This window comes from Cavia porcellus, unplaced genomic scaffold (genome assembly GCF_034190915.1).
Source record: "Cavia porcellus strain 051 isolate PalLab524CR breed Dunkin Hartley unplaced genomic scaffold, mCavPor4.1 scaffold_136, whole genome shotgun sequence".
Lineage (NCBI taxonomy): Eukaryota > Metazoa > Chordata > Mammalia > Rodentia > Caviidae > Cavia > Cavia porcellus.
The window spans coordinates 308,066-369,401 of NW_026947619.1; the positions used below are offsets into that span (position 1 = coordinate 308,066).

The 61,336-nt window shown below is 38.3% G+C and overlaps 1 pseudogene; it reads right to left on the minus strand.

Annotated features, from left to right (window-relative positions):
• Window positions 1-34,659: 34,659 nt before the first annotated feature.
• Window positions 34,660-54,796, minus strand: LOC134475144 (olfactory receptor 8U9-like; annotated as a pseudogene).
• Window positions 54,797-61,336: the final 6,540 nt, after the last annotated feature.

Consider the following 61,336-nt stretch of genomic DNA (forward strand, 5'->3'; position numbering starts at 1 on the left):
TTTGTTTAGTTCCTCCAATTTTTTATCTGTGTTTTCTTTAGATATATTTAGAATCTCTTTCATTTCTTTTATCATTTCTTCTTTTATCTGGGCGATTATTTCGAGTTTGAATTTCTTTAAAGCTTCCTGGAGTTGCTTGTCAATTTCAGTGGCTATTGTGTCCGATATATGAGGTGGATGGGATATATTTTCTTCTATATACATCGCTCCTAGGGTTTCTTGAGATGGGCTGGAGGTTTGAGGTTGTAATTTGGTCTTTCATTTTGTCATTTTCCTATATTTCTGTGTTTCAAGTGTTATTTGAAAGCTTCCTCAGGATCTGTTGAAAATCCCCTTCTATGTTTGGAGCTACTGAGTCTCTGGCACCGCACTACCCCAAGCCATTGGGCCTACAGAACCAGTGGCCCTCCTCTGCCTGCTCAGAACTCCGCAGTTCCAGACAAGCTGGGCCTCAGGGACACTGTGCGCCCACCTGCCCCTTGGAAGCTCCACAGTTCTTCAATCGCAGCCGGGTTAGGATACTCACCACAGACCGCAGTGCTTCAGGAACCTGTGGACCCTCCCTGGTTGCAGAGATTTCCACAGTCCTCCAGACACATGGAGAGGCCGATGCAGGCACCCCAAATCTGCCCAGCTCCTCCTCTGCAGACAAATGGCCAGGCGGGGCAGCTAAACAGGCTGGGCTAGGCTGGTAGTGTGGACCAGCCCACCTATGGGGAGCTCAGCAGGTCTCCAAGTGAAGCCAGGAATGGGGAGGCTGATGTGGAAGCCTCAAACCCACCTCTCCCCTTCACTGCACCTGGAAGCCTGGGGGAACTCCAGCAGTCTGGGCGGAGATATCCAGAGTCCTCCAGACACGCAGAGAGGCCGGTGAGGGCACCCCAGATCTGCCCAGCTCCTCCTCTCGCCTTTTAGTTTCTGTGATCTTTGAAGGCTTGGAAGTGAACAATGTAGATATTTCTTAGGTAATTCTGTTGCATAACTGGGCAGCTATAGCTCAACTCAGTCCACAATTAAGAGTCATGGATCCACTAGGGAGGGAAAGAGAAAGCACTGTACAACTCAGGGGTTACACAGCAGGAGCATATGTGTGTGTCTTTTCATTGGTTGGATGAATATGTACTGAATTGCACGAGTGAGTGTAATCAGTGTAAACAAACAAAGTCAAACCCAGACAAAACAAAACGCAAGGAAACAGCATCTGCTCCCTAAACTTGCAGAGAGAAAAGGTGCATCTGCCTAAATTGGTTTACTGCTTGTTTTTTCTTAGTGTTGCAGCCATTTGTCAAAGATATTCCCCTAAATCCAGGGATTTAAAAGTGGTGAAAGTCTTGTATCTTGGTTTCAATTTCCACATAGAAAATAATCAATTACAGCAAAGAACGGGATCCCAGTAATACAAAACTTATCCCAGGAGTTTATTAAATACTTATATTAGCTACTGTTCAGTTCTTTCTCCTGCTGTGAATGTGCAGATCATTTCATACATTAGGGCAATCAGGAAACAGAATGAAGATAATTGCAGGGGGAAAATTATTGGAAGAATTTATTTCTGATAAAGAAATTATATCCATAATACACAAAGAAATTTAAAAACTCAATAATAAAAGAAATCACAAAATCAAAATCCATTCTTTGTTTTTTTTTTTTTTTTTTTTTGGTACTGTGATCAAACTCATGCCTGCATGCTTGCAAGGGCAGGCACTTATGCCATTGATCTAAATCCCAGGCCCAAAACCATGCAATCAAGAACAGGTTTGAGATTTGTGTAGATATGTGGTGAAGGAGGTGTATGAGCACCAAGTAGATGCATTAAAGTTTCAGATGAACGTATACTCATAACTTCAAAGATATTCAATGCTTATCTCATGGCACTGATGCGTTGCAGATTATCTCTAACCTCCTGGGAGAAACGATTTCATTTCCACAGTACATCACTCACTAAGGCCCTGCGATGAAATCCAAAATCAGGGTTTGAGTAAGAGAAAAAAGAAAAAAACCTTAATATTTGCAGTTTTGTGTAGCTAATGCTCTTCCTGGCTGACATCTGAAGAAAGGGCAGAATGTTGAGAAAGTGTGTAGGAACAATTGTGTGTAACAGTTATTTAATGGGGCCAGCAAAATATTTTTTGGTGGAAATAAAAACATAAGAAAGCATTGTAGGTTTCTGTGGCTTGAGTTTGGAAGCCTATATGGAAGGAATAGGAGAGCCAGAGCTTGGAGATCCAGCTTGTGCTCTTTGATTATCTGTTTGATCTTGGTGAATGGCTACATTTGATACAGCACCTTTCACTGTGAGTTGGAGGTTGCAGAACATGGATTCTAGCAAACTCTCTACTCCTAGCATATTCTGAATTTTGATTAAGGATGAAATACCTAAAAGCCAAACCCACAGCCTCCCTCTGTTTGAAAATTTAGACTGTCAGGGACCTGGCACCAACCAAAAACCCTGCTCCATGAAGCACTGGATTGAGAAACCCACTCCAAATCAATCACCTCGCCTTCCCCACCCTGTGGTCTCCAGTGTAATCAAACCTGTTCCCAATGCTGATGAGAGTGGAAGGTTCCCTTTTCTTGGACGCTGTCCACTGAAACCATACATGTGGACAAACATTGGAAAATGGGTAATCATCCCATGCCTTGATCTTCTTACCCATGTGCAGGAAGCATTTGAGTCTCCGAGGTACCACCCATTTTCCAGGAGCAATGTGATGCAATGATTCTCTGCACTCACAGGACACACCGAGATTTGATGAGCCATCATCCTCTAAGGAATTGAACTCTCTTCTTTTAACCTTATTGAAAAAGAAGGAAACACAAGAGATTTAAGTCTCCTTCATGATGACAGAACTCCTTGTAAGACTGCACGGGCTCTTTCTTGCAGCCTACATGTGCTTGCCTGTTTGATTTCAGGGGTAACTGAGAAAGGTCTTTCTGCTGGTGCCTATTAATTCTTTGAAAGAAGATAATGTATTCTAGGCTCCCTATATATTATTATAAGTGCATGAAAGTATAATAATAATAATAATAATAATAATAATTTGTCCCATTAATGACTCCAGAAGAGATAGGATATGAGTTTCCTACACCTAATGATGCCTTGCTTCTAACAGTAGCGGGTAGAAAGGATTCTATGGAAAAGTGACCTGAGCATGCTGGACCTGTGGCTCACCTCACTGCTGTATCTTCTCAGTCAAGTCACTAAGGCATAAGAACGATGGAAAATGAAATGGATGACAAAAATCTTTCTGAATTCATCATTTTTTAAAAATTAGTACAAATTTGCAGTCTTTGGAGTTGAAACCTTCTGAATGGCTGTGGTCATCTTTCCTACAACTGTTGAAGGGAGTGTAAACTGCTACTGCACTACGGGAATCAGTATAGATATTTGTGAAAGAACTAAAACTGGAAATTCTGTAGGCTACAGCTATTCCTGATCGAGGGGTCCCTAACAGGGTTTACGGCATTATACTACAGCGACACATGCTCACCATGTCTAAAGCAGCCCATTTCATAGTAGTGAAATCCAGTAAGCGGTCAGCATTACCCATCTCCTCATGACTGGGTTAAGAAAATATAGAAACTATGCACAAGGAGGTGCTACTTGACTCCAGACCCTATAGGAAATCTTTCTGATTTTATAAACAGTCTCATCTACCACTGTGCTGATCTTTAACATGTTCAAGAAGAGAATGTTAGTAATTTTACCAAATTCCCCATACCAACAATAGAATGAGATTTTACCTTTTAATGCATTTTACTGGAAAATATATTTTAACTGTAAACTTTTATCCAAGCACATTGTTCATTTTTTCTTTCACATTTTTGTTTCTCAAATAGTGAAATTCTATCTTAGAATCACCATGCTTTAGAATGATAAGATGATCATGCCATGTTGCTATACACAGGTACAATTTTTCACATACACAAGAAAAGAATTGTACAATGACAAATAGTCCAGTAAAATGAGAACTACATATATAAAAAACTTTATTTTCCTTTCGTGGATTGTCTCATCACAAAAGCTACAGGAGGAGAGCATTAGATGCCAGGGTTGTTAGTATGTTAACTCAAAAAGCACTAGTGTTGGAACAGAAAGGAGTTTTTGTATGAAAAAAAGCAGGCATAGAGCGATAGTGAAGTCAGAGTAGATGTGTCTGACTATGTGAATCTATAGAAGGACAGAGTGATGGAACTTACTCGGTGTGTAGCAGCATGCAGAGTTCCCCCAGCACAGGCCATGATGGTGATGGCACATGGACTCTGGGAGCCCCACTACTGAAAAGAGACTAGTGTTTACCATCGTCCCATGGAGAACACATTCTAACACTGCACAGAACAAGCATTCTGCTTTTCCAGGCTTTACAGCCACAGTTACCCTTTTTCTTACATAGAGGGTATGAAATGACTTTCGTATTTAACATGAATTTCAATAGCATGTTTGACAGTCACAGAGAAATAGCACGCAGCTACTGAAAAGCAAAAGGAAAAACACACACATGAAACTCTATTGGATTTTCAGTTTGCAGTTGCCAGCGATGGATGAAGTGAGTGTTAAATCTCCATGACTCAAGGGATAAATTGCTGGTAAAAGGAACAGGAGAATGATGCACAGCTCAGGATTCTCTTTGAATCCCTCAGTCTGAATACAGTAACTTCCCTGATACTCTTTATGGTGAAATCTCAGAGAACAAAATGGAAGATAGCTGTAAGATAAACTTACAGTTTATCCTTTTATGAAATAGTCATGACCACCATGATTGTCAAGGGTATGAACAATGTCCATGTGTATTTGTGTGTGTACGATGTGTGTGTGTGTGTGTACATGTGTGTATTCTAGCACATGGATTTTATGAAATTCCTTTCCTCTTCATAAAATAGAATGAACCAAATGTTTAGCATGGCAAACATTTATCTTCTAGTGTTAGACTCTTGCTTGTCCTTCCTTCAGGTTATCTTCACCGTCAGGAGAAGGAACACACAGGCACAACTAGCAGACTCTTTTCTACCTCTGCAAATGTAAGTTCAGTATTTTTTCTGCTTTGTGTTTGCCAGAAGACAGTTGGTGCTTACTTCCTATGCATGACTTTCTTTCCTTGTGACTGGGACAAAGCAGTTGACAACAGAGAAGTGGTAAAGTTTGCTATGTTTCACAGTGTCAGTCCCTGGTGAGCTGGTTGCAAGGCAAAAACAGGGTAATGGAGGGCATCGTGGAAGAAAGGCTGCTCTCCTCATGAAGACCAGGAAGCAGGGGAGAAGGGAGGAGCCAGAGGGAGACATCCATTCCCCCAGGTTCATGGGCCCAGTGGTCAGGCTCCTAGCTATAAGTATCTCTGTGATTTCCTCACATTCTAAAAGCCCAGCATATAAGTGTAAGAGATGTTAAGAGGGTATTCCAGATCTCAACCATTATTATTCAAAGATTAACTAAAGTACAGGTTACATAGATGAAGTGACCATATTTGTGTGAATTTACTAGACTGTGTGAATTTGATACATGCATGTGGATAGCTATTAACTCAGCTGTGATAGCATATATATCAAAATACACCTTTGTCATTGCTTTGCAGTATATAACTTGTAATCTCTTTCACTGTTTGATAAATGATATGGAATATGTGAAAAATAGTACTTAATTCCAATATTTGAACATTTCATTACTGTAATTTTATTGATTGAATTTATTTTTGTCTCTACTGCTAATTTTACTAGCTCCCTTTCTTAAATTTCGTGTGCTTCACAGTGCTAAAATACAATTCCATTTACTCTGAGGGTGTCACTTTACTTTTCACTTTTGTATTTTAGTTGGTTTTCTCTTATTCTTTCATATTGCATCAGTAAAGTGAGTTTTCCCCTTTAATAGGTGAATGCAATATGATTTTCTGAATTATTTTTAAAATATATATTAGGTAACATTATTATACATCTGAAATGTTAATTTCATATTCTACTCTGGCCTATTCCACTTCTCATTTTTATTCTCTGTGTCATTAATCCAGCGCATCCAGTTTGTACTATGATTCTGATACTATTACTTGTGATTCATGTTAAATTGAGAATTTCAGTTGAATTTTTTTCAGTTGTTTTTCTAATAAGTCTATTTGTGCATTGACTTCTAGGAACTCTTAGTTTATTTTCCCTAATTCTCTTTTTCTACTGAAGCAGTGTATCATATGTTGCACAATGATTTCCTCTTGGAATCATTCAGTTCTCTATTGTATCTTATTTGACCTCATTAAATAATAAAGTATTTGATTAATTCAGCTCCTTATTTGTATCATCTTTAATGTAATTGATTGTTTTCAGTATCCTGGTTTCAAATTCTTTGATATTTCAATTGTGGTATCAGTAGAATTGGTTTTAGAAAACTGCAAATATTGGGAATCTATTTTCTTGGCTTTCTGATGAATCTAGTGTGTGAGTTTATGTGTCTGTGAGAGACAGAGAGAAAGAGAGAGAGAGAGAGAGAGAGAGAGAGAGAGAGAGAGAGAGAGAAAGAGAATGTGTGTGAGTGTAATATGTTGAAGTTTGAGGATCACTGGGGTTGGAGAGTGAAAGACCTATTGTGCATAAACATTTTGAGGAAGTGCCTTATTCATTGTGATGTTTCTTAGGCTGTCAGGGTCCCAGCAGGAAACAATGCAGTCAACCCTTTGTTCTCCAATTTGGCACAAAAAATAATCGTTTCAGTATCTTTATCCTATATTGATTCTAAATGCCAAAATCATTGATGACTAAGAAAGATTCATTTTTATGACTAAGAAGAAGTATAGGTAGTTTTAGGGACTCTCTTACATCAGAAAATATCAGAGATTTACACGCAATTTTATTATCCTAGGAAATTTTATTATAGTTTTTAGAGACTTAATATTTAAAGACCTGGATCAGTCATCTGTAAGATCTTTGCCTGGGATATCTCAACAATTTTAAAGAAAATAAGTAGAAAATATTAAAATAGAGGTGCAGATGGAAGCATATAATTCACAGTATGAGAAGAAAAACATTTTGGCAAATATGCATTGATACATATTTTTTGTCAAGAGATATGTGGTCATGTCACTAAATACAAGTACATTCTGGAGGATTAGTGAAGCTCTAAGCACAACAGATCTGATTTTTAATGCTCTGACCATTATTTACGGTGTCATCCTAAATGACTACGTAGTTTAGCAAATGAGAATTACACTGACTGAGTACAAATTTAGACAGCATTACGATAATTACATGACTGTTAGAAAGTTGTTCTTTTCTACTTTAATTTTATCCTGTGTTACAGTAAAATGTCAACCTTGTTTATCTTATGAAATTTAAATAAAATAATACAGAAAAAAATTAAACACAATATAGAGCATAGGAAATCATCAAAATATGTTTGATACACTTTAAAATTTGTTAAATTTCATTTGGCAGTATTTTCCTTGTAGGATTGCATGTTGACTGTATTTTTCTTTTATATATTTTTATTTTAATATTTCAATATTAGCAACTTTGTTATGTAATTATGATACCACAGGCAAAAAATGATTCAATCTATTTTTGTAGTTACGTTCCATGCCAGAACTGCTAAAAGTTACTTTTACTGATCTTACTTAGGTCTGATGCATTTTATTCTTTTAATTCTGTGAAAGTTATACTGTCAGTCTTGTACTACGGGAGAGATTTTCTGTTTGGGACTGAGAGAATAAAGATGCATTATTTTGTCCTGCTATTTTGGGGTGTTATTCTTGAGGTTTGAAGTCTACACATGAAGATCACTCAGGGAAGATGACTTCTACATCTGTGCCAGGAAAATCCAGAAATAAGCAATTTGGGGTGAAAGAAGGGCAAATATTTTGGCATCACAAGATCTGCCTTGTGATTTTGCCACAAATGAACTGAAGAATGCTTACATGTTGCTGAAGTCATCTGACACAGATAGATTACTGATGTTCTTGGGGTATTTCCTCCTGGCCTCCTTCCCTGATCTGTGGTGAAGGTCATGCAGCATTTGGTGCCAGGACACTCCAGCAGGGTGATAATGTTCTATGAAAACGCAGTGTCTTCATATTGCTTAGCAAATTTAATCCTCTTTAAAGAAAACTGCATGGAGCAGAACATTAACAGACTCTTCTGTGTACACAGTTCTGCAGGAATGGAATCTTCTGCTCTTCAACCTTCTCTCCTGCTGCTCCCAGCAAGAATTTCTTTATCTGATTTTACAGCAAATCTATTGAACAATACTGCTTCCAAGTTTCCCTTTTAAAAGGTGTCACATAACATGTTGCTGTAACTGACAGAAGGTTTAGATCCATGTCTTACCTTCTCAGCCACTGTTCGATTGATAGCTTTGCACAGGTCAATCTATTGCTTAATAGTCTCCAATCTCAGAAGGGGTGGAGTTTAATGACAGTGAATTCTAATTTAGATAGACGCACTGCTGGGTACATTTTTAGTTAATAGATCTAGGTTAGCTTGAGTTTCTTTGATGATTGTATATTTGATTTGGAGGAGGAAGTCTCAATTCTATTTAGACTACTTCAGTTTACAGTTTAGATCTGAAATATGCCTAACCTCTCCTGTTTTCAGATGAGGCTTTAAGGAGGTGAATGAACATGGGAATCACTGGCAGACTAATTCACTTGTGAGTTCACAGCTGAGTGTGTTGCTGGGAGGTGGGGCACTGGTGTAGGAAGGAGGTCCTTGCGTGTTCCATTGTGGTTTGACTCCTCTTTCTGTCTCTGTCTCTGTCTGTCTTGTTCTCTCTCTCTCTGTGTCTCTCTCTCTGTCTCTCTCTCTTCTCTCTCTCTCTCTCTCTCTCTCTCTCTCTCTCTCTCTCTCTCTCTCTCTGTGTGTGTCTCTGTCTCTCCCTGTGTATTCTGATCTCTATTTTTGGCCAAGTAGGGAGCAGTTTTTCTCCATGCCTTTCTGCCATGATGCTTTCATGTGATGCCCTCTGATCATGGACTGAAACCTCTGACACTGGGGGTCAAAATAAAATTTCTTTACCTTGTGAGTGTCAGGTATCTGGATCCAGCAGAAGAGCTGACAGGTGCACTAAGCCTAGGCTGGACATCGTGCTTTTGGTCTCATATGTGGCTTCAATACAATGTATAATGAATAAATCTGATTGCCATTTAGATTAATTGAGATAAAATTATGTCTCTGACTGAATAGCATGGCTAGAAAATTTCACACTTCTGGTGTACCTTGGTTATGATTTTTCATTATTATAAATTAAACTTATTCTTGATTAATATAGGAAAACATAAAACTTCACCTTTTTTGGGAGCTAGTGCTGTTTTGCACATTTTTATATTGCATAAGTTTAAAAGAAGTTAATCATAGATTTTCTTTCAAATATTAGTTTTATATGGTAAAACCCTTCGAAATCATTTATTCTAGTGTTTTGAGTTGTATGCCACATAATTATTAACTATACTTATGCTGCATGTAATATTTCTACTGTGACTATGAGAATCTGCTTTCTAGGTATTTTCACTGTAGTGGCTAAACTACTCTTTTTCATCAAGGTTGTTCATTCATTTTCACAATTTTATTTTCCTAGTATTGGAGATAATGACAGAAAATGAACAATTAAGTGATAGTGAGCAATTGGAACACTGTGTTGGCCAAGTAGCATGCATGTTGCTATCACTGTTCTTCCCTTGGTCATAAAGTCTTAGAGTGCCCCATCCTTTTAGTTTCAAGCATTTTCCTTGTCTGGCAGTGTTGATGAATTTTAACATTCAATATTTTAAAGTAATCTTGTACGCAGAGCATCATAAAAATCCCTATTGCCATTTTCGCTAGAAGCGCTAAATAAAAGGAATTTTTCTCTGATTTAAAATAATGATAACCTCTCAAGTATAAGTTCTTATAATTATTCAGTAGACAGTGAAGGCCACCAGTCAATAGTATTTAACCTCTTGTTTCAAAGCCATTAGTAGTAATCAGAGCAAATATTTATACACAAATATTTTGATGTAACATCCAAGAAAATTTTACTAGGTTCTCAATTTATGCTTCTGTCAGAATTTGTAGGTGTCAGTAAAACATATAACATGCTCTTTGTTTTTATTCTTTTAATCCAAATCATACATGATTTGCGTTAAAAGAATCATGTGACATTTAACTTTGTGTATGATTCATTTCACATAAAATTCTGGTCTTATATTGCATTCACTTTGCTTCAAATTTTTCAAATTTATCTTCTCTTATGGCTGATATCTTGGCCATTTTCTGGAAGTCATCCAGTGGAGGTACAGCAGGATCAAATGGAATTTCTATGACTAGATTTTTGAGGAATCTCTCTGATGATTTTATATGGCTTATATTGGTTTAAATCACAATTAGCAATATAGGATAGAATTAGAAATAAAAACAAAACCACAAAATATGCTAAAAGAGGAAATAATAAATCTCTTGAAGTCATAAACAGAAGCAATCAGTTTCTGAACACAATCCCTTTAACTGCAGAATTCTGTTGTCTCCCACTAAATACCACAAATATTCATTGAAATGCTACATAAATTTTTACAACACATTGTTCACTATCTTCCGTTTGGAGTTTTTCCTAATTGTTTTGGGCTTTTTAATTACATAATCTTTGAATTAGGTGAATATACAAATTTCATTGAAATTTGCAAATTGCTTCCAAAACTGTGAATTCTGTTCCCCAGATCAGTGTAAAATTGATTTCTGTCTTCTCACCATCATTTTGAGGTAAACATTTTCTAAGTCTGTGTAATTTCTGGCTATGTAACTGTGTTTGATATGCCTTTACAGTTATAATTTTTATATCATTATTAATCTTCAAATTTAAAAGTGGATTCTATCTTTGTAAGTGTTTTACTGTATATGTTATCACACATCCTGTGAATAAATATGGTTTAACTAAGCAACTATATGGTTGAAACTGGTATTCCTACTCTGGGCCTTGTTCTTTTCAAATGTTTGGAATTTTTCTTAATAATGCAAATTTAAACACATTAGTGTATAAAGTACCTCATACTCTGTATTATAGAGTTGTGTTGAGCTACCTCTCCCATCTTAAATGATATGTGAAAATATAGACAAATACAGTCATTAGGTTCATTTTAACAGCATTATTTGGAGTTGCAATCATAATAGATATTGAAAGTCATGAATTAATTCTAATATTTGAAGGAAATATACATATGACATCACAATGGAGAGTTTCCCACTATCAAGTAAAATTCCCAGTGTACAGCTCAGATACCTTGCTTGTAGTATATGTTCTGCATTTATATTGTTTTGACATTTAAATTCATGAATCTTAGTGAATAGAACATTGTTTTGCTTACATGGTGTGTTCTATAGTTCTTGTACTACAAGAAACTCATGAGGCCCAAACTGAGGTTACAGAGTAGAAATTTAGAAGAGCTAAAAAGGAAGCAAACACAAAAATATCATTTAACTAGATCTTTGAAATAAATATTTCATTGTAGTAAAAGTGTGGTGGGGGAAGCACGCTTAACTCTGAGCATAGCAGACACCTTTTGCTTCAAGTTGGCTCTTGGGCAGGCATGGTGATGTTGGGTGGCATCAAAGCAAAGTGTAGGTCATGCTGGTATAAAAATCTCATGAGGTTACAGGTGGGCTTTGTGCTCATTAGGACTAACGTCTTGCAGTCAATTTTTTTTTATGCCTAAAGGATTAATTCATTGAAATGATTATCAAGGAAATAGGTTCTTAAAGAAATAATAGAAAACCCAATTGCAGATATGTGTACAACATTTTTCATGTGTTTAGAGTATTTGCAACTCAATATTGAACTTACAATTTGGAAAAGGTAAAGTGTTCACTGGTCAAATTCAAACTAAATGAATGTCATATAACACATAAATTTTTTTTAAAAAAAATCTTTGTTTTTTCATGTAGATTCATTGAAAAATCAGCGATTTTTGGTAATATGATACAAAGAAAACATACCACATTTCCTGTCTCAGTCAAAATATGAGGTTGGAAGCACTGACTTTGAGATCTTTGGAGACAGTGACATGGACGCACTGGGGCATGCGGGGCAGGAAGTGCAGGAGCGCTGGAGGAAGCCTGCATCTGGACACTGTGCTGCACTTGCAGGCCAATGGGCGGGCCTTTGGGCTCTGGGTCTGACAGGGGAGCTGGAGAGGCCCCTTGCGGGTTCAAATAGAGACTGCACAGGGTTCTGCAGGCCGAGGAACTCAGGGAAGGGCAAGGGCACGGAGGCCAGGGCGCGCGGGCGCCCCAGGGCAGGGTGGCCTCCCGCACCTTCCCTGGCCATGGTTGCTGCAGCATCTGGAGCTCCAGAGCAGCTGCAGCAGGGACTGGAGGCGGGGCACGGGAAGGGCATAGGGGGTGGTCCCGGCGTAGGGGGCGGGGCCTGGAGGAGGCCGGGCAGAGGGCGGGGCCGCGGATAGAGGGTCACCCACCCATTGTAGCCTCAGTCCAGGTGCACCCCGGGAAACCGGAAGCCTGCCGCTTCCTGGGGCCTAAGGGGCAGTTGGGTCCTGTGAGGTGTTTCTTCTCAGAGCGCATGCGCCAAGGAGGAAGCCATGGAATGTCCAAGAAATGTCGGTTTCCCTCTGCAGGCACCAGCCAGTGCGCACAGTCACGTTAATATGGTATTGTTTGCTTTGTGAATATTTTTGTTAATTGAATTTAAATAGTACTATCTAGCTTTACCAGGGGATAAAGAATTATTTTATGCCAGTGCATGAAAGTATAATAAAAAAGGGAGAGATTCTTCCTTCCCCATTTGACCCAGTAATGACTCCAGCAGTGATAGGATATGAGCTATGGCATGAGAGACTGAGAGAGGGAGAGAGAAAGATAGAGAGAGTGATAGAAGAGAGAGAGAGAGAGAGAGAGAGAGAGAGAGAGAGAGAGAGAGAGAGAGAATGTGTATGAGTGTAATGTGTTGAAGTTTGAGGATCACTGGGGATGGAGAGTGAAAGACCTATTGTGCAAAAAGACCTTTTGAGGAAGTGTCTTATTCATTGTGAGGTTTCTTAGGCTGTCAGGGTCCCAGCACGAAACAATGCAGTCAACCCTTTGTTCTCCACTTTGGCATTACATTGAGCTCTTAGCACTGTTTCTGAGGACAGAGTAACCACCAAGTATGTCGATATCTGAAAAATAACCCATAAATTCACGTGTAATTTAAAACTTCTTTGAAATATTCTCCAAGTGTTTCATTACTCAGGAACTGACAGAGGAAGTAATAATTTGGGACCTACTAGGGGAGCAATAGGCTTTAATGAGAATATTCTTGTATGGCAGAAATGAGGGATGGAATGTGTGAGAGACTATGAAAAGAGAAGGAACAAACAAGGGAAGTGAATATGAATGAAATGTGAGAAAAACATAATGAGATTATCCCAGTGAATGAGCAAGCAGGTGCATGTGTCTGACAGGCTGGCAGGCAGAGGAAAGGGGTCTGTAGGCAGACAAAGGCCTTTTCAGGATTCCTGGCTAATCCTGACAGGAGCCAGGTAAAGCTTTATTGGAAGGAACATTAAGAGTTAAGGCGGAGCTGAAATACAGAGCAGTAGTTAGAGTCAAACTTGGGCAGATGCAGAAACCAGGCAGCCTGCCAGTGAGAGAACTCAACTTACTCTGAAAGCCTTCTCTTGTTGTCACCATCAAATACATATGAGAATAAACAATATAATCATGTTGTTCAACTACATGCACTCCTGTTAGTGTTTATCTAACAGTATCATCAGTCATTTGAATAAGAGCTATAGTTGATATAGTAAACAGCATTCATGAATATGTGAGCATTTACCCTAGGTATAGGAAGTTATCAAAAGTATTCCATATAAAACTGGAAATATACTCACATACACAAACACACACACACATGTATTCACACACAAAATGTGATACTTAGAATCCTGCAAGAGGATCAGCAATCCTACAATTGTTACTTCAGATTAAGAAGTAATTGTGAACTTAAAAAAGAAACAACAAACCGCTAATGAGAAATAATACTAAATAAAAGGAATGAACAGAAGTCTAGAGTAACTTCAGGGTACTATGAAGTAATCTGAGGGAAACTGAGGCAACAACAGTTAATACTGTTTTCACAATAAGAAACTTAAGAAGCCATTGGCTATGCAGTTCAAAGCATCCTGGGAAGGACAACTCTAGAAGAGTCCTCAGTATGTGCAGAGAAGGAATACTAAATGCAAAAGTTTTGAATTCAATGTGAAAAACACTGTATAATAATTTTCATTGCTTTAAAGTACTAGAGAAAACTTATACTATTGCATTATAACTTTCAGCCACATGTAATAAAAACATTTATGAGAAAATAAAGAATTGGGGAAGACTGATTAATATTATGCAAAGTTTCTTATGCAGGAGGTTGTTCAATAAGGGTTGACCTATATAATCCATGTTTACTGTTTTCCATCACCTGAGTTCAATCTCCAACACCAAAAGAGAAGTTATTTCATATATCATTATGAATACATGAAATTATTTCATATATTAAAGTGACCTTAATATATCATGAATTTTAAAATAAAAGGTCATTACTGCAAAAAAAACCACAAATATATCAAGAATGAAGATATCACCAAGTCCTCAAAAAACTTAAAATGGAAAGTAAAATATACTTTCCTGTTAATGAGTTTGATGATGAAAAAGCAAAATTCTTTAAAGGTACATTAGAAAAAAGAGATAATAAGAGTAATTGCCTACTTCATAATTTTATGAGTAATTTTATGAGAAGTATTGATAGGAATGAAATACAAGTAGTGGATTTTCCTTTGTAAAACTAATCTTCACCTACCCTTCCCACTGGAATGATGGACAACAGATTGCATGCACTCTCTTTTCATGTGAAATATGCTAATAAGAGTATTTAAGGAAAAAAAGATAGGGCATCCTGGGCACTGAATTACTTGCCCAAGACAGCCAAACTGAAAATAACCTGAGCAATGGGTTAAGTATGAAGCAGGAGCAAAATCAGTGACAACCATCAACGCTGTTTTATGTCAGATGAGTGTATTTCTGAAAATACAGTGTGCTAGGAAAGCTCTTTGCTAGTGTGATTACCCTGCCTGTCATCAGGCACCATCTGATAAGTGTTCTCTCCACTGACCTCTGGTTCAGTAAATGTAACAGCAGTATTACTTTCTACTCATTAATTATTTGGAAGCAAAAATGTGTTCATAATTTGTTGCACAGCATGGTAGTTTTTAAAAAAATCATATTTGTATTACATAGCACATTGACCTGACACCCAGAAAGAGAGCATGATGTCTTCAGTTATTTCAGAAATAATTTCCATTATGTGATATGGTTAGTGATATAAGAAATGAGTGGGCAAAAGCAAATAGTTCAGATGTTCCTTCTAGCCAGTAGATTGTATTATGCTTACTTAATAATATGATATAAATGCTTTCTAATTTATGTAATAAAGAACATAATATATCCCTAATTTATTTAGAATTTTAAAGTTTCCTGAATTTATATATTATTTGCAATGTCAGATTCTATTGATGGGTTTGATACCCAAAACCAACAGCAAACTTGCAAACTCATACACACACATAAGAATGAATGTAAGAGGGCTGGGGTGTAGCTCAGGGGCACAAGTGCCTGCCTGTCAAGTGTGAGCTCTTGAGTTTGATTCCCAGTACCAAAAAAAAAAAAAAAATGACGTAAGGAAAAATCACATGTAATAAACATAACTGAAAAAAGACAACAGCACGTAAATGTATGAAACTGAAGACTTTTATGTTTTGAGAGATGAGCCCGAACATTTTAAATAATACATACATACATATTAAATTATTAATTAAATGGCAAAGAAAAACAACTAGAAATATGTACAAAGACAGCATTTATAAAATGTAGATACAAACAAATGATAAATGATAATTTTCTATTACATTAATGTAGGACAGTGTATGATTTTGTCACTAATTCAGAAATATGAGCAATACAATAGAATGTAAAATATACAAATGAATTCATCAAAAGTTTTGAATTAGTAAAAGACTGATAAATGTCAGTCCAAATAGAGTTTTTGTATTTTACTTTGGATATGCAAAGTACAAATATAAAGTGTATTCAATATTAAGACATATTAGCTTCCTAAACTTAACAGTTTAATTTAATTGAATAGTTAACTTTAATATTTAACTGATATTTAACTAATTTAATATTTAACTTTATTTAGAATGCAAAGTGAATAACTTCTTATCTTTTTTTAAACTTTGTAGGTTTTGTGTTTATACATTAATAAAAAGTGATAAAACATGGAGAAATATTACTCAAAATTATATATTATGTCTTAAATATTAGAGGAAAACAACCATCTAATGACAGTAGCTAGTATCCAGTGCTATTGCCCTACACGTTTGACATCAATCCTCTGCCATGTTCTCTCGTTCCAAAGTGTGGTTGAGGTGATGACTCAAAGCGAGAGACCTGCTTCTGTCCACACTCTGGCAGGAGCCCATATGCAGACCTCATGGAGTGCTGAGGCCACCTGCACATGCTGGTCTGGGCAGTCAGTTGCCTCTAAGGTTTATGATTGTTTCTTGGCAGTGAGTGTGTTGCTGGCATGCTTGGATCGGGGTTCCCGAAGAAGGGACACCTTGTAGCTGCAGGACAGAGAGGTGTTTTTTAGTCTCCCAAGAGCCCTGCCTTGAGACTGCCCAGCAGTGCCTGCCCAGCAGCCCAAGTCCTGTTATCACAGGCAGCAGTCACCAAGCAACATGGTCTGTGGACAGCAGTGGCGCCATGGGCCTGAGCTGTCTGCAGCAGTCAAGCAAGGAGAACCCCCAACCCTGGGCTTTCCCACAATACCTGGCTGGTCCTCACCTTTCATTGTCAGTCAGCCACTTTTTTGAGTGGAACCAGATTTGAAAATTTTCCTTTGGCTTGAAGTTGTCTTTTCTGGCTGCCACCTGGCAAAGCTGAATCTCCTGAAGGACTGTCATTTCCTGGGGCAAGAGGGGCAGGCAGCATACTGAGAGGGCTTGCACTGGCAATGAGGTGGGGGCCTTGCCCAGAGAAGGGAGAGTTAAGGACTGGTCTACGGGGCTTTCTGCTTAGTAGTCCCCCCGCTTCTCCATCCCTTGCAAGCCCAAAGCTGTTGTGAGTTGGGTTGAAAAAGCCCCATGTCCAGGTAGTTACACATGTGTCCATTGCCTTAGGCACCATAGTCCATCAGGATGGTTTTCATCTTTTCTGTGTAAAAACCCCTCCTACTAAAACCAAGATGCACAGAGCTGGGGCCAAAGAGTGTTCAGCCCATGGGATCTCTAAATTCTGCCTCTCTCCCTCCAGGAACTGTAGGACATAGTGGCTTACTTTGTTTTTTTTTTCTCAAAGTTCATCAAATTATCCTGCAAGAAAGATAGATATTCAGGAGAAAGACTGGAACATGAATAGCCCATCCCTACCTGTAGCCATTGAGCATTGTGCCTACACCCATGGGGGTCAAGAGTGCATAGAAATGGATGAGGACCCAGGTCAGGTTTGGGCTCTGGAGAGGACATACATGAGAGCTGAGGCTGAGGGACTTAAACCCAAAAACCTGTTGAGAGCAGACTGGAAAACTAGGGCCTAAGAAAGGAAAGAATACTAGCCATATGGGCTTTGGGGACCCTACATCTCTACCCTCCCTTGCTCATCAGCTGAGGGAGAGACTGAGTTCAGCTCAGCCAAGGCCCTATGCAGCTTTGTGGCAGGGCAGCTTCAGGGTTTGGATAAGAGAGACTCAGGGTCATTTCAGAGGGTCCTTCACTCATGGGCAGGATGGGCTTTGTGCCAACAGCACACAGGTCCACATGTGAGGATCTGACAGGAGCAGGTTAGCTGGGGCCTAAGGGTTAATGCCAGGAGCCCTCTGTTTCACGTCCAGTGATCCTGTTCCCAAACTAGATGCCCCAAGGATCACTCACATCCACATACTCCTCCATCGCAGTGTCCAGCATCACCAAGTCAGTCAGGAATGTACCAAGGAAGGGGACCAGGCCCTGTGCCACTGGGAGTTAGTGATGATGAGTCCCCACTCCCAGGTCCCACTCAAGGCCTATAAGGTTCCCCGAAATTTGATGCACCTCTCTCCTGGACCTCTGTGGGACACTAACCTGCTTTCCTTCAATTCTCTCACTTCTGCCTCTTTTCTTATGACATTAAGTATCCCTAATAACCTACACGCCAATTTTTTTTTCTTGGAGAGCAAAAGACTAGGGTGTTTGCAAAAGACATATTCTAAAGCCTTTTGTAGTTTTGACTTGGGACAGGGCCTTAATAAGGCACTTAGTTTACAGACTGGGTTTGAAGATGTGATCTTTCTACCCCATCTTCCCCGAGTGCAATGAGTAGAGTCACAGGCCATCATGCATAGACTAAGTGGTAAAAATTGACTTGTATCCCATGGGCCCATATCTGCTCTAAGCAAAGACCCTCTGGGGCATGGCTCAGGCTGGATGGTCTGGAGGGTCTCCTGCCCTGAGAGCCCTCACACCCACCCGAGCACAGCTCACTCACCTTCTTCTTCTTGCACTGCCTCATCTGGGCTCTCTGAGGGTTGGTCTCCAGGGTGGAGAGCCCCACCTGCCAGGGTCAGGCAAGGTTAGTGACATTTTTCTCTCCTTACAGCCCTGTCCCTCCAAGCGATGCCCTATAGGCCTGTCTCCTGTCAGCTGGTAAATGATCTGTTACCCTCTCATTCTATTTCTAGATTCAATCACAGCTCCCATGACTGCTTGGAAAGTCACCCTGGGCGTGTGGCCTGGAAACTCTGAACCTGCTCCCCCGTCTCAACATATACCTGCCTCATATCCTCTCAAAGGACTCAGCTTGTATAATTATCGTTGCTCTTAATGTCAACCTTTTCTGAGGAGGATCCAGGAGGAAGCACATGAACTTGCACTTATTGCCACACTGTGATCCCTGCAGTAAGCTCTCAACTTTCCTTTCTCCAAATGAGGAGTCAGTTTCAAGCAGGCCAGTGACTTTCCCAGGATGCTATGAGGGCAGCCAGCTCTTCCTGCCAGCTCAAATAATATCTCAGCTGCTTTTACAATATATTCCCGCAGCACCCCTAACCACCATCCTATCCTCTGAGCTCCTGGTGTTTGTCCAGGTACCCTGCCATGCCCATGCACCGAGGAAGAGTCAGTCACATATCATGTATGAGAAACGCCTTCCTGGCCCAGCCCCGTGAACCTATGGACGAACAGCTAGATTGGACGTCACATCCAACTTCATCTGGTCCTGGGAATCTGCCAAGGGAGATCTTTTGACACGGCCTCTGTACATCCATTTAGAATGTGGTTTCCTCAAGTGTCATCTATGAAGGACAGGGCAAGGAATTCCCTGGGAAGTGGAGTCTGAGCTCTGCTCACTAAGGATCCGCTACTGAATATGTGAGACCTCAAGTTATTTCTCACTGATCAGGAGTCTGTGCTGCTGCCAACTGGGCTCTGAAGTAGAAATCTGAAGACCAATCTGTGCGGGCACAGGGGCAGAGAGAGAAATGACAGCACACCCATAAATCAGTCCCAGCTGCACCCAGTGGGACATGAGCTAAGTTTCCCTTTTCCACTCATTTCCCAGCATGGCAGTTAGTGACTTGCTAATTCTACCAGTCCACCAACCCTTCCTGCTCACTGAGCCTTTCTGAGAGCCCAGAAGCATACCAAAACTAGAGCTTCATGTGCCCAAAGCCTCCAGCCTCACCAAGGACAAATCAAACTCCCTTCCTGTGATTCCCCAAGATACAACTGGATTTCTCAAATTATCAATGAGGAAAAGACAAGGAAATGATAAAACAAATGAGAAATCCATATCTTACCCTGAACCTCTTCCAAAATTGTTCCTTTCTCTCTTTGAAATGCTTTCAGCCCAGATCCCCATCTCTACCTTAATAAGCAGATTCCTGTTCTCTGCAGTGTCTTTTGTGCACAGCTCTCTGAAAAGTTTGGACGTTTTCCTGTTTGAGAGAGAAACCATAAGGAGGAACTGCAGAATAACAGCAGGCATGTGAGTTCAAATTCTTTTCACTTGAGAACCAAAGGAAACCAACTACCTGGATGTGAATTTCTAACTAAGTTCATATAAAACCTGTGCAAGCCCAAGGACTGGGATAGGAGCTCTCATTTGATCATCCTGTCCCTCACATTTTAACTGACCATAGAGTTGGTCTGTTTTGACAGTTATGATTTCAACTGGACAAAGAGTTCAACTGCTGCTTAGTGATCACTTGAAGAAAGACTTTTTATGAACAATTGTGCATTACATTAAGGAACTTGAATCCTGAGAAGGAAACCCTAGCATCAAAGCAGAGAGGGTTAGATATCCCACTTACAAGGTGACTCCTACCCTTAGTGCCCCAGATCTTTCCAGGGCCATGCAGAGGGCAGAAGGTAGATCTAGTCTACCGTATCTGTCACTTATCTACTGCGGTTTCCTTATGAAGATTGGCAGACCCACCTGGACACTTCTCCCCACGTCTCGCTCAAACGATGTATGGGTGCAGTCTGCAGAGCAGAGATGATGGCATGCAGTGAGGAGAAGTTCCTCAGTTTCAGACACTCCTAGGAAGGCAAACAGCACAGTCATTTCATGTGGGCCTGGGGCAGCTGGAGATCAGCCTGTTGCAGTTTCAGCTGTCTCAGCTGCTTTAACCCTTCTCAGTGAGACGATGCCCAGGGTTCCCCAGAAGCAACTAACTGAGTGCCAGAATGAAACTCACTAGGGCTCAAGTTACATGACTATCATTGGTAATAATTTTAGTGAAAGTCAAAGAAGAAGCTGAGATAGGATGATCACACCCTTCATGCCACCTGACATGTGAGTCTAGATCAGTGTGCTCATGTCAGGCAGGACCAAAGGATTGTACATCTTAGAAAAATCTTTTAAACTTAAGATCTGTTGAAGGAGTGGCAGATCCTAGATCTCCAGATGAAATTGTAGGTGCCCTGTCACAGCTTACCCTGGCCACCTTTATCCAGTGCTCCACGGTTTTGGCTCTGTCTGTGGCCCTCATGCCAGGGTCACCAAGACAGATGGTGATGACGCAGTTGGCCACCTGGTTAAATTGGGCGTTGGTGCTGTGAACAGTGGGTGCCACGTGCTCATTTCCCTTTTTATTTCTCTGGATCCATATGGAGCCCAGGCAGTCACAGGGTACTACCTTCTTGAACAGCTCCTGTCGACAAATGTCACATGGGCATACTCAACCCCAGCTAAAGTAGGCAATTTCAGCTGGTGACAGGCAGGTGGCTGAGGTTTGAGTTGGACATCATAAAGCTGGAGATAAGGACAGAGTTTTATTGTCTCCCTACTGGTGGAGGGCAACTGAGGAAGACCCAGGGCCCAGCACTGATGTGAAAATGAGTTTGAATTCCTCCTTGACCATCCTCAAATTTCCAGCAATAGAAGGCTTCTCAGTTCTGTTAGTTCTGAGATTATTTTTTCTATTCCCAAACTCGTCTGCCCTCTGCTCCTATGTTCACTTCAATGCAAATTTCCTGTGACAACTATGACTAGACGATGTGTCTGGCTGTCTGATGTAGAATGTTGTGTACTTCCAATGCCTGTTGAGTGCTAATTATGGCCATGTGTTCTGGGAAGATGGCTAGGTGATGCATACCCTTATGTGCATCTCCTTGAACCCCCTATTTTGTTATAAGGGCCTCATCTCTGTCCTGCGTCCATTTGTCCAATCTTAGTTGTAGTTCACAGTCACTTTGTGAAGCTGCTCTCCTCAGTGCCTCATCTCCATTGCCTTCATCCACATGGGGACAGGAGTGGCTTAGGACCTAAGGATAAGTAAGGCGTCACAGTACATAGGATATGGAACTGTGGTTACTCATTGATCCATGTAATCTGGTCCAGGAATGGTTAGACTGAGATGAGAGTGCAGGAGAAGAGGCTGCTCCTGCTCTGCCCACTGAACTCAGCTGCTCACCCCATCCATAAGCATCAGTTGTTGAGATACATTCTTAGGAGAGAGGGCTAAGAGCACCTCCTGCATGGACCCATCCTGCATTTCAGAAGACAGGCAGGAGGGCTCTATAGCTGGCTTCTGTTGCTTTGCTCTCTCCAGCAGAGGCTTTGACTCTACTGCTGGCTCTGTCTGCAAAGCAGGTTCATGTCGTGGGTGACATGGAGCAGGAGCTAGAAGGGGGAAAGCTTAGCAAGTTAGTCACCTATCAAGTGCATAAGAGACACAGCTACTCTTTTTGGAATTCCAATGCCCAGTTCAAATCAATGAAAGTCTTCCGACTGTCTTGTTTGTGCCTCACAATCCTTTTGGGCATTGTTAGGCTCCAGATGTTCCACTTCCGCAATGGCAAGGTGCAAAGCAGGCTCCAGGTGTGCTCCACGTGACTTTGCCTGCCTGCAGACCTCTGAAATTGTGAGTTTCGGAATGTACGGTGGATGGTACCATTCGGGCCAGTTTTCAAATATGGAAGAAATTGTGCTGGGGAGATATGAATGAGCAGGAGTCAGAGGCTCAGAGTTGCCTGTTACCCTGTCTCTCCAAAGAAGCTTGTGTTTTGCCTGGTGCTGTCTCTATGACTTGAAGAAAGCCCAACCCAATCCCCAGCCCCTGTGAATGACCTAGCATTGCTGAGTCTGACTACAAAGGCAAATTCTAATCCTATGTGTCTCCACTTCATTACTATCATTCTTTCCAAAAGAAACAGTTGAAAAATTCCATGGATTTGATCTCCCAGGTTTGGGCTTCAAGCAAAGTTGAGAGCAGTCTGTGCAACCCAACTCAAGCCTGGCCCCTGGTTGTTCTGAGTAGGGATGGACATGTTGACATGGAGATCCAGCAGAAATGAAAGCTGCTTTACTCAAGATGAGCCTCCTAGGTACTGGCATTGAAGCTCATTCTCCACTCTCCTATTCAAAGACTCTAACAATCCCACCTACAGCACTATCTGACTCTTACTTCTGACAAGAAAAACCGAAAACCATGTCTCTACCATAGAATCAAAAAATATACCGGGGACTAGGGATTTAGCTCAGTGGCATAAGCACCTGCCTTGCAAGTAGGCAGTTGTGAGTTCGATCTCAGGTACAAATAAAAAGGAAAAAGACCAAAATATATATATATATATGTACCAGCACCAGGATTCTGTCACTGACTCGATTACCAAAGTCCTCATATACATCACTCATTTCTCATCACTCCCTCTGTTCTGAAATTCTTCCCAGTCCTGAGCTGTTTCTTGTAGCCTCTACATTACTGTCTACGAACAATAGAATTTGAGCTCAGCAATGGTTTTCTTTGCTCCCATAATATGCTCTGTGTTCAGAAATGTCACTGGGTAATGTAACTGTTATATAGATGCAGGTTGAGTGAACGAAATCGCTATGTAACTTCTTTTGTATCAGTCATGCTTGGAGGCTCCCCTTTCTGCACCCAGTGGTCCCTTGTTTATTGTGTATCAGGAGAAAACAGAAGCTAGAGAAAGTCATAAATGTACTTCAGACGTGGAAATCCTGCCTGCTGTTACAAGTTTTTATGCATATTGATGGACATGGGATATGAGGCAGAGATCCTCTTCTTTGGAGACAGAAAAATATAAATATGAATGAAGACAGCTTGTCCAGCACCCTTTCAGCAGGCCAAGGTAGAAGGCACTGGCCTAACACTTATTATGGTATGTATCCACACAAAAACCCTGTGAGGTTTGCTCCTTTCCTATTTTTCAGAGGAGCATAGAGAGGAGAGCTGCAGTTGCATTGCCGAAACAGTATGTGATGGTGTGTGTGCTGTGCCTTGGCAGGTGCACTCACCTCCTGAAGAGCTTGTCCACAGAGTATGGAACGATGTCAAAGTCCCAGGAGGAGCAAAGAAAGTTGGTAAAGTATGAAATGGGTCTAATTAGGCTTGATGGCACCAATAACCCAACCAACTTCTCCCATTGTTCTGGCTGGAGAGTCTGCGTCCTGCAGTTCACTGCTTCCTTCAAAGTAGACTCATTATCACCCTGAAGAAAACAAGGAGAAACATACAGCCAGGAGCAACAGCATGAGCGACCAGAAGAATCGGATCCAGAGTTCGGACAAGAAAGACTCAAACATTTATGTTTGTGAATGCAGGGGGGTGGTGTTGGTGTGTGTTTCCATAGTGAAAACGATTCAAATATTTTCACTCAAAATTCAGAGTTAGGACCAGAGAATGCTAAACAAGTTATGTCTTTAAGGTAGTCTCTGCTGTGGTTCAGCAGCCCCTGCCTTTATTGATAACTTACATGAAGAGCGTTGTCCAAAATATCCCTACTGTGGAGAGGAGAAAGTAAAAGTTTCTTTATGACAAGTGACTGTTGAGTGGCACACGTGTCAGGATTGAGAATCACCCATAGTGAGTAATGTGTAGACTTCCCCCTAAAATAGTTGGAATGTGGGCTGCTGTTGATATAGACTGGAAGGTTCCGAAGTAACCAACTTCCCTACACATTGATAAGGACAGTGCATGGGACAAAATTCTGCAAAAACTTTTTAACTGAAGCAGTACAGCTGGTTTCCCCTAGATTAGTTTAAGGGGAGTCCTGAGGATCAGTACTGCAACCTTATTTCCCTTCAAAGACACAGAGATGTTGAGATGCAGGGTGGCCTCTGAAGAAACCTTTCTGGGAAGCACTTTGACATGCAGTTTCTGGAACTGTTGTTAAAACTTCCACTTGTGTCATTGTATGTGACAGTGCTGGACACTAAACACCACCTACTAGGACACACAGAGTCACGTCCTGCTCACTGCACATGACTGAGAAGTGCCATCTGATCCACTCATGGTAAAAAATTAGCTTCTGCCAGAATTTACCTTTCTTAATGGAATATTGTGCAGCCATGGGAGGCCACATCTGATATCTGCTATGGCTACAAGCATAAGTTTTTATTTTCTTTTTTTGGTACTGGGAATTGAGTGACATGTTCTTGATGTGACACTATTGAGAAACATGCAGAGCAGCTTAGCAAAGTTTATTTTTTTGTGAGTGCACATAACTCATTTGTTTGTGGAACCCTCCTGGCAAGAGTTTGGATGTGTAGAAGGCCCAGAAAGATATTGGAGTTGATTGCACATTGGATACTTGGAGCAGTTAAGTAAACACTAGCACCAAACCAAGTTGTCCATATCTTGATTTAGAGGGAAATGATTCAGAACATACTTGCTCTGATTCTACAAATGCATGATATGAAACTTTATACCTATTTAAGTGAACAGGGGTTAAAAGGAAGACCAGATTCTTTTGGCAATGGGACTGCTGGTCATTTCTATGGTCAAGCCCTAAGCCATGACCCAGGGAAGTTACCTTTCTTGGATGTTACTGCTGGTCAGCATGAGTTCTCACCTGTACAGACCCTTGTGTGCTCACTTGCACCCTAGACCAGCACTGGCCACTGTTAGAGTTTTCATGCTCCTGCTCTGGGTTGAAGGAGACTGAGTTACCCCATAGTGTGCTGATGATCTGCACCCCATTCTGCCAAGAGAGTACTTGACATTTGAGCCACAAGTTATCATTCACTCCTCCTGGCCATCCCCACCCAGGCCACTGATAGAAAAATCTCTCTACATTAGTCTGCATAGGGTGGTATATGTATAATCTTGAGACAGAGAGGTGTGAGAGGATAGCTTGAATCAGTTGATTAACCTCCCATCAGATAAACTGATCCCAAATAATCCCATAACTACAGACCTTAGTGCTTGTCATACTTGCAACCATGAAGTAGGAAATAGGAAGTGGACCGGTCAAAGTTTGGACACTTAAAATCTCACCCTGTTTGGGTTAGCCCCTTCACGACCCCCCAAACCCAGTGGTGAAAGACTGTCCTCAAGATGTTTACACTGGCACTGGGTTATCTCTCTTACTTTTCGGCTCCTCCTGAACATTAACTTGAAACATCCACAGTGAGATGGGAACCAAGATCTGAAAAGGCTCTGGTTCCTGTGCTTTTTGCGGCTAGAACTCTGGAAACCAGGAAAACAGCAAAAGCTCATCTTCCACTCTTGAATGTCTCCCTCCAAGTGATCAGGGCAGGAGTTAGATTCAAAAGTGTGGAGGCTTGGTTATCAGAGTTCCAAGCCTTGTTGGGTTCTAATATCAAGGTCATGAGGTCATTTCTTCAAAATTCCATTACAGTTAGGATGAGGAAGGGGATAAATGTTAGGGTGAGGGAACAAGATGCCGTTTGGGTTGAGGTTTTTGTTGGGATTTAGTGGATGTTTAACATGAGATTTGTCGTGTGTTATGGCTGAGAATGAGAGATGAAATGTTAGAAATTATATTCCAGGTTTTTGAAAATTATTTCCTTCTTAGTACATGGTTGCAATAACTGTAGTTACACACAGTTTGGGGAGTAGGTGCACATACACAGTAGAATTGTTTTGTAATCCCCTTCCCTCTTCCTCTTCTAAATCTCTTTTGCTTGACCTTGTTAATGTTATTAATCTCATCTCATGCATAAGACACACAGTGCTCACATTCACTTAGCAGATTAAATTACTTCACATGGCACATCTTTATTCTACTTATATTCTGATATGTGTCAATAGTACATTTTCTTTACATACTAGTGCATACACAGATATATTCCATAATTTTGCTCTTAAGACCATGCTGCTATAAACCTTGGCTCATTCTGTTGCTCAGGATTTGGGTAGGGATTAGCATTGTGATTGTGTTTGGGGTTTGGGTTTAGGGAGAGAAAGATCTAAGGGGGATGTGGGACATTTTCTTGTTATTGAGAATAAATAAGCAACAGTGCCAATTTATGAGGAGATGTTTATTTGAGCTAATGGTTTTTTCAGGGTTCAGTTTTGTTTGGGGTAAGAAGTATAGGAAGTGTGTGTTGCAAAGTCAGCTTTGGGATTGGAATGAGGGCTAGATTAGGCCCAGGTTTAGGACTACAGTAAGTGCTAAAGGTATTAGATATAGTGTTAGGTGGCAGTGGTTAGTGGTTAGGATTAGATTTCAAAAACAGAGTTCAGTTTCAGGTTAGGAATTAGGGCAGGATTTAGTGATTAGTCTTAGGGATCAGTGTGAGTTTCTAGATGGAATTAAGGTTAGGGTTACATTTATAATTAATACTGCAGGATACAGGTCTAGTTGGGATAATATCAGTGTCAGAGCTGGGCTCATATTTAGGGATCAAGTTAGGGTTAAGGTAAATTTTAGTGTTTAGGTTTTGACATTGGTTGAGTTTAATCTGTGTTTATAGAATCAGAGTTAGGGGTAGGATGAATAGTAGAGGAGTATGGTTAGTTTTCAGCTCTTTTGTGTTACAGTGAGGGTTGGGATTAGGAATCAGAGTTGGTGATGTTTTCAGTGTTAGTGCAGGGTATTGTTAGTGTAGGGTATTGTTAGTGTTAGTGTAGGGTATTCTTATTGTTAGCGTAGGTAAGCATGAGTAATAGGTTTTGGGTTACTGTTCATATTTGCTTCTTTCATTGCTTAGTTTTACTGTTATAGTAAGATTCTTTGGGTTATAAGGTTAGGGTTAGTGTTTAGGTTAGAGGTATGATTATTTTTCTAATAGCATGAATCTTTGGGGAGGGTAAGTTACTGATAATTGTTGGGTTAGATATAGGGGTAGTTGTATTGGGAAGATGATGTTTATGAAGAAAAAGAACAGATGTGAAAAACAAAACAAAATGAAACCATAAAAACAAAGAATTTTCCTGGATGTAAAGGATGTAGCATTCAGTTAAGGACATTATCCAACTGGATAGAAGAGCTATTCCAAGCCAAGTGCTTTTTAAAAGAGATGAACTTCATATGTAAATGAAATTTTAAAAACAGTAAACCAATTTGGAAACATTACAAAAAGGAGTAAGAAGCACATTGCAAATATCACAATAAAAAGTGCTGTAATGGCTGTATTGATATCAGTTGAAACAGAGTTAAAGAGAAAGACTGTGAGCATACCCAGTATTACATTTAGTAAAGAAGATCCACAGATATCAATAGCTAATATGTGCCCTTTGATTCACGGAAAAATGTGATGTCATATAGGAGAGCAACTCAATAAATGAAAAGCCTTTTTGTGTAGCTAGATATTATTATGGAAAATGTTCTACATCTGCACTCCTGAGATAATATTGAATCATGCACAAATAATTTAGGAAAATATTCTTTTTTGTATTTTATGTTTTAAGAGTACTTTTGTACTATATATAAATTAAGGTGTAAAGGCAGAAATAGTTTACACAATGAAATGTAAAATAATATTTTAAAGATGCAACAAGCAAAACTCTGAAAATTTAAACCTTTTTCAGAGATATACATTTGCAAAAAAATGAGCTATGTGCAGCAGTGTGCAGAAAATGGTAGTGGTGACCCTTTCTGTTGTGTCTTCTAGGACTTGGGCAGTAAGGAAGGTGCTATTGTTAGGTGACTCAGAGAAGCAGATATCAAGGAAAACAGTAAAACCTGAGTAAGCACAAGGTTTCTCATAGCAGGAGGAGAGAGCCCCCCAACTGCTGGAGAATCCAACCCTTTCAGTTGGTTCAATTTTATGAGTGGAATGAGGTTTTGGGGAAGTTATTTTCCATTTATATCAAACCTTGAAAACTGCTTGGATGTAATCTTAAAAATCTGTGAGAATTTAAAGAATGTGATGGATGCATGTGCTTTAGAAGACATAATGAAATGGGAACAAATTCACCCCTGTGACCATCTCAGTGATGGCATCAGGAATTTGAGCACATTATCATTGGTATCCAAAACACATAGCTTGATTAATTTGTTACACATTGCAGATCCTGGAATCAGGTAGCATTGAGCCTTTGGAAAATGATTTGAGCTTACCTGATCATGGTTTTCCTTTGGATAAGGTGATATTTGGTTAAACCATTCAGATACAAGTGATATTATTTGTGATTGCAACTATGGGAATGTCATGGTAGGGAAGTGAAATGTTCCCTAAAACTAAAGGTTTAGTCGAGAGTTGATGGGGTTTCTGGAAAATGATCAGATAATAAAGGTAGGAAGGATAGCTGAATATTATTATAGGCAGGTGATGAATAAAGGCAATAGCCTTAGTAGATTATGGGGGTGACCTTGAGACGTATATGTGTTCCCCGAATTTTTCCTCTCTGACTCCTGGGCTCTTCTTTGGTGCCTGGTTTCCATGCTGAGACACTTTCCTATTCCTGGCCTTTTCTGCTCTTTCGACTTACTGCAGGTCTAAAGTGAGAAAATCAGTAGACCATGGACTGCAACCTGTGGATTGTGAACCAAAATAAGCTTTTTGTCTTTCAAATTGTTTACGTCAGGTTGTCACTCAACTAGTGGCATTTTAATATCTAAGGAAATTTATGCAATTTGTACTTGTGGAAAATAATAGTATTTTATTTTTTTAACTTGAGTTAGAAATAAATATTACAGATATTTGATAGAGGGCCACTCTATTTATATTTACATTAATGTATACTTTATTTATTATATCATTAAATTATATGTATACCTTTGCAAATGACTGTATGCATGTTTTTTCAATGAATTCTAGTTTTCTGCAGCTCACTCTGTGTTCTCATAAAAGACAGAACTATCACATGTAATTCTTTGTTCATTTATGTTTTCATCAGTGAAATATTCTATAAATTTGCAGAAATTTATGCAAATCTTTTTAACATACTACCCAATATCTTATTTTTTCATTTTGTTTTGATCTATTTCTTAATTCATTTAGCAATAAATCATTCTTTCATTTGGATGAATGCATAAATCTTTTAGAAGTTTTTATAATATTTGGCAAAATATGTGTCAGTGTTAAAACTTTCCTGAACACAGGAACTTCCCCACCGCCACTTTCCACTTGGCAGCTTTTAAGTTTGCATCAAGTTTATAAGATTTACCTGCATTTAACATGGCTCTATATATGAGATTTTGAGGTGATTTTAAAATGAAGTGCCATGAGAGATTTCTTCATTTATAATTTTTATTTTGAAGTATTTGTTATATATTTACCTATGGGTTAATAGTGTACTGTTTATTAATTCAACAAATGTGTAATTTTTGAGTGCATGCCTTATTCTTTCATTGTGATTGTGACTGAGCCCTTGATTCAAAATTGAACTTGTATGTGCGTACAATTTGCCAGGTTTTATGTTAGGTTGTTCAATTAATTCTTCAATTCTTAGTAATGTACATACCCTAACACATACATATAAGTTCCTATATGCTGAAACAGCCCAAATATATATTATCTGACTACATACTAATCATGGGTAAGGTCTGAGTTTTTACATTTGAAGGAATTAATGTTGTGATATCAAAACATTAATTGTGTTATTCTTTTCTTGGAATTGTCCAACAGAGGAATAAAATCATTTTGGCAGTACTGTGTAGGAATATATTGGAGTATCCTTCTTTGTATACAGTGTATTTTACTGTGGTAGTGTTATGTAAACATGTAATCACTTTTCAGCAAGTTATAAATGGCTATGCTCTACATACTAAGAGAGTTACTATAATTAATGAATAAAGGGAATCCTTGAGAGAGTAACCAAATTCAGGAAAGTATGATTTAAGTGTAATAATTTAAGGAGAAAGGGGTAGTGAGAGTACAGTTATATTTACCTTGATGAAGGTGGAGAAGTGCAGAGAAATTGAGATGTGTTGGGAGAAGGACTCAGCATCAGCACAGTGAGATCATATTCTGTCATTTCCATCTGGGACCTGGGCAGCGAGGAAAGGTGGGTCCTCCAAGGGTGTCAGAGCATGGAAGAGGTCAAAAGAAAACAGACCAAAGTGGGAGGGAGCAGGGCTGTGGGAAATCTCCTAAGGAGTACTGCTGACTCCAGTGTCAAAGAGGCTAAACTTTTTAATTGAATGCACTGTGTTGTCATGGTTGTCTTTGGTGAGTTCAAGTAGAGTCCTGATAAATGCTAACTCTTATTGCTATCAAATTAAAGAATGGAATTTCTGCCTGTGTTTCAATCGTACATATAATTAATATATGAAGCAATATAACTTCACTCTAAAAGTCAGCCCCGTGATGAACCCAGAAATCTGAAGGATAATAAAGATGCAATTGATGCACACTGCCAAGAATATAGGAGGTTGTTGCAAATTGGAATTAAGCATCCAGGTCACTATGGAAAATGTTCTGGGATTGTGGGAGTGGTGTGAACATCCCAGTGAAAAACAGCGTCTGATCAAGCCAGTTAGCCAAAGCTGCACAACTATTCATAAATGTAATTATGTGGAAACTCCTAGACAAAATTTAGAGAAGCTAAGGAAATCTGATACACAGTGTGTGAAAGTTTACAGATATTTAGGGCTGCGCATGCAGTGTGTGCACTTTGCCTGGTACCTGTGTCTAATGTATGGGAACGTGTATATATATTGCTATGTATATTATGAAAACAATTATATATTTGTTTTTTTCTCCCTTCAATACATCACAGCAGAATATAGTTCATGTCTTAAATTTTAAATAGTCACAAAGGAGAAACACATAGTATATTGAATATTTTTATCAAATTAATTTTACAGTAGCATACAAAAGATTGTGATTTAAGCACTATTGTAAAGTGAATAATACTTTATTCATAAGCTGATATTTCCCCAACATTTTTTGTATTGCTTCTTCGGCATCGTTGTTCCTCAGCCTGCCAATGATGGGCTTTATTGCAGGAATCACAATGGTGTAGATTTCGGACACCACCATGTCATGCTCCAAGGCATCACTGGAACTTTGTCTCCTGTACATGACAAGCACAAATCCATGGCAAGTGGACACTGCAGTGAGGTGAGATCCACGTGTAGAGAACTTTTTCCTCCCTTCTACAGAGTGTGTCTTGAGAACAGCTGACAGGATAAAGCCCTAGGAGATCAGGATGATTAGTACAGTAACCATCTCAATAAAGGCAGTGAAGTAACAGAGTAGCAGCTGGTTTGTGTGAGTGTCAGAGCAAGAAATTGTGTGCAGAGCAGAACAGGGATGTCACAGATATGTTTTGGGTTACATTAGGACCACAGAAGGACAGACTGAATGTGGCCCTTGTGTGCACAGTGGTATGCAAAGTCCCCCCTACACCAAGGCAAGAAGTGGTGATGAGCAGCGTGTAAACCCTGGGTGTCAGGCTCATGGAGTAAAAGGGCAGGTCACAGATGGCCACATAGTACTCCTAAGCCATTGCTGGCAAGAGAAACTATTCTGTGGTTCCAAGCAGTACAGGCAGAAACATCTGCACTGCACATCCCAGGAAGGGAATGACTTTCTCCTTTGACATGAAATCTACCAGCATACTTCGGGTAATCACTGAGGAATCACAGAGGACAAGACACTCAAAAAGTATTGGATTGTGCAGCTGGGAATCCACAGTGACCAGCACAGTCAGCCCTAAATACCCCAATAGAGTGAAAATGTAAACTGCTAAGGACAGGAGGAAGAGGATGAGATGCAAATCAGGGTTGTCAGTGAATCCCTTCACTGCAAATGTGGTGAATTTGGTGAGATTCTTTATGCCATCATGTCACAAGACAAACCCGAAGATACCTGTGAGTGATAGATTATGTTTCTAGGAGAGAGTGAACCTCACTGTAACCTTACATAACAGGAACCAACCCTGTATGTTTCCGTAAGGTCTGTGTAGGACAGCGTGTATAGATGGTATATAATTTCCCACAACAGATTCATGTCAGACTGATAGGAGTGCTTGTATCACTCACTGCAGAATCAAGTGCAAAATGTGTGTGCAAACACACTTGGTAAAATAGTGACATGTTGCTTGCTGTTCCCTAGTTAATAACTATAGAGTCAAGACTCACTCCAAAATCTTCCTTTATCACATCACAATTTCTGCAGTTCTTGCCTGCTTTTTCTGCAGAACGACCTCATGACATGTCTGGAAAATCCATGTTCCCTGGGGAATTAAAGGGAAAGAAATTTTGGTGAGTGCTGATATTTTTAAATAACTAGGGTTGAGAAACACAAAACACATAGGATATTAAAAGAACAGTAGATGGTATCAGTGATACAGATTGTACAGTGTTATTGATAGTTCTTCTTATAATATTAAAGCATAGTACTTATAGTTGAATACTACAAATGCTCCTTACCCTATATTGATAGATTGTGTGACTTGTTCTCATTTTGAAGTATAATTATGAGTCACTGGAAATAAAGAACTCACTCTAAAGAACTCACTCTCATTTTTCATTATGCAACTGTAATTTACATATTTTTAAATTCCTTTTTTTTCCCAAATAGTGTTTTTCAAATTTTTGTGAAAATTCTGGTAAAATTAGATCCTAATGAGTACACATTATTCATACATGGCATACGTGAGCAATGTTGAATATTTGGTAGTCAGCAGCAAAGTATCTACTTTTTTTATTACTGGGGATCAAACTCATGACCTTGCACTTGCCAAGCAGGTGCTTACATGGCTGAGCTAAACTCCTGGCCTTAAAACAATTTCTGAAAATAACATAGATATTCCTAAAATTTTAGGTTGTAGCTCCACAAAAACGTGTTTCAAATTATCTCAAATTTGGTCTTCCCTAAGGAACAGCAAACTGTGAAGATGATTGTTTAAGTTGTTTTTATCCAGTTCTTTCACTGTCCTCCTAGGGTGTAGGGCTCAAAACAGAAATATCTCCAAAACAGAAATATAATGATTTACTCTGAAATGAAAAAGTGTGAAGTCTTGTAATAAGGCTAGTCTGCTGCTATGTGTTGATTAGCAGGCTTCTAACCCGATTAAAATGTTTTAAGTTTTTACTAATATTGTGCATATTTTAGCTTATATTGCAGTGTTTAAAACATTTCAGATTTGCATTTGTCTTATGATTGAGGATGTTGATTATGTGTTACATTCAAAGATCCCTTAATTAAAGACCCAAGGTGTTCTTTTTTAAAGGACTTAGGAACCATAGCTCAGAGCCATACCATTCATCATTTTTTTTGTTGTTGTTTTCTTTTGGCACATCTCTATTCATACAGCTTCAGTGTCCTTCTGTAAACTGAATCTTATGTATACAGCACTGTTACTTTTGCTATTTGTACTGCAGAGAACAGTACTGCAGTTTTTGTTATGCTACACGTCAGAGTGCTGCATGTAAGTGCTGTGCAAATGAAGCAAAGTCTTTAAGTGGGGTTACCTTTGACCACTTCTTTGTTCTGAATATTGTAAAGTGCCTACTACATGCAATTGATTATTTAAGTTACCAGGTCATTTAACCATCTACTGGAAGGAAATGACTTCTTTTTAAATTCTGTGTACTGACAACTATCGGTCTATGTGGAGAAATTCTGACCATTCCACAAGATTATCATTCACTTGAAATTTTTATTTCTGTGAGCTTGTGATAACATAAAGTCACTGAATGACTGGATTTTTATTTCACTCTTTGTAAGATAGCTTTGTGCTTGTCTTTCCAGAAATGCTAAGCAATGTGCTCCTTTTTTGATCCTATATCCATTTTCTGTTCCATACCACTATATGGAAATGTGAGTCCATATTTCAAACTATGACTGCTGATGTTTTGTCACTGTTTCATTACTAAAAGACCATGTGAGCACAGCTGGGTCTCAAATAGCATGTTGCTGTTCTGTAATATTATTTTAAATTATTTACAAAGGGGATTATTTTAAAAGATTGTTAATGCTGCACAGTCCTTTCTTTGCAGACACCACTAGGCACCACTCTCTCCTCTACTGTCCTTAGCCTAAAATCTAGGATTCTGATGGGTTCTGTGCCAAATACCCATTGGACCGAGAGTCCAATGTTAAGCCCTTCTCGGCCAAGAACACAAGCTGTGTCATAGCCTCAGTGTACAGCCTGTAAGACCAGTACAGTACTGGAAAGTCCACAGTGCACACTGATGTATGCTGCCTACTGCTGAGGTCTCCTCATGGCCACAGATCCTGCAGCTGGCCAAGTATGATGACAGTGAATGCACTGCAACTTTGTGTCTCTGCTGACCCTCAGGGTGTCACTGAGTCCACTCACAGCAAGGCCTGGGATCTGGGTCAATAAAGATTCCCTACTGTCCTGAATTAAGTTTTGGGATAGATTTCCATGTTAAGTAACCTCACCTACCCTAGCAAATGAAGTTCTACACCATGAGGCTGGAGATTTGGTCTCTGGGACCTATTGTTAGTCCAGGGCATCTTGTTTTCTACCTCATGATGGGTTTCACTGCAGTGGTGTTGAGCTTTAAAACAGACTGTGAGCTGCCTTTCACACTCATACCCTGCTCCACCCATCGCAAGAGTCTGACTTCCTGCTTTGTACCCTGAGTTTGGGGTTCGCTGTATAGCATCAGTGTCTCAGGGCCAGTGACCCAGCCTGCAGGTACAGAGCTTAATATAGGGCTAGGACTCTTCCTACTGGTAGGAGTCACTGTAGCAGGGAAGGACATGGCTCAGGTTTAAGGCCTGAGCTGCACTGTTTCTTCATCTCACAAGTTGGAGGCTTCTTTCTTCACAGAATTTTCTGTGCTGTTGCCTTAATGTGGTGGGAAGGAAAATGCTCAGAACCCTTTCTTTCCATCTTTTTCAACATTTTATTCCATGACCAGGTCTGTCACTTGACTTCCTTAGCTCTTCTGAAGTGCATTTGGTGCTTGAATTAATTTCGAATAGTGTGACTCTGAGAAGATGGGGCCTTGAAGATTTTCCCGATCTGCTAACTTTCTCTGCTTGCCCAACTTTCTCAATATAATTTAATCCTCTAAGGGATTCTACTAATCTTAAATATTCTGACATTTCCTCATTATTCTCTGGAATTTACTTTTAGTTCTTTTAATTGTAATACAATTGCACAATTAGCTATTTTCTCTAGATTGTTTCTTTTATAATGTTTGTGACTCTTTTCATTGTGCATATTTAAAAACTGCTACATGTGTATGTCACATTTTGCCATTTTCATTAATATTTAGGAATTCATCTCATATTTAATCATAAACATAGACATCTACATGCCACACACATGCACACATGTACACACGTTTATGTGAGGCTTGGCTACACACAGATGATGGGAATCAGTTGCAACAACTGAATTTTGTCATATGGAGGAAGGGGTCATGGGAAAAACATGGGGGTGAACCGTCTAAATAAAGCAGAACTGAGAAGAGAAAGTGGCTATAATGTGAAGAGAGTAATGTTATACTTCTCATAGAAGACAAGGCTACAGCGATCAAATCAGATTTTACTAAGATCAATCATGATAAGCCAGTGTAAGTCATACAGGGCTCCAGATTATGTTAATAGTAAATTAAAGATGATGATGATTATTATTTGGACAAATTATTATTAGGACCAAAAGCACCAAAATATCAAAGAATTGACAAATAACAAAAGGATAATCATATTTAGCCCATGATTCTAGTATCAGTCTTAATAATTGACCAAACAGGTAAGGAGAGACCAGCAGGCAAGAAAAGAATAGCCCAGGGAGCTGCTGATCTGAATGAAATCACCATAGCGGTTGTCAGTGAATAACTGTTTACGGTGAACTTCTTCATTCTGGGGATCTCCCCAGACTGTCGCGGACCTTCTATGTGCAGAGGTCTCTGATGTGAACCTTAGGTTTAACATCCTTGCCATCTCCCTCCAGCTAGCAAGATTCACACTATGCCATTGTCCTAACAATTAATAATTATCTCCATTGCTTAATAATCATGCAGAGCAAAATGACCCCATGTATAATCACCTAGTTTAAAGCTGTCCAAAACTTACTTAGAAAATTAATTAATATATACTAATAATCTATTATAATTACTCAACCCTAAACAGGGCACTAGGGGAGCCTTAAGTTTGGTCATTATTGGATGAAATCTAGTTGCATAGTTATCAGATGAAAAAAGCTTAAAGTGCATTTTTTGGAAGAAATACCATTTAATGTAAAATATTCCTTTGTCCCCTACTTATAAAAGTATCTTTCTAAGTCAAACTTACCTACAAAAAACCAAACCAAACAAAAACAGAAAATGATTTATTAGGGGGATAAAATCAGATAATGAATGAGTTAATTTTTGAAATCTCATGAGCATGGAAGCCTGGCTGCTGCTATCCACAGGTTTCTTCAGTGCCTCCTTGACTTCTCTGTTCTGGAGGCTGCAGATCCGGGGGTCCAGCATGGGGATGAGCACTGTGTAGCAGACTGAGACCACCTTGTCTATGTCCAGGGAATGGGTAGAGCTGGGCTTCAGGTACATGAAGATCATGACCACCACCAGTATGTGGGAGCCGCAGGTGGAGAAGGCTTGGCACCTTCCCTCAACCAAGTGCATCCTCAGGATGTCAGAGACAATGAGCATGTAGGAGGCCAACATAAGCAGACAGAGGCAATGAATGTGATCATGGCCCAGGTCAAAACCCGCAGCTGTCTGGAGTGAGTGTCTGAGCATGTGAACCTGAGCAGAGGCATGTAATCCCAGTAGAGATGATTGATGACATTGAAGTGACAGTAGCAGAGGTGGAAGGTCAGGGTGGTGTGGAACAGTGCCATGAAGAAGCAGTAGCTGTGAGGCACAGCTATGATCTGAGTACAGAAGCCCGGGGACCATGTAGAGCAGAGGGCTGCAAATGGCCACATACCTGGTTTAGGCCATGGAGGCCAGGAGCAAGCACGCTGACATCATGCAGGTCAGAAGGCAGCCCAGCTGAGCAGCACAGGCATGGAAAGATGGGTAGAGGAAACTCCTCAGCATTTTGTGTGTGCTAATCAAAGTGGCAGAAATCGACAAAAGCCAGGTTGCTCAGGAAGAAGTACATGGGAGTGTTGAGTCTTCCATCTGCTCTGGTGACCAGAATCAAACCCAGGTTTCCCATGACTGTGAAAATGTAGATGGATAAGAAGTCCAGGAAGAGGGATATATTCAACACCTCCTGGTCTGTGAGACCAGAAAGAATGAAGTCTGTCACCTGTGTGCAGTTCAGCCCTATGTCAGCCCTATGTCCTCAGGACATCTGTGTGGCTGAGTACAGGAGACTGATTTACAAGGTCTGTGTTTGTGGCCTTCTTCAGACAATCAGTGACTGTATCTTGTACTTCTAGGTAACCTCTTTTTGTTTGTGTGTTTTATTTTCCCCCACTATAAAGATGACAATCACACTGGTTGGAAATGGGATGGATGGTGGAAAGAGGTATTTGTAAGAAAAGTGTTTTATTTTCCCTATATTCCATTCTGAGACACATAAATAGAGACTGTGAAATACATCATATCATCTTGTTGTAGGACCAAAGGATTTATATGCTATTTAGAAGGAGAGGTTGCCTTGCCTCAGCTGTGCATTTGTAGAAGAGGTGTTGTTATTTACAACATAAGCTACAGTGAATCTACTGCAATAATGTGGCTAGTACAGATGCAAACAAACTGCTTATTGTCCCAAGGGTACCAGGTGTACAATGTTGTACTTTTTGTTTTGCATGAGTGATTTGTTACATATATCAGTGATTTGTTACATATAGCAGTCTGGATCACAATACAATCATAGTGGTATGTCAATACTTCAAATACTCATAACTACATGGAAGGCATAATATCATGCTTATATCAAAAACCTTAATGGAAAAATCCTTCATTTATGTCTATTTTACAAGTTGTAAAGGGGAGAGTAAACTAGAAACATCCAAAGATCAGATGTGTTTTGGATGATTTGGGCTTTAAAGCCATATACTGTCTACTAAAGAGCTTGCAGGTCCTAACAGTACTCAGTATGATGCATCATATTTCTTCTTTTGGTAGACACCTTCTTTCTATCCAAATTTTCAAATATAACACCATCGTATATAAAATTATATTGAAATTGTAATCAGAATAAAAGTTATGCTTGGTTTCTAAGAGTTATGGAAATTTGTTTACATATTAACTTACAAGTCACATTTATGATTTGTAAATTTATTCTTGTTTCTCTGCTCTGCTTTAATTTGTGTATCTTTAGGTTTTATTAATCATACTAATTTTTATAATTGAATTAGCAAATGTCCTAATAATGTCAATAATCCCTATTTCTTTGCTTCTTTCCCCTACACCCTTATTATCTGTCATTTTTACGTCTAAAAATTGAAACAGAAACCTTATTAAAATGTGCAAATTTCTTTGCACATGCTAAAATTATTCTTCAAGGAAATCTACAGCTGAGTTCAAGTTCTTCATGTGTCTTCTAAATAAACTAAATTTTTCAGCTATTAACAAGTATTTATTTTATTGAAAAATATATTTTTCTAATATTTTTTCTCAACACATTTATTGAGAAGCACTATGTAATAAATTCAAAGAATTCTCAGTAAAATGTACACTAGACATCCTAAAAACTGACTGAAGACATTCAGATATAATCATAGCATCACAAAAATGTAAGAAAATAAGTACTTCGGAACCCACAACTTCCAAATCTCCAATGACTATGTCAAGAAAATGAAAGTCAATTTGGATCCAAAAACCTAAAATGAAAGCAAAGAAGTGGAAAGAAAAAAGCAAAGAAAAAAGTTTTCACTTTTTTTGCTTCTCAAACCAGATCCCTTCCCTGAATATTGACTAGTAGAGACAATTCATGCTTATTTTTTAATGGGAATGTGACTTTTTACAGCATAGTACAGAATATTCTTACAATCTCCGCTCCCTTCATTTCTGTTCCAGTCAACATGATCCATCTCTGCTTCCTGCCATCTCAACTTCCTTTTTAAGGAAAAAAAGGATATTAAAAGGGACTTTCTTATATTTCACGACATTTTTAAATCCAAGTCTCTTTTATGAAACCTTACTTGCTGTCCCTTCTATTAACTCAGCATCTTCCCTAAGTGTGTTTTGGAAACACTTTGGATATCATCTCATTTATATTCTCTCACTTAACACATCTGTGTTCACCCTTACTTCTGATGGACTTTAGATGCCTTATAGTCCTGAGAAGAGCTGTTCTTCATTTGTTAATGAGGTTCCTTCTAGCTATTAGGTGCTGGAGAATATAAGAAATACTTTATCAGTGATATTTGAAAGTTTCTTCACTTTCTCTCAAGTAATAGTCCTTTCTGTGTAAAATAACTCTACAGTGGCTGTGGTGACCTTTGCTAATGTATGTGCACGAAACCCAGCTAAATCTCAGGTGTGCAAGAGTAGAAAGCAACTTGTTCATGGAATGTAATCTCTGCAGTCAGAAGCTTGGTCATTTTAACGCAGAAGTTTTATGCAATTCAAACTATTCAGGAATATTCATAAATCATTGTGAATATATGTATCAAATGTAAGTAATATGTAGAAAATACTGTTTAACTGAATTTTAGAAAATGTACTCTAAATAGTTTTTACTCTACCCTACAAACTAACCTGTATTTTAATTAAATTCTTAAAATACTAATGTGATGTTTTTACCCATGAACATATAAATTCCACCATTGAAATAAACTCTTTGATCTTACTCAGGGAAGATGTGCTTTTGTGTTTCTATATAGTGGGTGCAGATGGCGGATGGCTCATGGTTCTGTCTGCATCTCTGTCCCATGGGATCTTACTTCATAGTCTGAACAAACAAGGTGATGAGAAAAACTAGATTGCATGCTCCTCTAGGAGCCCACTGATATGGGGACATGTTTTGAATCAGTGTCTATGTATCCTTATGTGCATAGTGTGGATTATCACTAAGATTTATCTAGCCTGTAACATAAAAGTGCATATTTGAATTAGGTACATTTGTATCTTAAATCGTTAGTGTCAGTCTTCAGATTTGGTAGTGAAGTCCTTAGGAAATACCTTTTAGGAATTTTTACTAACAGGTTTTTTTTGTGATATGTTGATAGAATGTGAAGTTCTTGGGCCATGTGCTTACCTGCCAGTCAGAATGAGGTCAAGGACATATAAGAAATATGTTGTCAATGTTTTATGTAGGTCTGGGGGTGCATTTATGCATGATATTATGGACATGAAATTGAATTCCGTTCTTTAGTTTTATACTTTAAAACTTTTTAACAGTGAACATGGACTATAAAAAAGTATTGAAGGTGATAAGAAGAATCATGCTTTTTGCTCTCACATATGAACACAATATGTACAATTGGAAAGTAGAATAAATGCTTAGAAGTTCCCTCAATATATAATTATACTAATGATAAAAATACAGATTTCATTTTTGGGGACTATATAATCGAGTTATTAGGTAACACTTTTTTGTACAGTTTTTTCTCAAGTAAGATAGAGATGGGCGATCAACCCCCTGGTACTGCATGCCATGTTTGTTTATGCTTAGTGATAAAATGCCATGCCTTTTGATCTAGTAATGGCATGCTGCATATTTATGTGTGGCACAACATATAAACATGTTCATGTGCTCAAATAACACACACACCCACACACACAGAGACACACACAGAAAAATTAGGAGCATTAGTGATGAAGGTGATCCTGAAGGAGACGTTTTGTACTAATGAATACAAAACCAATCATTTATCAAGAAAGAAAGATACTGTGTCTAGAAATTGCATTTGGTACTGTAAATCTTTGTATTTTATTCTTGAATAAAATATGTTGGTATCACATGTTAAAGGGTTTCTTTGCAAATTTCTACATTCACAGTCTATAGCATTCACTAATGAATTCTAATCGTCCCTTTAAGCTGCCTCCTCCCACCCTCTCCTCAACATCTAGTACCACTAATTTTATGATTTTGTTATAAGTAGCTGAGTCAGAAACACTGTAGGCAGTGACACAGGGCAAAGTCCTCAAAGGAGCAAGTGCAGGAGCTCAGATACCTTGCAACTGGGAGGAGACAGACACTTCCTGCTGTGGACCAGGTCTCAAGACAAAAGAGCAAACGAATGCATCCATATCCTAATGATCGATATTTTAAATAGTTTGTAATCACCTTGAGGAAGGCAGAAGTCACCATCCTAAACCCTAGGGAACAGTCACTGGTCTTTAAGAATGGCCACTTTATAGGTGACTCCCTTCCCCATTTGTCCCCAATTTAATTAATTTTACCTAAACTGTTAATCTTATGGGTTAACTATAGTTTTGTTTCACCTTATGCCCCTCTGCCTTGCAAGTTCCCAATTTCCCTACCGTAAACGTGTCTCACCTCACGATTGTACACTATATACTCCCTAGAAAACACAGAGTCCTTGGCATCTAGCTCACGAACCCTTTTGTCTATCTGTCTGTCTGTCCCTCTCTGTCTCTGTCTCTGTCTCACTCTCTCTCATACAAATGCTTTCTTTTCTCAATAAATGTATTATGTTCTTAATCTCTGTTGTTCCTCAAATTCATTCTTTGATTTTAAAAACACAAATTCATACAAGACACAATAGGTTAAAAGTTTCATTCCCCTATATCACTTTGACTTTAATTTGGTGTATGAAATAGAATTTGAAGTAATTATCTTTCAGTATCTGCCTTGTTCCAATTCATACTCAGGTTTATTCCAGCAATAATTAAGATGACCAACATATATGATCAACTCAGCTGATCTGAAATAAATGAATACATAAAAAAGCATGGTACAGATAAACAGTTGACTATTATTCAGTCATAAGAAAGAATAGAATCTTGTTTTAGAATAGAAGTTTAACTGGGAGACTGTATTTTTACCCTTATTTAATGTATTACGAATTGCAAATTAAGTGATCATAATAAATCATGGAGTATGTTTTACAGAGAGCCAGAAGCAACAAATATGTGTTGCTTTATTTTATTTAGGGAGCTCACAAACTTTATGCAGTGGATGTGAATATATAACATTTGGTGCTCTTACTAACAATTACATATTTTTATATCTAATGTGGTAAAAACCACTACCAGGGTCCTTAAGTGACCTATTGCTTCGTCAACCCTACAACATCCACTTTTCCTCTTTTGGATCTCTGCAGAGCTTATAAGACATTATGCCTATGATAAAATTATACTTAAGCCATTACCAGTGGAAAGCTTGTCACCTCAGATACAAATATTTAGATAATTAATGATTTTTAGGGAACATTAGGCAATATGAACACTTCGGTGTTTACCATTGATTAGTGAGCAAATGAACAGCCTAACAATGCATCATCTTATAGTGGATTTATGTATTTCTATATTTATACACTTTTCCCAACTTCAGGGAAATCAAAATATTCTGAGAAAATATAGGGCCTTTTGCAGCTGCTCATGCTTTTGAAAAGATATTTTATTGGTTTATGCTTGAATATGTAAAGATAAGAACCATCTTGTGAAATTGGTACATATATATCACACAATTTGTCATTTTTACTTCCCATTCATTACTCATCTTCTGCTCTCCTCTGGTTTTCAGGCCCCCATCTTATTTCCACAAAGTCTATTCACCTGTTTCTTATCTTCTCTCTTTTCCCTTTAAATTGTTTCCATATAAGGGAAATCTTGAGATCCTTAACAATTTGCCTGGTTTATTACAGCTAGCATCATTGTCTCAAGATGCATCCATCTTCCTATAATTGAATAGAGGGTTAATAAAAATGTACATAACAAAGTAAAAAATGTTAGAGTATTCTGGTGCAATAGAGAAGCAAAAGTACAAAATGAACAGTTTTATTGAGTTGAGGACATGGAAATGAGCACACAACCCATGGTGGCTGGGCTGTCTCTGTTGACCAGATACAGAGAGGCAGAGTTATATGACCTCTGATTGAAGTGGTGCATGGAGTGAATATTGATGATGTGTGAAGAACCAATTGGAATTCTCTGTGTGTACAAAGTGGAAGGAACGTTGCAATTAGGACTAAAGAAGCAGGAAGTGGTTAGTTTTCTTGCTTTGGTCTTCCTTCACATTAGACCACCACAATAACTCTACAGTAATTTATACTAGGGCAAGAATATTTCCTTCCGATCTTTGTATTGTTAAAAAAAGGGTGAAGTCTGTCTCTTACTACTTCCTCCTGAAAGAGGGTTCCATATTGAGGTTTAGGAAGGTTGACAAGATGACAGTTGATGCCCATGTAGAAGCTGGTACCAGGTATTTTAACAGGACAAATTTATCATTGGTGAGTGCTCACATCCTATATTGGAGAAACAAAGAGAGAAGGTGGTATGATGAGGCAGCCCACTGTCATAATTAAAGGACGCAGGAGAGGTATAAGGAAAGGTGCCCTTGATCTAAATGTGTCATTCCATCAGGGCTATACTAAGATAGAATCTGAAAAATGTGTGGCATTGGGAGAGGAGAGTTATGAGAGGTAATTATTCCTCTGTATAAAAGGGTGGAAGCTAAAAGTGTAGGTAGGACTTGTATTTCCTTCAAAATTTGAGTTGGAAAGAATAATAAGCACAAGAAATATAAGGCCTGACAGTTGAATCATGTTTGGGAAATTATAGAGTGGGGGGTGGGTAGACTGTAGCTGTGTCACTGTGACACAATATCTTAGACCTACAAGAGTGTCATGTTTAACCAAACAGCTAAGGCTGGAGAGAACTAAAATAGGTACAGTGAAAGACTTAACTAATAGAATAGAATGTAAGGGATCAGAAATCAGATAGAATAACAAAAGATGGCCTGGCCTGAAATTGTGGCTGTGGGGCCTCGGTGAGATGGAGACAGAGGATAGGAGATGAGAAGACCACTCAGGATGTTTAGAGTCAGGGGAGTTAGAGTTAAGAGGGTGTTGCTTAGCTAGAGTGATGTGGAACCAGGATGGCAGTGGAGCGACCTTGAGTATTGCTGAAGTTCTGAGGAAGTCCAGGTAGAGGCTACACTATTTTAGTTGTAGCCTTGTTGAGATACCTGAGAAATAAAGGCTAGAACATTATCTGACTGGATGCTCTGAAATAGACTACACCTTGGAGTGATTTTGTAATGGGATTTGAGTAACTATATTAGCAGTCTCCCTGATTATGGGAAAGGCTTTTAGCTATCCTGGAAAAGTACAAACAAAGATGAGAAGATATTTAAGAGTTCTGTGGCAGGGAATGTGTGTAAAACCTACCTGTCATTTTTGACTAGGATTGTACCTTTAAAATTGATGAATAGGAAAGGAAGGAGGTGATATGTATCTCTGAGGAGAGGTTCTAATATAGAGATGACAAGTATAAGTTGTTGAGTCCTGAGGGTGTCTGAGTCAGTCTACATAAACGCAAATGTATCCTGACAATCAGAGTGTGGGGGGAATGGTAAAAAAGGCATCTTGAATGTCTAGGATTATGAAGTTATTGGTGGAGGGGAGGATATTAGAGAATATAGTATAAGAATTTGGCACTATTGGGTGAATTGGAGTAACCACATCATTGATTACCCTAATATTTTGTATCAGACTATAGAACCCATTAGGCTGGAGCACCAGGAGAACTAGAGTATTGTAGGGTGATTGGATAAGTTTAAGAAAACCATTGTCTAAAAGATGCTTGACTGTAGGTTTAATTCCCAATAAATGTTTGGGAGCTATAGGATATTGGGGAATGTTAGAAAAAATTGAAGGAACCCTGAGACAAATTAAAATAGGCATGACATAGGTAGCATAGTTTGAGTTGCAGATATCTTAAACTATTGGATTGACCAGAGAAGAAGGGATGGTTTTGCATTACATTGTGAGTGTATTTGGAAGACTAGAGCTGTGGGGAGGGAGAAAGTAATGAGAAGTTAAGTTTTTGAAGGGTATTCCTACACAAAAGGTGTGTGGGACATGTTGGAATTACTAGAAAGCTATGAGTAAAGAAAAGAATCTGAAACCTGCATGGAATAGGCCCTGTCTGTAGGGACTGTGTTGGTGGGCCATTAACACAAACTGCAGAGACTGAGGACTTAATGCAATGGTCTGAAAAACCAGGAAGAACATTATACATGGCCTTTGTGTTCACGAGTACAGAGAATTTCTTACCTGAGACCTCCATTGGGACTTGGGGCTCTGAGAAGGATACCTTAATGGGGGGCTGTTGGGCCTGAGCCCCAACAATCTTCAGCAGCAAGCCCAAGTAGATCAGTCGGCAATGAATGCAGTGGTGATGAGATCTCCTGTGAGGGCAAGGATTTAGAGGATGGCTTTCCCACTCTCTGGAGGCTAGGACAGTCTCTCTCTTTGTGACAGTCTCTTTTTCAGTGGCCCTTGAGATTGTGGGAAGGGCATTCTTTTTCCAGTGTCCTTTTTGTTGCACTTGAAGCATGATCCAGGAGGGGCTTGGTCATCTCCATGTTGTCTCAATTTATCTGTCTCAGTGCTCCAAGTCTCACTACTAAAAGATCAGATTGTTATTTTTCCTTTGTTTTTTTTATCTCTGTTGTTGAAAACATGAAAAGCCATTTTAATAAGGTCTTCCTGTGCAGTTTGAGGGCCAAATTTAGTGTTTTGTCTTGGGATCTAGCCCACAGCAGGATGTATCTGTCTCCTCCATGGTCACGAGTCATCTGATCATTGTGCTGGCTATTTTGAGGCCCATCAGAGGTAATGGGAAGTGACCAATCTGGCTTCTTCAGGCTGAAGGGGGTTGATATTATTGAACAGAAGTCAGGGATACTCTGCCAAGCTTTCAACTAGTGGCCCTCAGTAGACAGCAGGCATTTTCATCTTGGGTAGGTGTGCAGCTTTAAGTCTAGAGGAGATAAAGGCAAAAAATCAATTAAGTACACAGGAGTCAAATAACAGAATCAACTGGATATTTATGAATATAATTTTAGTGATGGTTTCCCATAAGTAGAATAAGGATAAGGTCCAAGGAATTTTAGAAAGTGACATGTCATTCATTGCTCATATACACATTTAGATTTTATAGTTGTATAAGTACCTCTTGTGCTGTTAGAATATCTACTGCCATCGGATTTTGTAGGATTTGTTTTTATTAATTTTACCTTCTTATTTAGGAAAGATATCAGCTGCTCTGTCATTTGAGACCAGTTGAATATAGTTAATTATGGCCCTAATATGTGTTATATAATCTCTTCTGGAAAAGATCTATTGGATCCCAGTAAAAGGAATCTGAAAGGAATTCATAATTATCTCTTAATTTTAGTTGTTGAACATCCAGAAGATTGATAGCAATACAGTGCAATAGAGGCAGTAGGCTTAACATAAAACATTAAATGGAAATACTATTTTCTATTAAACATAGGTGTTTTAACATTTGAGCACTGAAGAAATTTGTGAGATTGTTTGGACTGCTCAGTAAGTGTCTTTAAGCATAACATACATTATATAAATTTTTGTTTAAAATTATTATTTCATTGGTGACCTCGTGCTGATTTGACTTGGGTCTCTTTCCTGAACCACAAGTAAAAGGCAGATGCCTGAATCTGAAAGAAATTATTTGTCATCATAAACAATCTCAATTTTATATTTGAAGGAATAAATATACCATAAAATCATCAACAATGAATTGTCTTAATCATATGAACTTTAATTGGGGCGTCTCCTATAAGGCTACAGATTATTGGAGCCTCTGATTAATGAACAAGAGATGGTTAAAGTTACCAGGTGGCCACTTTGTTATTTATTAATTAGAGTCTTGTCTAATGTCTTGTCACCCTAAGGGATTTTGTTTAACCAGTTTTAACATCATTTTGAACAGTTGGCAACTTAGGTGGAAGCATGTTTTAAAAATTTATAACCCAAGTAAAACTTGATAAAATGATCTGAAAATGCAAAAGAAAAAGGATAAAAAGGTTGTTGAGCTCAAAGAAAAAAGAACAGTTGTTTACAGAGCAGACTAATGGGCAAGTGTGGATAGGCAATCCAGTCTGTATAAACAGTTTGGATAAACAGAAAACAGTTATAAAGACTGACAGGGCTGGGATTTAGCTCAGTGGCTCAAGCGCTTGCCTGGTAAGTGAAAGGTGGTGAGTTTGATCCCAGTAACGAAAACAAAGAAACATATAGACTGACAAACTTCTTACAAAATCAGTGTACTCAAATACATGTGGCCAATTTGAACTATAATAAATAGACTAGTGTGAACCTTTTTGTAGGTTAATTAATAGAGATTTCTTGAAATAAAAATGGCAGAAAAGGAACCCAATTTATGGTTACTCTGAGATAGGTTAGGAAGGGGAAAAAAGAACATGAATATGAGTTAGTCTCTTGAGAACAGCGTCTTCCTGAAGCAGGAATAGGGACTGAGGTTAAGAAGGCTGTGGAGTGGGAGGCGTAGATGGCCCCTGAGCAGCCAACTTCCCAGTAATTGTTTGTGGGCAACTACTGAGTGATCAAACACCATGCAACAGGAAAGCACAAGATGATGACTCACTTCCATGAGACCCACAACTAGATGATTGCGGTTGGTCCCATGATGAGGGACCACAAGATGGCAGCATACTGTCATGTAGCAGAGGGCCACAAGATGGTGGCTGTCCTCCATGTGATCTGGAGCAAGATGGCGGCTGAGAATCATGTGGCTTGCTAGGTGACTGAAATGTACAAGATGGAGTATGGCGAGCCAGTGTAGAAAATAGCAACACAGGAGTAGGAGACAAAGAAGAGCTGACTGATGTAATAGACTGCTCAGGTGGAGGGGACTGAGAAATCTGAAACTGGGGAGAGAAACTAGAGAAGGATTAGAGGTCACTGTGGGTGAGGGAGAACGGATGGCATGGGGGCATGGAAACTTCTGGGTGAGAAAGCTGTGGGGTTTAATCTTGGAGATATGGGGGAGTCATAAAGACAGGAGACACATCATCTAAGGGGTTTGGTGGGGAAGAGGGAGAGGTTTGGCCTCATTTCCCCCTGCAGAATCCTCTCTCTCTCTCTCTCTCTCTCTCTCTCTCTCTCTCTCTCTCTCTCCCTCTCTCTCTCACTCTCATTCTCTCACTCTCATTATTTCTTTGTATTGCTCAGTGCACTCAGGATGCATAGAAATGCTGAGTTCCAGGAACAAGGAATTTTGTCCCTCTCTTACTGTGTGTGACCTGACATTCCCTCTGCCATCAACACTACTTCCTCACAGAGTCAGAGTTCCTGACATTGTTCTACAGAAGTTTCACAAGAAGCAAACACACTTTTATCACTGTATCTTGGAACCTACAACGTGGTTTTATAAACATTAAGTGTCCTATAGATGCTTTTGGAAGCATGCAATGTGAAAATCCTGTGTAGTCTGTGACTGTTTTGATAAAAAAGATTCTCAAGGTGTTTGGTGATTTTGACTTATTCATGGTAAGAAGAACTGAACCCAGGGCCAGTGTGCACTGCTTGGATTTCAGGGGATTGTTAACATCACCATCAAGCCCCAAGCTATAATAAAATAATAATGTGTCTTAGCCCCCATTGGTGAAGGTAAACCTGACCATCAAGATTGCTGTGTACAGAATCCCTGATTTCCCATTTAATAAAGTGCAAGGTTCATTGATCTCAATGGAGAGTCTGCTTTTCCACAACAGTTAATTTTTTTCACCTGTACTCGCATAGGTAAACCAATGAACATTAATTGTTGAAGTATTTTTATTGTCATAAATCTCGGGGAGTTTACATGAAGAATACATTCCATCTTACTTCCTCAGAGGATGCTCCATGGGACATATTTATTCTTTCCCGTGCCTCCTATGTGACTGGGGGGTGGGGTGGGTTTTAGTGTGAGGCAGCTTGAAGGGAGGGCATATTTACACTGATTATGTTAAATAATTTACAAATTACTTCATAATTGCCAAAAATGATAATGACAGTAATGTGTGATTGCTAGAATACCAAGTCTCTTAGTGAAATATATGTTGTTACTCAGCTAGTGATACATGATTGAATAATTGTATTTTTAGGCAAGACACACGAAAGAAGTCATTCATTTTCCCCAATGAAAATTGTGTCAGATAAAATATATCTACATGAAATTGTAAGATGTGGAACCATAAATCTAAGAAATACGAAAATTAGAGTTTTGATGTTTTGTCTATGTAAAAAATCTAATAGCAAATTTACATCATGATGGCTAATGTAATACTACTTCAGGTTCATGAATCTTTATCAAAGATAAGGTGGTTGAGTGTGTTTGTCGTTGTGTTTGTATGTTCTAATCTATTCCATTGATCTTCAGCTCTGTTTTGATTTCAGTACCACGTTGATTTTATTACAGTAGTTTGTAGTATAACTTCAAGTAAGGGATTGTGATGCCTTCTGCTTGCCTTTGCTGCTTAGAAATGTCTTTGCTATTCTAGGTCTCTTCTCGCTCCAGATGAATTTTAGGAGTAATTTCTCTAGATCTCCTGAGGTTTGTTGATGGTATTTTTATTGGGATTTTATTCTTCCTATCCATGAGCAAGGGATGTCTTTGCACTTTCTGAGATCCTCTTCAATTTCATTTTTCAGTGTATAATAATTTTCCTTGCGTAGGTCTTTCACTTCTTTCGTGAGAGTAATTCCTAAATATTTCATTTTTTTGATTGCTAGTGTGAAGGGTGTGGCTTCTCTTATTTGTCTCCCTTTGATCTTGTTAGCATATAGGAATGCTATTGATTTTTGTGTATTGATTTTGTATCCAGCTACATTACTGAATTTATTTATTATATCTAGGAGTCTTTCAAAGGAGTTTGGGGGTCTTCTATGTAGAGTATCATGTCATCTGCAAACAATGATAATTTAACTTCTTTTCCTATCTTTACCCCTTTTATTTCTCTCTCTTGTCTAATTGCTCTGGCTAGTATTTCCAGTAATATATTAAATAGGAGTGGTCTAAGGGACATCCTTGTCTTGTGCTTGATTTTAAAGTAAAGGCCTTCAATTTTTAGCCATTTAGTATGATACTGGCTGTTGGCTTGTCATAGATGGCCTTTATTATTTTGAGGTAAAGAACATCTGTCCCAATTTTCTGTAAAGTTCTTATCATAAATGAATGATAGACCTTATCAAAAGCTTTTTCTGCATGTATAGAAATGATCATGTGACTCTTACTTTTGGTTTTATTGATATGGTAGATTACATTTATTGATTTATGTATATTGAACCACGCCTACATGTTTGGGATGAATCTCACTTGGTCATGGTGTATAATCTTCTTGATGATTTGCTGCATTCTATTTGCCAATATTTTATTGAGGATTTTTGTATCTGTGTTCGTTAGGGAGATTGGCCTGTAGTTCTCTTTTTTAGTTGTGTCTTTCTCTGTTTTTGGTACTAGAGTAATATTTGCTTCCAAGAATGACTTAGGAAGCACTGCTTCCCTTTCAATTTCATTGAAGATTTTGAGGAATGTCGGCATTAAGTCTTCTTTGTACTTCTTGTAGAATTCCGCAGTGAATCCATCTGGGCCTTGGTCTTCTTTTTAGGTAAGGACTTAATTACATTTTCAGTTTCCTTAATAGAGATTGAGTTATTCAGCAGTTTTACATCCTCTTGACCTAGCTTTGGTACTTCATATGTTTCTAGGAATCTGTCTACTTCTTCTGTGTTATCAAACCTATGAGAGTAGAGGTTTTTGCAATAGGTGTTGATGATCTTTATTTCTACATAGTCTGAAGTAATTTCACCTTTTTCATTCCTTATTGCATTAATTTGAGCTTTTTTATCCTTTTTAAAATAAGGTTGGCTAAGGGCTCATCAATTTTATTTATTCTTTCAAAGAACCAACTCTTTGATTCATTGATTCTTTGGATTGTTTTCTTAGTCTCTATTGCATTAATTTCTGCTCTGATATTTATAATTTCTTCTTTTCTTTTGGCTTTTGGTTTGACGTGCTCTTCTTTTTCAAAATGTTTGAGGTATAACATCAAGTTGTTTGTATTCGTTCTGTTTTCCTGATGTGCGTACTCAGTGCAATAAATTTTACTCTGATTACAGCTTTCATTGCATCCCACAGATTTTGGGAAGTTGTATTTGTATTTTGTTTGTTTGTAGGTATTTTTTAATTTCTTCTTTAATTTCCCCTGTGACCCACCAATTACTTGAGTATATTATTGAATTTCCATGTGTTTGTGGGATTTTTGCAGTTTCTTTTATCATTAGGTTTTAATTTCATGTCTCTATGATCTGATAACATGTAAGGGGTAATTTCAGCTCTTTTGCATTTATTTAAATATGTTCTGTGAGCTGAAATATGTCTATTTTAGAGAATGACCCATGTACTGCTGAGAAGAATGTGTATTCTGATGTTTTTGGATGGAACACTCCGTATATGAAGTTCATTTGTTCACAGGTGTGATTCAGTTCTGTTATTTCTTTGCTTATTTTCTGTTTGTTTGAACTTTTGCTTGGTTTCAATGGTGTGTTAAGGTCTCCTGGTATAATTGTGTTACTGGTAATTTGGTTTTTCATTTATGTTAATACTTGTTTTATATAACTGGATGCTCAGGAATTTGGTGCATTTATATTTAAGATTCTTATCTCTTCCTTTTGAAGTTTTCCCCTAACCTGTATGCAATGGCTTTCTTTATCTCTTCTGATCATTATTCATTTGAAGTTCACATTGTCTGCAAACAGAACAGCTACCCCTGCTTTTTTTGGTTTCTTGTTGCATGAAATAGTGTTTTCCATTCTTTGACTTTCAGTCTGTGAGTATCCTTTTGGGTGGGATGGGTTTCTTGTAGACAGCATATGGTTGGATATTGTTTTTTGATCCATTCTGTCAGTCTGTTTCTATTAATTGGTGCATTGAGACCATTTACATTAATGGTTATAACTGTTACATGTTGATTTATTGTTGACATGTTATCTTTCTGCTGTTGCATCTTTATATTTCTGTTCTGGTTAATTGTCTGCTTTGCTTAGTGGTTTTTCCCTAAGTGTATCTAAACTGTTTCAGTATTCTTTGCAGGGTTGGCTTGGTGTTCATGAAATTCTTCAGCTGTTCTTTGTCATGGAAGTATCTTATTTCACCATCGATTTTGAAGGATAATTTTGCAGGGTACATCAGTCTAGGTTGGAAATCATTTTCCTGTAGGATCTGAAATACTTCACTCCATGGTCTTCTTGACTTTGTTTTTTGTGCTGAGAAGTCTGCTGTGATACTGATAGGTTTTCCTTTATAAGTGATCTGTCTTTTCTCTCTGACAGCTTTTAGTATTCTTCTGTTGAATTTCTGAGATGGCAATTAGTATATGCCTGGGTGTAGTTTTATTTTGGTTGTATTTGGCATTCTATAGGCTTTACAGATCCTGATGTCAGTTTCCAATCTCATGTTTGGGAAATTTTCATCTATTACTTCTCTAAATATCCTCTTGACAACCTTTATGTTGTCCCCTTCTTTTTCATTTATCCCTTTGAATCTTATGTTATTTTTCTTTGCTTCATGTTGCTGCTGTTGAATTTTCCTGAATCCTTGTTATTTTTTAAAAGATCTTTACTTTTTTGTCCACTAGCTGCAATCTTGTCTTCAAGGTCTGATTCTATCTTCACTTCCACTGATGCAGTTTTTCAGTTTTCAATGGAATTTTTGATTTCCTGTAAATCTCTTTGAATCTTCTTTATGCATTCTGTTTGTTTCTTATATTGTTCATCCAGATATTCTTCCTTTTTGTTTAGTTCCTACGATTTTTTAACTGTGTCTACTTTAGATATGTTCAACATCTCTTTCATTTCTTCTTTTACCTGGGATATTATTTCTAGTTTGAATTCCTTTAAACCTTCCCATAATTGCTTCTTTATTTCAATTGCTATTATGTCTGATATTTCAGGTGTATGGCATATAGTTTCTCCCATGTACATAGCTCCTAATTTTTTGGGGGATGGGCTTGAGGTTTGAGATTGTAATTTGGTCTTTCATTTTGCCACTTTCTATATATCTGTGTTTCAAGTGTTATTCCAAGGCTTCCCCAGGGTCTGTTGGGAATCCATTTCTATGCCCTCAGCTCTTGGGACTCTGGCCATCCAGTTCCCTGGATTGAGAGAGGGTCACTGGGGGTGAGGCAGGCCAGCTCAAGACCTGCCAACCTGGTTCAGTGCAACAGTAAGCTACGAAATTCACTTTTTGGTACCAAGTGATGGTCCCAAACTAGCTGTGCTCGGGGGGATGCTGTGGGGACACTCACCCCAGGCTGCCCAGCCTCTCTGGACAATAAATTTTTAAATAATAAAAATAGTGCTTCTTGTGGAATTCTGTGATTAATTTAAAAATATGAAACATTCATTGATTGGAATACAATAATTTCTATTACACTATTATAATTTTTAATATATGAAATCAATAATTGAATCTGTTCACAAAAGCAGTACTTCAAAATGCTATATTTGAAATATAAACTTCATTTCAAAATTTGTCACTTGGCTATGAAATGCATTTTATTCATCTATAGTTAGACTTATTCAGAAAGCTTTCTTTGCTTTCTGATATAACCTGCCAGCATCAGTGACATGTGGATGAATTTCTACTTCACTCTCTGCAACTCAGTAAGGCTTGATTTATTACATAATCTATATCTCACTCATGTTGGAATGGCAGGAAGCCTAAAAGAAAGAAGAACATCTGACTATTACTGTAACATTAGCAGCCAATGGAAATATTTTTCTTTTTCTTCTTATTGATGTGGATCTAAAGTTACATCCATTTGAAGGAATCACATGGGTTTGTTCCAAAGCTCCGGAAGGCCACCTTCATGTCCTTGATGTGACTGATGACTGATGATACTGAAAGAGCAAAAATACAGGGTGAACAAATGCATATAACTACAAGAGCTGTGAAAAGACCATACAAATAGGTGAGGGACACCAGCAGCAGGCAGAACCACGAGACACCACTGCCGTGTAGAGCAGGGGGTTGCAGACAGCCACATAATGGTCATAGGCGATCACAGCCAGCATGAAGATCACAGTTGGCTCAATGAAAACCCCCAGATGAGTGTTACAGGCATAGTACGAGACAGTTTTCTTATTTGTTAAGAAGTTTCTCAGCATTTTAGGGGCAATGACAGTGGAGCTGCTCAACTTGGTGACAGCTAGGTTTTGGAGGAAAAAAGACATGGGGTTTGTAGTTGGGGGGTCCACAGTGGTGAGGGTGATGATAGCTAGGTTCCCCACCGCAGTCATTCCTAGATGCCCAGGAAGATGAGAAAGAGGGGAAGCTGCATCTTGGGATGCTCAGACACCTGTGAGAATGAACTCTGTGATCCATACATGTTTCCAAAAGCCATGCTCTCTTTAGAATTCTGTATGTTTATCAAAGAAGACAAAGAGTTACAAATTAAAGCAATTGTATTTTGGTAGTTTGATGAGGGACCTTTGGCAATTCGATTTCTTTTAACCTTGAATTAACTTTTTGTATAAAATGTTTTGTACCTATTTTGACTTTTATTAGCTCTGACAAAAATACACACCTGTATGTGCTCAGATCATTTTATAGGCTACTTGATTTTGTTTTAATTCTTTACTATATTATAGTGATGAAAATTATATTATTTTTAAATTTGTTGACTTTTTAATAATTTTTTACTTTAGAAAAAAGATTAAAATAAAAGAGGACATAACAAAACAGGTCAGAACAGAATAATTTATGCAACATAGTATTTCACCACAACAACCTGACATAACAGTAGCTACCAAAGGGTATCTTTTCTTGAAGTATTTGAGTATACCTTCATATACTATAGTATCAAACATAAAAAGACAGTGTAAAACCATTCAAGAGAATGAAAGTATTACAGGATATTCAGAACCAACTAACTGAAAATGAACAATAGTTACTATATTATCTCCTTGTCCATAAAAATTTTTGTTTATACCATCACATCTAATAAAATCCAATAAGATACAACATGATAAAACAGATGGAGACAGGAGAACAAAAGCTTGGTGGGACTTCAAAACAAGATGATATTAAATCAGCACTAGCTATTATAATGTCTTGTTTTCTTCAAAATAGATGTTAATACAATCACAGACAATAAAATCAAATAATCCAGAATAAAACCATTTCAACTAATGATTGAAAACATTATAAGGCTTCAACGCAATATAATGGGGAATCATGATTACCACATAATTTTATGTATTCTTACCATTCCTTACACTAGGTAACTATTTGGTATTTATACATGTGAGCTTGATTTATTTTTCTTATGAGTATGTTTTCAAACTGCATACATTTATTTATAAATATCTCAGTGTGATCATTCTTTATAGCTGAGTAGTACTCCATTGTATAAAAATACCATAACTTTTTTATCCATTCCTCAGTTGATGGACACTTAGATTGTTTCCAAGATCTGGGTACTACAAATTTTGCTGTTATAAACATGGGTGTACATATATCACTGTGGTAAGATGTTTTCAGATCTTGTGGGAATATGCCTAGAAGTGGAATTGCTGGATTACATGGGACTTGCAATCTCAGCTTTTAGACAAATCTCCAGACTGACCTCCACAATGGTTGCACCAGTCTACACTTCCACCAACAGTGCAGGGGAGTTGCTTTTCCCCACAGCCTCTCCAGCATTTGTTGTTGGTAGTTTTCTTGAACCTGGCCATTGTTTCAGGAGTGAAAAGGAATCTCATTGTGGTTTTCATTTGCATTTCTCTAACGACTAATGATGATGAACATTTTTCATGTATGTATTTGCCATTTGTATTTCTTCATCTAAGAATTGTGTATTCATCTCAATGCACATTTTTGTATTGGATCTTTGAATTTTGGGGTCTGATTTTTTAAATTGTTTGTATGTTTTAGACAGAAGTCCTTTGTCTGAGGGACAGTTCACTAAGATATTTTCCCAGTTTGTGGTTTTTCTTTTCACTATGCTGAAGATTTCTTTTGATGTGCAGAAATTTTTTTAATAATACATGATCCCAGTTATTGATTCTGGGAAGTATTTCTTGTGTGTTTTGATTCCTGTTCATGAATTCTCTTCCTGCCCCTATGTCTTCAATACTTTTACCTAATTTGTCTTCCAAAATATTTATAGTTTTTGTGTTTTAATATTCAGATCTTTGATCCTTTTAGATTTTAACTTAGTATCTGGTAATAGGCATGGGTCTAGTTTTAGCTTTTTGGCATATGGAGAGCCAGTTTTTCCAACACCATTTATTAAAGAGACTGTTGTTCTTCCAGTGAAAATGTTTGGTACCTTTATCAAAGATAAGGTGGTTGAGTGTGTTTGTAGTTTGGGTTGTATCTTATAATCTATTCCATTGATCTTCAGTTCTGTTTTGATTCCAGTACCATGTTGATTTTACTACAGTTGCTTTGTAGTATAACTTCAAGTCAGGGATTGTGATGCCTCCTGCCTTGCCTTTGGTGCTTAGAACTGTCTTTGCTATTCTAGGTCTCTTTTGGTTCCAGATGTATTTTAGGAGTGATTTCTCTAGATCTCCTGAGGTATGTTCATGGTATTTTTATTGGGATTGAATTGAATCTGTATAACAGTTTAGGGGGAATGGCCATTTGCACAATATTTATTCTTCCTATCTGTGAACAAGAGATGTCTTTCCATTTTCTGAGATCCTCTTCAGTTTCTTTTTTCAGTATATTATAATTTGCCCCATATAAATCTTTTACTTCTGTCATGAGAATAATTCCTAAATATTTCATTTTTGGGGGTTGCTAGTGTGAAGTGTGTGGCTTCTCTTATTTTCTCTTTGTGATTTTGTTATTAGTGTATAGGAATGCTGTTGATTTCTGAGTACTGATTTTGTATACAGCTACATTGTTGAGTTTATTTATATCTAGGAGTCTTGCAATGGAGTTTAGAGGGTTTTCTATGTAGAGTATCATGTCATCTGCAAATAATGATAATTTAACTTTTTCTTTTCCTGTCTTTATGCCTTTTATTTCTCTCTCTTGTCTAATTGCTCTGGCTAGTATTTCCAGTGCTATATTAAATAGGAGCAGTGACAAGGGACATCCTTGTCTTGTGCCTGATTTTAAGGTAAAGACCTTCAGTTTTTGGCCATTTGTATGATACTGACTGTTGGTTTGTCATAGGTGGCCTCTATCATATTGAGGTAAAGACCATCTGTAGGGAGTGGCTTCGAATAGCTGCTGCTGCCCTGCCCCTCCTGCCTGAGGGCATTTTGTGTGTCAGCCTACATTTCCCATGATCCTCCCCTTGCCTGCAATGCACATGACAAGTGAACTTCCTGTTTCAGCCTGCCTACATTACCCATAATCCTCTCCTGCTTACTTCATGTAACCGGATGTGATGATGACCTATCAGATTAAGCCTTCTTCCTGCCTTTGGCCCGCCCCCACCCTATATAAGTTGTAGCCATTTTAAAAATAAACGAGACTGGAATGGAATCCCACCAAGTCTCGGGTCTCTCTTTTCTCTTGCCCTGCCCCCATCCCTGATCCCCTCTCCAGGTGAGACCCATGGATTGATCCATGGGTCGGGTCAACCATCTTTTCCAATTTTCTGTAAAGTTCATATCATGAATGAATGTTGGACCTTATCATAAGCTTTTTCTACATCTATAGAAGTGATCAAGTGATTCTTACTTTTGGCTTATTTGGCATGGTAGATTACATTTATTGATTTATACATGTTGAAACATCCCTGCATTCCTGGGATGAATGTCACTTGGTCATGGTGTATAATCTTCTTGATAATTTTATGCATCCTATTTGTCAATATTTTATTGAAGATTTTTGCATCTGTGTTCATTGGAGAGATTGGACTGTTGTCCTCTCTTTTTTAATTTTAAAGAGAACAAAAGTAAACAGAATGAAACATAACAAATTGGAACAGGTAAATGCAAGCAACACAGCACAACAAAACAACTGGACATCAGCTAGCTAACATAATGTCTCTTGCCTTTGAAATAGTTGAGCATATCTTCAATACAATAATATCAAACAACAGTATAGTAAAAAAAAACATTCAAAAGAATGAAAGCGTTACAGAACTTCAAAGCCAAATAACAGGAAATGAACAATGGCTGCTATAATACCTCATTTTCCTCAAAAAATTGTCTATAACATCACACATAATAAAATCAAATAAAACTCAACAGGATAGAACCAAGCAAAACAGAATAACAAAAGCATGGTAGGGCTTCAAAACAAGATGATAGTAAATCAGCAATAGCTAACATAATGTCTTGTTTTATTCAAAATAGCCTTCATGCCCTCTCTCCTAATAAAATGAAACAAAACAAAATAAAATCAAAACAATGAATGAAAACATTATAAGACTTCAAAACAATATAATAGAAAACCATGATTACCATAATATTTCCCATTATATTCAAAATAGCTTCCCTTACCATCTGAAAGCATAAAATCTCACAAAAGACAGAACAAAGCTGAACCTAATAAAACTGGATAAACAATGCAAGAGTTCAAGATAAGACAATAAGACATTGACAGTATTTTCCACCTTTGCCTCCCTTTGCTCTTTTTAAAAAAATTTTATTTGAAGGAAGACTAAACAAAACAGTAAATGGGTAGAAATAATACATACATTCAAAGTAACAATAAACAGTAAGAAATCACCAGCTGATATTTACATATTGTCCTCTTACAAATAATTATTCAAGGTACAAAAGTGTAGCATATTAAGTGGGGTTTCGAACAGTGAGACTGCAACCAGTTCTGTTCAACAAACCTTAGTAAATAGAGTTATCAATCCTAGAAACTTGTCTTAGTTACTTTTGAGTCATCGCTGAGACAAAATACCTGATGCCCAAGTTGGGAAAGGAAAAGTTTATTTCTTACAGTTTTTGGAATTATCAATCCACACTCAGTTGGATCCCAGGCAGGCGGGCATTACATCACATCCTGGCTCCACCACTTTGTGGGTGGAGCACTGACACCATTAATCCAAGCACTAGACAATGAACGAATAACAAATGCCCAATTCAAACTCATGAGGCTTGGAGGACACAGACTTAAACCATGACAACACTTGTACATGCAATTATCCATATCTTCATTTATGGTGAGATTGAACAAACCCAAGCAGGCTAAAATCACTCTGAGCAAAGAATAAAATAGTATTTCTGGGTTTCACATTATGACACTCCAAGATCAGCACTGGGTACTGTAGTGCCTTTTTTTCCTTCGAAGTATTTGTTCATTTCATCATGTGTCATAAGATCAGTTCCCATAAACTATTTATAGATTTTACACAAGCATGAGTCTTAACATGCATTTCTATCCTTTCTACATTAGAGGGAGGAACAAAACAAAGCAAGACAAAACAAAACAAAACATATTCCTATAAACACATGAAATGAAAAAGACATATAAGACCACTCTGTACAAGGAGTTCTACCATGGTTACTATGTTGTCTCTTGTTATCTTCAGTAGAATTGGCTATATCATCAGACATAGTATAATGAATATATCAGTATGTAACAGTTTTAATAAAACACAATTTTATATGTAGTATAAAACTTCAAAAACAAGTAGTAATAAAGCCAGAATGGGTATTGTAGTGAGTCTTGTCATCTTCAGTGCAGTTGCCTAAACTCTCTGATACTATCAATCATATAAGTTTTGAATAAAATCTTCAGTACCAAATAGCAACCAAACAACCAGATTTAACTAAGATCAGTCATGATAAACCAGTATAAGTCATACAAGGCTCCAAATTAAGTTAATAGGAAATTAAAGATGATTACTGTGCTATAGTCTGGTGTTTTTGGGATAGCTGTCTATGCCCTCAAATCTAATGCAAGTAGACAAACTGGGACAGAATAAAATCTATCTAAGCAGAGTGGTGCTAGTAATATGGGTTTTAATTCTTGATACACTTTTAACAATACCCTCTGCCATCTTTTTAAACACCGTTCTTCCCCTTTCACTTCCTCAGGGTGCACTGTGTATTTTTGGGTCTCATCTAGACCCTCAGTTTTAAATTGGGGGAAGCAACCTGCTATTTACCTAAGTAGTTCCAAACCTTCTCCCTCCTGGACTTGATCTCAAATTATGTTGCTTTACCTATTAAATCCTGTCTTTCTAACTTACCCACAAGTACTGGTCTGGTTGCCCCTATTACTCTGTGGCTCACTGTCCCATAGAGCATTGATTTCCCATATTTGATTTTCAGTCCATATACCCTTTTTTCAGGTTAATTATATTTCTTATATAGAGTACCTCAGTGGACCCTACCTTCTGATCTACTCTAATTGTGATTCTATTTTTTTATTTAGTGTATCAATGCTGTCTATATTAGAGTTTATAACCAAACTTCTCTACCTCATTTCTCTGTTATGCTCTTTGTTTGCCATTAGTTGACTGCTTGTCTTCTTCATTCTACTTTCTGCTCCATTAATTGAGGCCTCTCTGCCACTGTTCCTGGAATCCTGGTAATCTCTCTTTCTAGAATGCCCTGCAGTGTTCTCTGTAGAGTTGGATTGGTGGTCACGAATTTGCCCAGTTCCTGTTTGTCTTGGAAGGATCTTGTTTCTCCATTAATTTCTAGAGACAGTTTATCACATCTGGATTGGAGGTTATTTTCTTTCAGGGTTTGGAATATTTTGCTCCAAGCTCTTCTTGACTTGATGGTTTGTGTCGAGAAGTCTGGCATTATTCTTATGGGCCTTCCTCTATAGGTTATCTGTTTATCATCTCTAACAGCTTTTAATATTCTATTCTTATATTGAGTTTCTGGAATCTTGATTATTATGTG